General features: G+C 39.5%; 1 protein-coding gene across 3 annotated transcripts; it reads left to right on the top strand.

Annotated features, from left to right (window-relative positions):
- Positions 1-18997: 18997 nt before the first annotated feature.
- On the top strand, positions 18998-38306 carry TIAL1 (TIA1 cytotoxic granule associated RNA binding protein like 1). 3 transcript variants are annotated; one of them, XM_069461078.1, is made up of 12 exons: positions 18998-19454; positions 25604-25700; positions 31149-31298; positions 31534-31588; positions 31745-31832; positions 33781-33856; positions 35105-35213; positions 35550-35645; positions 35760-35844; positions 36077-36200; positions 36538-36677; positions 37509-38306. In XM_069461078.1, the coding sequence occupies exons 1-12, from the start codon at positions 19423-19425 to the stop codon at positions 37633-37635; spliced, it is 1179 nt and encodes a 392-aa protein (XP_069317179.1). In that variant the 5' UTR covers positions 18998-19422; the 3' UTR covers positions 37636-38306. The 3 variants fall into 3 exon arrangements, with proteins under 3 accessions (XP_069317179.1, XP_069317181.1, XP_069317180.1); XM_069461080.1 differs by having other exon boundaries at positions 25604-25714; positions 31208-31298; XM_069461079.1 differs by having other exon boundaries at positions 18999-19454; positions 31200-31298.
- Positions 38307-56513: the final 18207 nt, after the last annotated feature.

The raw sequence follows: 56513 nt of genomic DNA, 5'->3' as shown, positions 1-56513 counted from the left end.
GAAACACCAGGGACAGCAGGATTACTAATCATGCTGTCTGCTGATGTAAACTCTATTTAGGTACAATAATGTTTTTAAATAACCTCAAATACAATTAGCACCCTGAGGATGGGCTAGTTGAATGACTACAGAAATATCATTCAGATAGTTCATTAACTAATTACAGAGCGCTGCAAACAGAGCCTACTGCAAGGCAGGGGGCGTGGGGCTGATTCACAGGGCTGAACCAGGGGCCAGAAGGATGCCCCTCCTGCACCAGCATCACAAGGTGGCACTCTTGACTGGCAAAGAGAGACTCTTCCCTTCTTGCCATCTCCCTAGCACCCATGGGAAAGTGGTGTGGGAGGCTCAGAATTGAATGCCAGGGACACATGGCTTCCAAAAGCCCCACTCCTCTCTCTCTCACTGCTCACTGTACTCACAGCCGACGACAGACTCTCAGAGAGCTCCAACAGGACAGGCAGGTGTCTGGTCACTCACTGAGTTCATGAATCTGTTGTCTTTGCTGTCTTGAGGTGTTGAGCACTGCATGGAAGCGATGTTTAGGGACAAAAGGGCTCCCTGCCCTGCTGCCTAGGGAGCACCTGCTGGAGGAGCTCGAGTCCTTACTACATAGGACAGGAGGGGCCACCCTGACAACTGGTCTGGGTGCGTCGCCAACATACGGGGGGTTTTAAAAAATATTTAGGGTTGTAAAAGTGGGCCAGGCATGATGGCTCATGCCTATAATCCCAGCACTTTGGGAGGCCAAGGCGGGAAGATTGCTTGAGCCCAAGGGTTCAAGTTATAGTGAGCCATGATCTCATCACTGTGCTCTAGCCTGGGCGACAGAGAGAGAGCTTGTCTCAAAAAAAAAAAAAAAAAAAAAAAAAGTTTGTGAAAGTGTTTACAAAGCATGCAGGAGTCCTGTTGCTTTGGACAAGTCACTCTGTGAATCTTGGTTTCTTCAATTGTAAATGGGGTTAGTAGTAGCACTGTCTTCCTCAAAGAGTTACTGGAGCCAATGACATAAGGAATGTAAAGTTTTTAGCATAATGCTTGGCAAGAAGCCAGGGCTCAGCAAATTTGCAGGCTATTCTTCTTCTCATCATTTGGCTTCATGCATGCCCTCACAAAAGGCCTTCTGAGGAGAACAGATTCAGACATCTACTTCTCCCCAGCACGCACGTCTGTCAGCATGCAGGCCCTGTGGTCATTTGGCCAGCCTTGCGATAGTGCTAAAGACTGACTACTCAGAGTTTTTCTTCTGGCCTTTCAAAATCAGTGACAGTAGCACACTATGTCCTGCCTGGCAAAGGTCCCCCAACAGCCCCAGGTTAGAATTGGTAGACCCAGTCTGGCTCGGTGGCTCACACCTATAATCCCAATGACTTGGGAGGCTGAGCGGGGAGGATCACCAGAGGCCAGGAGTTCAAGACCAGCCTGGTTAACATAGTGAGACCCCATCTCTACAAAAAAATAAGAAAAAATTAGCATGCCACAGTGGTGCACACCTCAGGAGGCTGAGGCAGGAGGATTGCTTGAACTCAGGATTTCGAGGCTGCAGTGAGCTATGATTGTGCCACTGCATCCAACCTGGGTGACAGAGCAAAACCTATCTCTAAAGAAAAAGAAAAAGAAAAAAAAGAATTAGCAGACACCTCCCCCCAACTTGTTTTGGGGGAAAAAAAAAAAGCATTCTTTAAGGGAAATATAACTGAGCCTAGCTAGATGTACTACCCTATTTTTCTAATTTCCTCCAAAGTGCGTGCCAGACATTTCTGGGCCAAAGACAGGATTAACATTTCTCAGTCTAGTAAACATACCCATCTGGATTCGGCACAGGGAGCATCAGCTACAACCGTTTCCTGTAATCAGCTTGAATGATCCAGGCTGCAAGCTTGGAAATTAAATTCTAGAAGTGTTTTTTCCATCCTGGAAGCTGTTTCAATTACAGCTTCTTTCAGATGAACTTCAGATAAATGGCAAACCTACAAGCCCTGGCACTGATGTCATGAGTCTGTATGATGGGAGACTGGCCCCGACACAGGACGAGGCCACCTGGAGGCTGAGAGCCTGCAGCATGACAAACACCTGGTGAGACTCAGAACCACAGGGGAGCCTAACGTGGCCCCCACCCTTAAAGACTTATGGTCGAATGGGGGAGATGCATTACCAGGTGAGTTCCATGTAATAGTCCAGGATGGTGCTAACCCCAGTGCTGTGAAAGCCTTAGCTCAGCTTGGGGGTTGAGGAAGTGACCCCCTGAGCCGAATCTCCATGATTAAGTAACAGCTGTGTGAAGATAGGTAGGAAGGGTATTTCAAGCAGGGAAGAGAGAAAGTAAAGCCCCAAAGGTATAAAACAGGGTGTGTGTGTGTACACTTGCACACGTATGCAAACACACATGCTATCCCAGCCAGCCCGCTAGTCAAGTGCAAAGAAGGGAGTGCCAGGAAGACTAGCCAGGTAGACCTTTGCCCTTCACTTTCATTTTTCGCATCAGAAAGTCCTTTAAAAACTGCCCCAGGATCTTGTGTTCAAAACACCAGATTTCTAGGGCATAAGATTCAGAGCCCAGTGAGCCCTCCCAAGATTTGCAGAGGCCAGGCCTTTGCATTTCCAAGCTCCATCTTTAGATTGCAATGCGGCCTCAGTAATAGAATTTGGGTCCAGTAAGGGGGTGGGGCAGAACAGCCAGTCCACAGAGACTGAGAAAACAGAGCCCAGGGGGAAACTTTGGGACACAGCAGTCAATCCTGGAAGGTCTCGAGTCTCAGGGTGGTTTCAGAGGTCATTAGGGAGGTGGCAATGGGTGATCTGACGGCAGATGCTACCTTGCTGAATGCTCCCCCAGTGTGGGAATGAGAAGAGAGGCTCTTTTGGTTCATGAAGCAGGAGCCTGTACTTGTTCATTTCTTATGTGCTCCACGATGTGGGTGAAGGATGCTTAACAAGGGAGGGCTCAACATGTGCAACCTGCAACCTCTGGCCACCATCCGCTCACCGGCAGTGGCCCCAGCATGGGAATTAGTAGAGAGCCAGGCAGACCTGAGGTCAAGTAAGTCCTGACCTTGCAGTTGTCTGTGGGACTTACATCACTTAGTTTCACAAAGTGCCAAATTCTTTGCTGTTAAAACGGGGACAATCAAGCTTAAGGGTTGTTATCGGTATCAAATAAATGTTCGTGTGAGGTCTGGCATCAAATAACGGGTTTTATCCAGGTGCTATTGGATAAAAGGTTGCAGCTAGAGGCTAATCTTGAATTTTTCAGGCTACATGGGTTGCAGTGCTGCCCTTCAGTTTGGAGGCTTCCCTTAATGTCATCATGGTGGGCAGCGGGGTCAGCCTGCCCACAATCATGCCCTTAGGAAAACCAGAGTTAGCTGTTCCTGAGGCCTCTGACCAGCCTTTCCCGCTTCCTGCTGCTGCAGAGCTCTGCCTGTGGGTCTGGAGGATTCCTGACCTCCTTCTCCGCAAGGCTGTGGGAGAAAGCGCCCTGGCTAGCAGTGACGCCCCTGGGTTTGCATTCACTGCCATAACAGAAGTTGGCCCTGAACATTCTCATTACCCCTCTTGGTTTCAAAATCCCAGAAGAGGGAAAGATTTGTAAATATTTAAGAGTTTGTTCTTTATGACAGAGGTAATGCAGATTCAAGGTTTAAGAAAAACCCCACTCCAAATGGTATAGGACACTGAAGTTGAGTTATTTTGCTTCCCCTGGCCTCAGTTTCCTTGTCTGTAAATGAGAGAGAATATCTTCTTTGGGTTCCTGTGGAGATTAAATGGAGGGATAGGAAAAGCGCTTGGTGCAATGCTTGGCGGAGAACAAGCACCTGATATATGTTAGCAATTATCATTATGGCCATTGTACCTCCAGAGATGACTTAGAGTCTCTTTCTAGAAATATGCTGTGCTTATGAGAAAATACATTTACACATACATGCACACAGAGACACGTTACACTTAATGCTCTTCAACTTGCTGTTTTTACTTAACAATAATTTTGAGAATGTTTCCATATTAATGCATGTGGATTCCCCACTTTCTTTTTAAATGGCTGGGCAGGATTTTGTTGAATGCATGCACCATAGTTTATATGACCTAAAGGGAACATTTAAAATATATAATTATGGCTGGATGCAGTGGCTCACGCCTGTAATCCCAGTACTCTGGGAGGCTGAGGCAGAAGGATCACTTGGGGCCAGGAGTTCAAAACCAGCCTGGGCAACATAGTGTAGTGAGACCCCCTCCCATCTCTATGAAAATAAGTAAATAAAATTTTAAAATTTTTTAAATGAAAAATAAACAAAAATAAAATAGTGACATATTTGTTCAGTGGTTTTATATTTGAAAGTGCATGTAAACAACCATTTGAAGAACTTAAACACATTTTCAAAATTTACAAATTTGGTAAACTTGACCCACATTACGTACAGCCAGTGCTGCTGAGAGACAAACTGGAACCTCAGACCGAGAGCACTATGGACCACAATGGACATGCCTCATGGGGCAGGTTAAAAGCAGTGTACGTTACTATACTTATTCCAGATTAATCTGGAACAGAATGGAACATTAAAGGAGATGTAATAGTTGTTTGTTCAAGCTCTTAACTACAATATAAAAGGACCAGTGGTTTTACTATTATATTTTCCATTTGGCTTCCCAGTACCTCGAATTAAATCAGTGTCCTGCTGTTCAGAGATATTTTGAAATGTGCCAACTCTTAATTGAAGTGGAAGTGCCTGAAACCAGAGTTAATACCAGGAGCAACAGGGAGTCGAATTTATGGAGGTAAACTGTTGCTAGCTCTGCGGTTCGACTCCTTTTGGCTCTTGGGGCCAATTGAAATTTCCACAGTAGACTGGATGTTGGGAGCTGAGCTGGAGTGGGTCAGAGGTGCAGCTCTGGTGATTCTGCAGAGTGTTTGGTTCCCTTGGAACACAAGAAATGAGTTGTGCTACAGGGTGCAGGGGCGTAGGTCGGATAGCCCCTGGCTTGCCTTCCACCAGTAACTACGAAGCCTACTGACTGCACCAGACACTGTGCTGGGAGCTAGAGACACAGTGGCCAATGGGATAAGTTGTCTATGGGTGCCTGCCCTGGTGGACCTTAGATTCTAGCTGGGGACACTGACACAAACAAGCAAGCAAACAAAAACAAATAGAACTTGTGTTTAGTACCACAAAGGAAATAGAGTGATACCTAGAGAGTAACTAGGAAAATCTACTTTCCATAGGAGACTAGGGAGGGGACCCATGAGCTGCAATTTAGTGGATAAGGAGGGCCCAGCTCTGGGAAAATGAAGGCAAAAGGGAGAACAAGAGCAAAGGCCCTGGGCTGGGAAAGAGCGTGGTATATTTGATGAACTAAGAAAAGCCCAGGAGGCTGGGCCACAGTGAGGAAGAGGAGAAGAAACTAAGCCAAGAGTAGCTATACGTTGCAGGGCTGTCTAGACCACAGCAAGGAGTTTGGATTTCATTTTAAACACTATGAGAGGCCACAGGAGATTTTAAGCTGACAGTGGCATAGTCTGATTCCTATCTTTTCAAAAAGAGCACATGGCTGCTGTGTGGAGGATGCACTGAAAGGGTGGAGACCAGCGGAGAAGGAGGCTGCAGTTTCCCCCGTGAACAGTGGCGCTGGTGGAGGCAGTAGCTACAGCAGCAGACACTCAGCGTAGTTCTCAACCCCCTCGAGCAGGTCAGAGCGCAGACGTTCTCCAGGGATTCCCGGCTGACTCGCTCACCGGTTACCTACTGGACACTTGCTCAGCACGGAGGCAAACGCCTGGTGCGGGAGGGGTTGTGGGACACACTAAGACAGACGCCTGACTCACTGGGGAGACCAAACGCCTCCACATGACAAATTAAATGGTAAGATGCCAGGTCTCAGGCGTTGGTGACCACAGGCACTAGAGCCAGAGGAAGCAGGTGAAGTGAGAAAATAAGCTTTTTGATTGACTTATGGTTAATAACTGGGAATAAAAGGATATTACATCAAATCAAATATTAGGGAAGTGGAAGGGTGGGTGAACAAAGAGGTTACTAGAAAATTTTGTAACCACAATAGTAATAATTGCTTTAGGCAAGATACCAAATAGATACCAAAACCATTAACGCAATAACGTGGGAAAAACGATATTTGCATGCACTCAAATGTTTACCTCACAGGTTACTTACTAATAACAAAGGGTAAAAGTTATCTTTCCAAAGGAGAAATCTGGTGGGCATCATTTCAACTGAGTGATCAAACTTAACATCACCAACAATGGGACAATCCAACATCACGGAGCTTCTAATGTGATGAACTGAGGACACGAGGTCACCTGGACAGTATTCCTACCAAAAATATTTACCCTGAATCTAATTATGCGGAAACAAGACAAATCCAAATTGAGAGTCTGAACTTTTAATAAGTGCCCATGTAATTAAAGGATAAATACAATGCAAATTTGTGTTTTAAAGAATAGGAGCACGAAGTCAGCTTAGTTACGTTACCGCTGGAGGGGAGACGATGAGAGGAGCATTAGATAGATGGGTATTGGGTGTGGGTGATGCATTCATTCTTAGGTGGTGTGGTGGGTTCCTACGAGTTTATTTTACTCTTGACAACATCAGATGTTATATATATGTTTTTAGTATGAGTTACGGATTACATCATGCTTTTGTTTTTGTTTCTTTTTACATCATGTTTTTAAAAGACATTTTGGCTAAGGGAATCAGAAATGCCCAAATTTGGCCGGGCACGGTGGCTTACATCTCTAATCCTAGCACTTTGGGAGGCTGAGGCAGGAAGATTGCTTGAGATCAGGAATTTGAGACCAGCCTGAATAACATAGCAAGACCCCATCTCTACAAAAAAATTGAAAAAATAGCCAGGGTTGCATTCCTGTAGTCTCAGGTACTTGAGAGGCTGAGGCAGGAGGATCCCTTGAGCCCAGGAGTTTGAGGTTGCAGTGAGCTATTATGACACCACTTCACTCTAGACTGGGCAACAGAGCAAGACCCTGTCTCAAAACAAAACAAAACAAAAGCAACAAAAAAAAAAAAAAAGAAAGAAAGAAATGCTCAATTTCTACCTTTGGCCTATCACTTCTACCTAGAACTATTTCTAATGCAGAGGCATGTACAGAGGGGTAATGGCAGGTAAATGGAGTTCTTGACCATTCCCTCCAAATCCCAGTGCAGAGAGAATGGATAAACTGGGCTGGACCTATGGGTGCCCTTTGTATCAAGTGGATTGGACCATAAAGCCTGTGTACAGGTTCCAAGGTCTAGTGTTTACTTCCCCAATGCTCAGACTTGAGTTTCAGGTTTTGTTGCTGTGCTATGGGAGGAAAAGTCAGTTTCACACAGACCCATCACCATCAGGGAGAATGAACCCAAAGAGCGAGAGCAAGAGAGCCCCTAGAGCCCAGTGCAGAGCTGGCGCAGGTCTCAGGAGAGAGGGGCAAGAGGAGGAAAGTCAGGGGGGCTCAGCATCGTCCAGGGAGAGAGCAGGCTGTCCGACCCCCTACTCCTAGCAGGTGGTGGGGATCAGGAAAGAGCCACATCCTTATCAAAGGTTCCTTATACTCAGTAACTCTGTCCACTGGCAAATGTAGCTCACCCCAGAGACGCTCCTCTTTCACCTTGGGGCAAAATCAGGAGGGGGGAGGAGGACAGGAAGAGACCCTGAATTCCTTTGGGAGGACAGGCTGCTCCAAACAAGGCAGCTCCAGTTTCATATTTTAAAAATTAAATTAACACAGTTCCTGGGGCTTAGTAGGTGTTGCTTCCCTTGCCCTCCCCTCCCCTCAGGGCCACCATCCCCCAGGATGCAGTGTTTCCCAGACCTCTTGGTCATCACGGCAGACGGGGGTGGTGGTGCCCTGATTCCGGTAGTCAGCCCGCTGGCGGCGGCTCCTTAGGGACGGAGCTCCCTCTGCTGGCCCACGAGCTAGAGCCTCCAGGACGCTGAGCAACTTCAAATTCTTGTCGTCATAACAATCTACAACAACCTGTTTACCACCTAGGACAATTGCCAGTTGCTGTAGATGGACAGCGCTGATATGGAGTGTGGCGAGGGCTGTCAAACTCCTGACCTCCGGGCATACTTGTTAGTCTCTGAGCCCCAGTTATCTCATCTTTAAAGTGGATACAATAATGCTGTATATCAGTCAGGGTCCAGTGAGAAAAACAGAAATTACAGGACAGATGCTCCTCCACTTATCATGGGGCTACCTTCCAATAAACCCATCGTAAAATGAAAATATCCTCAGTCGAAATTTTCAGCTGGGTTTATCTGGACCGTAACCCTGTCCTAAATCAAGGAGCACACTGAATGCTATCATTTTTGCACCACTATAAAGTTGAAAAATCTTAAACGGGGGGACCACGTGTAGTTGATGTAATGGAGAGAATGTGGGGGAAATCGTTAAGCACGTGTTGGAGGACTGAAGGGACTGCACAGGTGTTTGGAGGTTGCAGACAGTAACTGCAGGAACCTGAAGGGTCGGGAGTACAGAGTTTGTATCATCTGCACAGAGTACAAAGGAAGGCATGAGGTCCTGGGAACAACCTTCTCCTGCCCCAAAGAAGATAATAGTGATCACCAACCGGCAGGAAGGAAAGTGTCAGAGGGACTTACCTAGATCGGAGATGCTGGGCCTGCAATGGGGGTCCCACACTCTGCCCCCCTCAAGGAGTCCTGACGGCATGCGCGAACTGCTGTGGGGGTACCAGGGAAAGAAGGACCCACACCTCTGTCTCAGAGCCAGGAGGAGCCTCATCTGTGTCCAGCAGGACACAGGCAGCACACCCGAACTGGGGAATTGAAAACAATTTAATCACCAAAGTGTGGGCATGATTGAATAACAGCAACGTGGAAGGGCTGGCACGGTACTCTGGGACTAGTGATAGCTGGAAGCTATTAACTACCACTCTTAGGGCTGACTGAGCCTAACTCTGTTAGGCTGATGGATAATAGGACCTGCTGAGCTGTATGGCGAGGGCTGCCTGCCAGAGGTGGTGACTTGGGTGCACAGCCAGCCCACTGTGGCCTCCCCGAAGGCAGGAAGCTGGGGCATTTATTGTCTGTCTTCTCTCTTTTTCCTCCTTCCTGCCAGGACTAGGGTTGATTACATGGAAAATACTTACACTAAAAACTTATTGTGGTTTTTCTGAAATTCAAATTTAGCGGGGAATCCTGTATTCTACCTGGCAAGCCTAGCTGGTCCTCCCCATTGGCTGAGCCCAGACAAAAGCCAAAGCGTAAGAGAACTTACTGATGCAGCCACATAAGTCACATTGAGTTATCCTATAGGCAATAGGGATAATCAAAGATTTTCAGGAAAGGGATTAATAAAATAGATACTTTATTTAATATGCATAGCAACATTATTCATAATAGCACAAAACTGGAAACAGCCCAAATATAGGTTAATAGAAGAATAAATAAGTTATATTGTTTATGTGATGGAATATTATACAGCAATGAAAATCAACTACAGCCATATGCAACAATGTGGATTTTTTGTTTTTAATTAATTAGTCTCAGTTTATTGGGGTCTTCTTTGGTATAAATTTCTTAAATGACAATAAAATCTAAAAATCAAATAATATTTAATTTATTTAAGGTATATATCTTAATTAGAATTTGATAGATACATAACTTTAAGATAATTACTATATCATGGAATTATTTTCAATCTCTGTGTGTAGTTAATGTATTTATGTAGGCAGCTGTATTCTTGACTTTTGTGTTTCTTTTCAAATAATCAAGAAAAATAATCTTTACATGACTGCCTCATTTTGTTTTCCTATTCATTTTTTAGTATATTTTTATGAAGGTATAATACACATATGGTCATGTAACTACCACAAAATCTAACTACAAAACAGTTCCATCATAACCCTAAATTTCCTTAGACCCCTTTGTGGTTACCTCCTCCCCCAGCCCTCAGTCCCTGGAAACCACTGATCTGTTTTCTATCCCTACCATTTTTCCTGCTTCAGAATTTCACATGAATGAAATCCTACAGTATGTAGCCCTTTGAGTCTTGCCTCTTTCACTTAGCATAGTGCATTTATTGTTGCATGCATCAATATTTCATTCCTTTTCGTTGCTAAGTATTATTGCATTGTATGGATGACATCCCATGGTTTGTTTGCCCATTCAGAGGTTTAAGGGCATTTGGAATACGTATCAGTCAGGATTCTCTAGAGGCTCTATCTATCTATCTAGACTGAATGAATGAGTGAATTTATTTTAAGGAATTGGCTCCTGTGTTTGTGGCAGCTGGTTAGGTCGAAAACCTGTGGAGCTGCGGGGAAGCCCAGCAAGCTGGTGACTCAGGGAGCATTTCTACATTTCAGTTTTGAGGCAGAATTCCTTCTTCTCTGTGAAACCTGAGTTTTCATCCTTAATACCTGTGACTGATTGGATGAAGCCCACCCTTATCATCAAGGATAATGCCCTTTACTTAAAGTCAACTCATTGTAAGTGTCAGTCACATCTAAAAATACTTTCACAGCAACATCCAGACACTAGTTTGACCAAACAACTGGGTACTGCAGCCTAGCCAAATTGTGGCCTAAAATTAACCAGCACAGGATATTTCCAGTTTTGGGTGAATATGAATACAGCTGCTATAAACATTCCTGTACAGGTTTTCATTTCACTTGGGTAAATAACTTGGAGTAGAATTGCTGGGTCATATAGTAAGTGTATGCTTAATTTTGTAAGGAACTGCCAAACTTCTCCAAAGTGGTTGTGCCACTGATGTGTTTCTATCAGTAAGATATGAGAATTGCAGTTGCTCCCATCTTCACCATCACTTGGTATTGTCAGATTTTTTTTTTTTTTCTTTTTTTGTCTGGGTAGTGGCTCATGCCTGTAATCCTAGCATAGCACTCTGGGAGGCTGAGGCAGAGGACCCCTTGAGCTCAAGAGTTCGAGACCAGCCTGAGCAAGAGTGAGACCATCCGTACTAAAAATAGAAAAATTAGCCAGGAGAGCATTGTTTTCCTTAGATTTTTTTTTCTCAATTTTAGCCAAGGTAATAGTATGAGAGAGTAATAAAAGCAAGACTATGTATAGCATTATACACTTTTTTCTAGTTATAAAAATAAAAACTAAATATACATATATACATTAAAATTCTATTGTTTACAAAACAAAAAGAAAAAAGGAAAAAATAAAATAGATAAAATTTTATTTTAAAAGATAAAGGAATCGTAAACTGAGAATTGAGAATAGGGCTTATGTCTATTGATGAGGAGAAGGTAGAGGAATGAGAAATAAAAGAAACCTATAAGTATATATAAATAATTATTAATGTACTAGTTTCTGGGTTAGGTGGTAAGATCATGGTTGTTCATTGTTTCATTAAAACTTGAATGAAATAAAAGGGCCAAACATGGACCAATCATGACAGTATACTGCAAACCAAATATTATGATAAATCCAATTTTGTGCACTTGAAGTCCAATTTAAAAAAAAAAAAGAAAAAAAGAAATATTAGTGGCAATATGGACACTACAGTGGAATGGGGAGAGAATAATTACAGGAAGGAAAGGCATTCGAATAATCAATGAAAATTATGGAGCAAAGTGGTAGAAGTAAAGGTGGAGAAAGGACAGATTTACGTGATAAGTGAAGGTGGAAGTGGGCAGAACTTTGATGAAATGCAGAGAGAAGGGCGCCAGTGGAGATGGCTGATGCTCCTAGCTTGTAAGAACCTCTCATTCATCAGGACAGGGCACACCTGGGTGGAATACTGAGGGGCTGAGGAGCCAAGGGGACTATTCAAAATCCAAATGGAGAGCTCAGGCAATGGAGACAGACTAGGGAATAATTTGTGCACAGTAATGACATCCATTCCTCGCCCTGTGCCAGACCCTGGACCAAGCATATCATGGCATTGAATTTTCACGACAATCCTGCTGTGTTGTTGTAGGATATATGTGACAGAAGAGAAAACTGAGGCACTGAAGAAATGCCATGCAGTTTCAGGGCCCAGGTGAGATCAGAAACTGATAGGTTTGTAATGGTGCCAATTGGCAAGGTTATCCCATTTTCCTCTTGCAGTCCCTGATAGCCAGTGCAAAGAAATGGGGGGAAAAAAATCTAAGGTTAGGATTTGCGGTAAAGGATAAGGGGTGGGAAATTAAGGCAGCCAGTGAGAGCTTAACTGACCACTGTGTTAGGGTCCTGGCCTGACAGACAGAGATCAGGGAGGAGCTGAAAGTCTATAGGAAAAAGATGATTAAAACCTTCCAAGGATTTCGCAGATTCCCAGTCCTCAACTATCGTGGCCAACAGATTTGAGGGCTTTACTTGTCATGTAGATCAGAAACTTGTGATTTTTTTTTTTTCTTGTTTCGAGATGGAGTTCATGAGGACTCCACTCATGACCCAATCACCTCCCAAAGGCTCCACCATCTAATACTATCACCGTGATGATTAGGTGTCAACATAAGAATTTTGGGAAGACACATTCAGACCATAGCAACAGGTGTACAAATATCTCATTGCAACCCTGCTTTCAATTCTTTTGGGTATATATCTAGAAGTGGAATTGCTGGATCATATGGTAATTACATTTTTAACTTTTTGAGGAACTGTCATACTCTTTCCCACAGCAGCTGCACCATTTCACATTCCCACCATCAGTGCACAAGGGGTCTCATTTCCCCACATCCTCACCAACACTTGTTATTTTCTGCTTTTTGGATTGTAGCCATCCCGATGGGTGTGATGCTCTTTCCTTTTGGTTGTTCCTTATCAATCTTTTTCAGGTAGTTCCTTTTCCTCTGACTACTTACATGTTGGTGTTCCCTAAGGTTCTCAGTCCTCTTCTCTTTTATGCCCACCCCAGGAGAAACTTTCTCTAATACTGAGACTTAACTACACCTAGAGTTTTATTACTGCCAAGGCCTGTCTGGGCCTCTATGTGAGCTCCACACTTCTATATCCATTTATACATTGGGCAGCTTTAAATACATACCCCATCAGCCAGTAGCAAACCAAACCAACTTTCCCTACACTCTGGTCTTTCTCTCATATTCCCTGAGTCACGGAAAGGTCTCATGATCTGGGTAGCCAGCCAAACCATTAACATAGGAGGTCTCTTACTTTCCCTTTCTCCCATCCTTCAGCCCTGTCATCTTGTATCCATAACCTTCTGTCTCTTCTCGTTGCTGCTGCCTAAATCCACTCAATATATACCTCCTTCTCTCTTGCCTAGACTATTGAAATTACGTACCAGTAGCTCTCTCAGCCTGAAAGCTTTGATCCCTATAATGCTCCATACTACTGCTCGAGTTATCCCATTACTACACAGATGTGGTGTTACTCCTCTGCTTGAAACCTCTGACTATGTATGGAAGAGTAAGGGACTAAGAACAGCCAGCACACTCCTAAAGAAGAGCAGGAGGAGGACTTGTTACAAAGATACGGTTTGATACTGGTACAGGCACAAACAAGTTGGCCAATGGAGTAGAATAGAGAGCCCAGAAACAAACCTGCACAAACTGCGATACGTGACTCTGGTGGCCATAAAGCTGTGCTGCTCAGAACCTGACGCAAGGAGTGTAGTTAGCGGACAGCCTCTGCGTGCTGCCTCTTCATACCCGCGGCAGCATTCATGCAGAAACCATGCCAGATCAATCGGGAAGGGGCAGGTGTTCAATAAATAGAGTTAGAAAATAAAGGTTATCCATATGAAAAAATACAAAATTGGATCCCTACCCATACAATTTAACTCCAGATAGATTCATGGCTCAAGCATCAAAAGCAAAGTTTTAAGTCTTAATAGTTATGATGGGGATCTTCTAGAGTTTATAATTTAAACCTTGAGGTAGAGAAATATTTCTTAAAGACACACACACACATATACATCAATAAATCTGGCCATTTTAAAATTAAGAACTTTTGTTAATCACCTCCCCCCCTCAAAAAAAGAAACAGACAAGTCACAAACTAGGAGAAGAAATTTGCATTGTACATAACCAACAAAGGATTAGCTTCAAGAATTCCTACAAACTGGCCAGGCTTGGTGGCTCATGCCTGTAATCCTAGCACTCTGGGAGGCTGGGGTAGAAGGATGATCACTTGAGCTCAGGAGCTCAAGACCAGCCTGAGGAAGAGTGAGACCCTGTCTCTACTAAAAATAGAAAGAAAATTAGCTGGACAACTAAAAAATATATGGAAAAAATTAGCCAGGCATGGTGGTGCATGCCTGTAGTCCTAGCTCCTCGGCAGGCTGAGGCAGAAGGATTGCTTGAGCTCAGGAGGTTGCTGTGAGCTAGGCTGACACCATGGCACTCTAGGCCGGGCAACAGAGTGAGACTCTGTCTCAAAAAATAAAAAATAAAATAAATAAAAATAAAAATAGAAAAATTAGCTGGGCATTGTGGCGTGCACCTGTAGTCCCAGCTACTCAGGAGGCTGAAGCAGAAGGATTGCTTGAGGCTAGGAGTTTGAGGTTGCTGTGAGCTAGGCTGATGCCACGGCACTCTACTCAGGGCAACAGAGTGAGACTGTGTCTCAAAAAAAAAACCAAATTACTACAAATCAACATGAAAAGCACATATAACCTAATAGAAAAATAGGGAAAAGATATCAACAGGCATGTTTCAGAAGAGGAAACACATATGGATACAAAAATATGAAGAGAGGTTCAACTTCATTGATTAGATAAATGCAAATTAAGACCACATTGAGCTAACACTTTGATAAAAATGTAAAAAGCCTGACAAAACCAAGCGTTAAAGAGAACGTGGATCCACTTATAGAACTTCCTAAACAATGCCGCTGAGAGTACAAATCCATTTATCCACTTTGGGGAAAATAGTTTGATGTTACCCACTAAAATTGAATATTCAAATATCTTGTGAGCTGACAATTTCACCTTTAGGTATAGACCCAAATACATCAAAGAAAAGCTCTTGCACATCTATAACTGAAGACAAGTATGAAAATGTTCATAGCAGCATTATTCACAATAGTAAAAACCTGGAAGCAACCCAAATGTCCATCAACGAGAAATCAGGCAAAGTGTGGTATATTCACACTGAAATATCACATAATAGTAAAAATGAATGAATTATATACATAAAATATAGTTGAATCTTATTCATGTTTCATGAGAAAAAAGTCTCAAAAGATTACAAAGGCATAATTTGTCTTTGTAATAAACTCTATATTTTAGAGTAGTTTTAGGGTTACAGAACAGTTGTGCAGAAGGTAGACTTCCTGTGTACACACTCCTCCACTGCAAACATTGTTTCCCCTATTATTACCATTTTACTTTAGTGTAGTACATTTGTTGCAATTTGAATCAATATCGATACATCATTATTAACAATTTACACTAAGATGCACTCTATGTTGCACAGTTCTATGGGTTTTGACAAATGCATAATGTCATGTACCCATCATTACAGTATCATACAGAATAGTTTCACTGCCCTAAAAACTCCCTGTGCTCCCCCTATTCATCCCTCCTCCTCCCCTGGAATGCCTGGCACCACTGATCTTTTTATTGTCCATAGTTTTGCCTTTTCCAGAATGTTATATGGTTCGAATAGCAGAGTAGGTAGCCTTTTCAGACCAGCTTCTTTCACTTAGTAATAGCCCCTTTTTTCTTTTTTTTTCCTTTTTTGAGACAGAGTCTCACTCTGTTGCCTGGGCTCAAGTGCTGTGGCATCAGCCTACCTCACAGCAACCTCAAACTCCTGGGCTCAAGCAATCCTTCTGCCTCAGCCTCCTGAGTAGCTGCGACTACAGGCATACATCACCACACCTGGCTAATTTTTTTTCTATATATTTTTAGTTGTCTGGCTAATTTCTTTCTATTTTTAGTAGAGACAGGGGTCTCTCTCTTGCTCAGGCTGGCCTTGAACTCCTGATCTCAAACGATCCTCCCGCCTCGGCCTCCCAGAGTGTTAGGATTACAGGCGTGAGCCACTGAACCTGGCTAGTAATAGGCTTTTGAGATTATTCCATGTCTTATTGTGGCTTGATAGCTCATTTCTTTTTATCCATTGTATGGATGTACCACTTTGTAGTACAGTTTATCCATTCACTTAATCAAGGATATCTTGGTTGCTTGATCTGAATCAATTGCTCCTTGAATTTGGGGCAATTATGAATAAAACTGCTGTAAACATTTGTGTGTAGGTTTTTATGTAAACATAGGTTTTTCAACTCATTCGGCTAAATACCTAGGAGTTATGTCTAGCTTTGTAAGAAACTGCCAAACTGTCTTCCAGAGTGGCTGTACCATTTTGCACTCCCACCAGCAATGAATGAGAGTTCCTGTTGCTTTACATCCTCATCAGCATATGGTGTTGCCAGTATTCTGGATTTCAGCCATTCTAATAGGTGTGTAGTGGGCATATTCTTTTTATTAAGTTACAAAATTCAAATGTACATGTGTATACTGCACACACTGTTTAAGGCTATATATATGTGGAATAAAACTTTGTAAAAGAAAAGTAAGAAATAGCGAAGACAGGATTCAAGATGATGGTTACCCCAGATGAGAGGAGGCAGGAAGATGAGTTAATGTGTATAGGGGGCATACCATATTTGAAAACTGCTGTCATTATAATGTTTTTAGGGTGGTGGGTTTATAGCTATTATTACAATATTAAAAGTAACTAAATTAATAAAGGTGGGTGAGGTAAACTGGACAATGACCCACTAAAGACGTCTATGTCCTAATCCTCAGAACTTGTGAATATTATGTTATGGTAAAGGAACTTTACAGACGTGATTAAGTTAAGCATTTTGAGGCCTGGTGTGGTGGCTCACGTGACAAGGCAGGAGGATCACTCGAGCTCAGGAGTTCGACACCAGCCTGAGCAAGAGCGAGACCCCATCTCCACTAAACACAGAAAAATTATCTGGGTGTCGTGGTGTGCCCCATAGTCTCAGCTACTTGGGAGGCTGAGGTAGGAGGATCACTTGAGCTCAGCAGTTTGAGGTTGCAGTGAGCTACGATGATGCCACTGTTCTCTACCAAGGGCAACAGCATAAGACTTTGTCTCAAAAAAAAAAAAAAAAAAAAATGGTAAGATCATAAATCCATGTTGTTTTAAGCCTCTAAGTTTGCAGTAATTTGTTACAGCCACAACAGTAAACTAATACAGTGGTCCAGGTACAGCTCAATGAATTGGATTATGATTAAGTCCAGTGGTACATCTAGGTCCAATTAAAAAAAAAACAGGTAAAACTTCATTGAATGGTTCCTCACTATCTAGAAGATAAAGCCGAAACCCTTCAGAATGATACAGACCTTTGACAACATAGTTTTACAAGCCCCAGGCTCACCTGTCTAGCTTTAGCTCTCAAGATGCCTATTCCATGCTGTCCCCTAGATGCATCCCCTTCTCCCCATACCTTTTAGCCATGGCTCCTGTCTTCTGAACCCTTTTACTGTTCCCACTGACTCTTATGGGGCTCAACTCCTTGCCATAGTCTCCATGGTCTTCCAGGTTGAAATCTCCTCCCCGACAAATTGACATAAACCTCCTGGTGCATGGTTGACTGGGCCTACAAAATTGGATTCAGTAGTACCTGCTGCATAGCCACTTGCAGGGTAGGTCCCTAGCACGTTTGCAGAACCACCTCATAAGGCATTGTTAACTGGGGCTGTTAAGCTCTGGCAATAGGCTGGAAGATCTTTCTTCCCCACCACCCTTCACCAAGCTACAAGAGCAGGTATGAATTCAATAATGTTCTCCTCAAGGTGCTTCGCGGGGGGGGGGGGGGGGGGGGCCGCGGGGAAGCACACCAGGAACTCTTTGGTGGGGGCAGTTTAACACATTCTGCAGGGCTGCAGAGCTAGTTTGGCTTTCCACATCTTCATGCAAAACTGCAGTCCCCCTCCACATGATTGATGTAAGTGCAAACTTAAATCTGTGCACGTTTCTGCCCAACGATTTTTTTTTTAACTCTAAGAATTAAATAAGGGGGCAAGGGTAGGAGGGGAAGTCTTTTTTTTTTTTTTTTTTTCTGGAAACAGGTCTTGCTGTGTCCCCCAGGCTGGAGTGCAGTGTCATCATAGCTGACAGTAACCTCAAACTCCTGGGCTCAAGTGATCCTCCCACTCCAGCCTCCGGAGTAGCTGGGACTACAGGCCCGCGCCACCACGCCCTGCTAATTAAAATATATTTGTTTTGTAAAGACGAGTCTGGCTATGTTGCTCAGGCTGGTCTCTAACTCCTGGGCTTCAGCGATCCTCCCAAAGTGCTGGGATTACAGGCGTGAACCACCGCGCCCAGCCTGCAAGTCACTTAAATGGAGGACTGGTCTTTTTATCCCTTTATCCGATGAGATAATGGACAGGGAAACCTCTGAAACTTGTAAAGCAATTCACAAGCAGGGTAGCTATGCTAGGAATACCTATTTGCGGGGGGAAAGCGCCCAAAAGATACAGCCGGCCCTTGGCCCGAGGTCCGTCCCAGCCCCTCTGGGTCCCCACCGGGCCAGCCTCTCTTCCGCCCGTAGCGCGAGGCGGCGGTTGATGACCGCGGGCCGGCCGTTCGGGTTAACAGAGAAGAACCAGAAAGGCCTACTCGCTCGGACACCACGCGGAGGCCGAACACTGCCAGAGCCGCAGTTGAAGAAACCGCTCTTCGGCTGGACGGAGGCGGAGCAGAAGCTCAGGCTGAGCCAACAGAAGAGCCTTAAAAATGCCTGGAGCAGCCCTACGACAGCCCCCCAGCCCGAGGCACTCTGGGACTTGTAGTTTACTTCCCCACGGCGCCTTCCTCACTTCGTCTCCCCACCTTTCAACGTCGCCTTTATTCTTCCCTTCCCTCCCACACGCCGACTTTCCGGTCGCCGCACGTCTTCCCGTACGCCTACACTACCCAGAAGTCTCTTCTTCGCGTCCCAGCGCGGGCGGGCGCCGGCCGTCTACTTTGGACTACAGTTCCCAGAAGTCCTCTGGAGAAGTGCTTCCCCGTCTCACTTCCAGGACCACAATTCCCAGAGACTTAGGCTTCCCGGCGTTTCTCATTTTACCCGAACTCTTCTGGAGCTGGCTGGGCTTCGGCCGGCTACCAGGCCCACGGCGACGACGTGGCCCGTCGTGACCAGGCACAGGGTTTCCTCACCGGCCCGTTTTTGTCTCCCCTCAGTTATCCCCCTCGCAGGCCGTCGCGGCCGGCCTGAGCGGTGACCTGGCGGGCCGCGCCTGCGCTCTGCCCCGTTTCCTGCCTGGCTGGTGGCGGCGGCCATTTTGTTCATCCTCCTCCTCCTCCTGCTCCTCCTGGTTGGAGCGCAGTGTCCGGAGCGGGCTGGGGGGAGAGAGCCCGAGAGCAGGGTTCGGTACCTTTTCCTCTGTCCCCAGCCGGTGCCCAGAGCCCCCCTCCCCTTCCTCCCCGCCCCCTCCCCTCCCCAGCCCTGCCCTCCCTCTTGTCCCGGGATCGCTCCGTCGCACCCACCATGATGGAAGACGACGGGCAGCCCCGGACTCTGTGAGTACCCGAGACTGGGGGTGCCAAGCGCCGAGAGGCCCGGGCACCGTGGGACGCTAAGGGAGGGAGCAGGAGAGAGTGGGCCAAACCCGGGACTCTCGGCGGCTCCCTGGCCAGGGTGGCGTGGACGCTAAGTGCATTCCTCATCTGTCCCCTTTTCCTTGGGAAGGAAGCCCTCCCTTCCTCCAAACAGTCACTTCCTGGGGTCTGGGGCTTGTCTCGACCTTTTTCTCTCTAGCCTTTCTTTGCACACCTTTCCTAGGCCGGGTTTCTGCACGGCTGAGGCTGTCAGGCCCAGAAGAGCTCCTGCTCCCCCTTTGCTTTGAGGGGGGGCGGCCCTGGGCTGGGCCCGGAGCTGCTGGTCCCTAAGGGGGCTGGGCCTGGTGGGGGTGGGACTGGGGGTGGGACTGCGGCTGCATCCCCTGCGGGCCCGAGGAATTAGCACTCACACCCCTCCACGTCCACAGCTCGGGTTGCTCCCAACTCTTCGCCCAAGCTAAGCTCTCCAAAGAAGCCAGGCACTTTTCCACCACTCTTCCACCACCCCTTTTCTCTTTCTGCCCCACGTGCCCCCGCCCACGCTGTCAGGAAAACCCGCCTAGCGCCCGCTACTTTTAAAGTGCAAAAGAGATGCCTCTTGCCGCCTGAGCATCTTTCCCTTCTTGGATAACGAAGTTTACTTTGAGCGCTCCCTACACTAAACTGACAACCAGTTGTTAAACTCCTTTTGCTCTCTTGGTGTTGCCTCTTCCTAATCTGTTTGTGCGTCGAAACCTTCAGAGTTGGCTGAAATGATGTCTTCATCTGCTATTCGATGTGTGTCTTTTGGGCGCTTTTTCTCCTGTGTTACTGTTGCTTTTTACCTGAAGCCCAATCTAATGAATGAATTTCATCTTCCAACCACTTAATTCGAGTTTCCATCCTTTCCCAATGAAGAGTGATGACTCAGCATTTGCGTTCCTTTCCGGATAGTGTGGCACACCTTTCTTTCTCTTGCATTTTTTTTTTTTTTTTTTTGAAGTCTGAGTAATTTCTAATTAAATGTTTAAATTGGGCACCTTCAGTTTTCCCAGCCTCTCGAGGCTCAGCACTCCTACCTTAAGCACGAGGAGTCAGATCGTTGCTTTGTTTCTCTTGCCTCTACTGGTATTGATATGATCATAGTTCACTTGGCTCTGCTATCTGATGGGGAAATTACTTTTTGGGGGAATAAAGGAAGGTGGATGGGCACTCAGGCCATAACTCCTACCAAAGACAGTATGCTCAGTAAAGAAGATAGATGTTCAGTATTAATACACATTTTTTGTAGCCTTGAACTCTTTTTATTCCCATTTCTCTAATGTTCTCACTAAAGTATTTGCTATCCTGTTTTGAGAATTTAAGGCCACCTTAAGCACATCAAATGCTTCAATGAAAAGCCTGCTTAATAGAGCTTTTATATTTATGTTTTATGTTGTCTTCCATTTCTGCCTTCTCTTCCAAGAAAGGAGAGAATTGGGACACACTTGAAATTTGTCCTTAAACATCTGTTGAAGCCAAGGCTTCGTGTTTAGTTAGCAATGTGTACTTTGATGGAAGCATCTGGGAAAGCCAGATTCAATGCCTAGCTAGCATGTATTTAACAAAGATTAAAGTTACATTGTATCTAAAAATCTGAAATGTCATCATTGCATCATAATAGCTACTGAATAATTGATAAATTCTCATGGCACATGTCTCATTAACTGTATCTATCTGTTCTTTATAAAGAGGACTTTCTGGTCTTGTCATGCTAAGTAATATGCTTTTCCAATATCTTTTATCTATCTTTGCATCTGCCTTGTCTTCATCTCTATCAGATCTTCTCCAGTAGACTAATAAGCTAACTTCTTTGTTACTCATTCCCCACCTCTGTCTTCTCCAATCTCCTGTTCTTTTCTTTGAAACACTTGTTTTCTATGTTTACAGTTGTCTAAAAATGTGACAGGTAAACGAGTGAGTAAATAAACATCTTAAGTTCTGTTGTTTCTGTATGTCAGTACATGTTTACTATTGTCTTCCTTTTTCCTTCTCCCACTCTTCTCCATGGGAAGGGTTTTCTTAAGACAAGGACTGCTACATCTTCCTAGGTCTTACCCCTGCAGCACTTAGTTCACTGCCTGGAACATAAGAGGTACTCAAATATTTTTACAATGATTATACTTCTTTTGTTAAATTAATATTAAGACCTTTTTTAAAAATCCTGATTGAATTATGATTATAGGCAGACATTACTGTCAAACATGTTGCAGTCTGTTGATTTTTATATATTTTTTTAAACCTTCAAATGACAAATCTTGAGATAAGAGCAAATGTTTCACAATTGGGATTTTTATCATAGAGTTTAATAAAAAATAATGCATAGTAGTTTTTTTAAGTGTACCTTTTATATATTTCTCCCCAAAGGGTTCTTTTAGTTACAAGTAACATGACGAAAACTTTGAACGCGATTTTAGAGGTTGATACCTAGTACGGTTTTGTTTTGTTTGTTTGTTTATGGAGATCCTATATATTGCATTGTGATCTATGGATTAGGTTTTCAAGTGGCCAGTATGTTTTAAAAGAATGTACTCTTAACAAAGCTTATCTTAAATTGTTTCCTTAAAATGCCTGTGTGTTACTAGTGAGGTTTTTTTCCTGCAGACACACACAAGCTAAGACATATGGTTCTATCTTCAGAAAACAATATGGTGTTTATAGCCTAGGTAGGTCTTTAAATATTCATTACCTACAGTATTACTAATTTATTTGATGGTATTTAAAGTGGTATAGAATTGCTTTGATGTTGAGCCTAAATTTTTATTTGTTGTATAGCTGCTTTAAAGATCTGTTTTCTGATGTTCTTCATTCTCATTTGACATTTATTTTGGGGTATTATGTATTGGGTAATTTGTGATCTAAAAAAACAAACAAGATTATGCTGTGTAATACTGGTGTTGGAACTGGACTGCCTGACACCTGCCTTGTGGGACACACGCTTCAGGCTTGTGTTGTGTATAGCTTTGTAGTGCAGTGATTTGATCCATGGTATATCTGAATCTACAATACAACATTAGTTATAACAGTGTTCTTTAGCTACATGCTGGGTAAAAAAACAAAAGAAAGAAAAAATTGTAGTGTTTTATTGTAGTTTATTTTATTTTCTTCATCTATCTAGAACAAAACCAGTAGGAATTGGGATAATACCATGTTACGCAATGCCTTCCTTTAAGGCTATTCTTTCTTCCTGACAGTCAGAAGGAGGAAATAAACCAATGATATAGAGTATAAGCTGAACATCTAGCAAAGCAGGAAAAAATACCATAAAATCTCTTAAAATTGACTAGCTATACCATGGATTTGGCTATATTGTGGCTATAATCAAGCCCCTCATTTGACTTAATCATATTTTCTGTTTCTTAAAGTGTATGTGTGTGTGAGAGAGAGAGAGAGAGAGACTATCTCCTATATATTAATATATAGTTGGTCAACTCAGTTGTATCTCCTGTACCTTTTTTCCTCCACCCTGCCTGTTTCCTAAAATGAAGTACTGTACTGACAATCGAACAATTAATTAGAGGTCTATTGAAGCATATTGTTGCAAAATCTCCTCTTGTATAGGAACTTGTCAAAAACAAAAGCAAAAATGTTACTTTTATGGAAATTTAGCCATAGTATTTTGTGTAACAGAGTTGGTAATTTCAGCCTTGTTAGGGCTACTCTTTTCAGAGCGAAAGCATATTCAGTTTTGAAAAAGCATCACTAGTTTTCTGAAAGACATGTTCTTAACTTAAAATTCTGCCCAGTTGGACATAGGAAGTAGTTTGGCAATGTGAACTTTTGCCTCCTGTGAAACTGCTACGTTTCTAGTTTCAAATTGGATTTTAACCCTGATGTTAGGGATAAAGGTGTCATTTTCAGTTTTTAATGCATCAATTCCTACAGTTCCTGTTCTTAGAAGACAAAATAAACTCTAAGGTATGCCTTTTCTTTTTTTATTTTTTCCTTGACTTAAAAATCGTTTTGGAATTTCGTAAGTGTTCTCTCTCTGAATTGACTTCTCAGTCTAAGAATTCCAGTCATTTGTCTTTTTTTCTGTTTTTTTTGGTATATGTCCTTTAGGTAGAAATTATATATTTAAAAACTTGGAACTTCAGAGTAGGTTGACTACTTCATAACCAGAGCAGAGAGTTAAGTGTAGAAACTATAACTTGGGGAAAAAAATCAAAGGTATTTCATTATACGAGATGATCTTCTTACTAGGCCCGGCAATGACCTTTGTCTTAAATATTTTTGTTAGTATTTATTTTGGGACAGATTATTTTATGATAATGTAAAGGTACTTAAATACTATAGTACAGTATTTTAAAAGCTATAGAAATGTGTCTCTATTATGTATTGTGATACATGAAGGCACATGTAAATGCATGAGTTATAGAACTGAGAGTAAAGGAAAAGCAATCTGAAATTTGGATGTTAGAAATGAGCTAACTGGTCTTTTAGGCGAGATGATCATAATGTGTAGATGACCAAGATTACTTGTCCATTTTTCTTATAAATAGGTCTGCCTTGTATAAAAAGAAATTATTCCATAGATAACAGGTTCACAAACCCCTATGAGTTAAGAAGGGACTAACGTCTATGGTTAGCTCATGATACCATAACCTTTCACTACTGCTAGAAAAAGTGTGTCATTGCACTGGCCTACTGACAGGTCAGTTCTTTAATTATGAGGAAAAGATGGCATCGTGGCTGGCGAGAATTCTACCACTGAACCACCAGTGCTGCCGGCCTAGTGGATTTAAACTAGTTTGTCCCTTCTTTATGCTTATATTTAAGTAATGTTGGGGATTTGTTTCAATTTTAGAGTGTGTACACTAAGATTCTTAGTACTCATTGAAATGAAATTCTTAACTGGAAAATTGCTACTCATTCTTAATTGGATCTTTTTGTTTTTTTACTTAATCTTGGCTTTCTCAAGCAGTTGTTTCCTTTCAGAGTGTTCCATCTTAAAGCAGTTACATATTTAAAATGGCAACCATGTTGCAAGGCTTATTTTGGTCTTAGTACTCAGTTTCCAGATGTTACATATTATAGTTAGAAAAATAAAACTTACATCTTTTACTTTCCAGAAGAAACTATGTTAACTTTTACAAATATTGTTTGGTTTATGAGGTTGTTCGTAACAGATGCAAATTTGAGGAATTATACTCTGAGTACCAGAAAGACTTAAAATTTGACAATTTATTGATATAAATTAAGATAAGTTCGTAACATAGGACATAAACCAAGGTGGTCATCTCTAGGTAGTGAAGTAGTGTTTTTTCTTTTCTCTTCTTTTTTTAACTTAACTGTATTTAAAATCTTCACATACATTCAGTTTGTAATTAAAGAAAAAACCTAAATCTTTAAATATCCATAGTCGAAAGTATATCTGGATTTGTATTAATTTTTCTCCAGATTTCTAAAGATATCTTTGCATTTACTTTGTTAAATATATAAAGATGTATTTTGTTGATTCTCATACATTTTTAAACTAGGGAATTTTATTTTACTCTGCTCTCCTAAAACAAAACAATGAAGACATCATTGCTAACAATCTTACTTAGCCAAAAACAAAACAACATAAACCCACCACCTTCTGTGTGTTTTGCTGTAACTTTAATTCTGTTCTTTGTTCATGTAATTGCTTTGGTTGGGAGTCTTAAGATAAACTCACTTTATGTCTAATACCCTATTATGATCAGGTGTTTTAATGAATCAGTATTTGTGTGTGTGTGTGTGTGTATGTGTATGTTATAAATTATTTAGAATTAGAAAATATAGTTACTGAGACTGGTTTAAATTTTTAACAGTTACAATAAGATGAGAAAATATCTAGGGTACAGAATAATATACTATTGGGGTATCCAAGGTCACATTGATTTGTTCTTTATAATGTCTTTTGAAGTGGTATTTCAGTGGCCTAAGAACAATCGTTGCTTTCCTGATTGAGTTAATCTTATTTTCATAGGATCAGGCTTAATTGGAAAAATTTTATTGAAGACAGGAAGTTAAAATGAAATAAAAGGTGATGAATTAAATGATAATGCATTAGAGCTAGAGCTGAAGGAAAATTGTTGATAATGTGGTTTTTTTTTCTTCTTGTACAGATACGTAGGTAACCTCTCCAGAGATGTGACAGAAGTCCTTATACTTCAGTTATTCAGTCAGATTGGACCCTGTAAAAGCTGTAAAATGATAACAGAGGTAAGATCTTCCCAGTTACATGTGCTGTCAGTTAGCATGATGTTTAACATTTCAAGATACATGGGTAGATTTGCAGCATTTTAAAAATTCATTTTAAACCTCAAGTTATTCTGGTGGAGAGATTTGTGTTTGTTGTGTTGACTTATTAGTTTGATTTGGCTGACAAACTAGGCTTAGAATGGAGTTTTATTTGAGAGGGCAAAGTTTCTGTTAATCTCAAATGGTCATTCTTCATAATATAATTATCTTCATAATATAATTATCTTCACGTGATTCTGCTTTTTAAAAAGTTGCTAGAGCTTATTTTAGAGTGGTGAAAAACTTGATTATATTTCATACAATTCCAATAAGAATGTTAACAATTTAGAGAGTGCACATTTAAAGTTTAGGAATTGGTGTATGAAAAAGAACATTAGGTTATTGTTGTCATAATGCAGCAGCATGCATCTTGTGTGTCTATAGTAAATACTAAGGACTGAGCAACTTCAGGTAGATGGGCATTTAAATTGTTGGAGTAAGAATTTTGTTGTCTTCTTTTCAAAGAAAACTTACTTTTTATACTTTTCCTGGGTAAGACTCTGTATGTAGCATTGCCCAATGACTCATATTTTGGTGGATCTTTTCTTCCCTGTCTTTTTGTTTATTTATTCATCAACATTTTTTTATACTATTTACCATGTACCAGATAACTACGGTAAGTGCTAGTGATATAGTGGTGAATAAGATAGTTGTTAGCCCCATAGAATTTTACAGTCTGGTGGAGAGACAAAGAAGTTAACAGGCATTTAGAATATAGGATAGTAAATGCTATGAAAGCAGATAGCCTAAAGTGCTGTAGGAGCACATATGTATCCAGTGCGTCTTAGGTCAGGGGAGGCAGCTCGGAGGAGTCAGTGCCTAGACTAAAACCTAAAAGGATAGTAATAGAAAGTGACTAGAAAGAAATTTGGGAAAGAAGACATTCCCTATGGAAGAACATTGATCCAGGCTGGTAGAGCAGAAGTGCTTGTGAGAGAAAGAGGGAAAATAGAAGCTGTAGCATGGATGGAGTTTAAAATGAGGTGAGTCATAAGAGATGACAGGAGCTGAGGCAGGACTGTTTGAAAAGGGCTAGAAGCTATGCTAAGGAGTTTGTTTTATCCTGAGGTAGGAATTGTTAAAAACCTGGCCTTTTGATCATCTCTCCTAAGTAATGACAATCATCATTCTGTTTGGTATATCATATTTTTCCTTCTTTCCTTCCTGTCTTTGATTATTCATTCGTTCTTTCATTAATGAAAAAGTTCCTTTGCCCTAGGCACTGTTCAGGTACTGGGAATATAATGAATGGAGAGCCAGACAAATGTGGTCCCCAAGCAAACAGGGATAAGAGTCATGAAGAGGATAAAACAGAGTTCTGTGATAACTGGAGGGTTGGTGCTATATAGACTAGGTGGTGAGGGAACGTGTCATCTCTTTGAGCTGAGACAGGAATAATAAGATGGTACCATTTATGTTAAGAGCTAGAGGCAGAGGAAACATCAAGTGCAAAGGCCTTGAGTTGGTAATGAACTTGTTGTGTTTGTGGAACCAAAGACCAGGATGGCTGGAGCCTGCTGAGTGATGAAGGAGAGTGGTGAGAAATGAGTCTAACCACTTATGAGTTGGCAGGATTCAGAGTCACACAGGGCAGTGTGGGCCATAACAAAGTTTAGGTTTTATACTCTGGTTGTAGTGGCAGACCAGTGGAGGAACTTAAGCAGGGGCCTGAGGGGCCTTTGCATTTTTAAGATTACTGCTTTGTAGATAGTGTTGTGTGGAGAATGGATTGTAGGGAGCAAGAAATGGAAAGAGAGAAACCAGCTGGGTTTATTTCACTAGGTAAGAAATGATGGGGGCTTTTTCTTTAGAGTAGTAGCTGAAGAAGTAGAGGTAGATAGATTTGGGATTATATTTTGGAGATAGAATTGATAGGACTGGATTGTCAGTGGGACATAAGGAAAAGGAAGAAATAGGAAATCCCCTAAGTGTCTTGTTAATGCAATTGTGTGGGTGGTGATGCCATTTACTAAAATAGGGTAACAGGGAGGCACAAGATGGGTGGGGTAGTGGTAGGAACCAGGAGTCCTGTTTTGGCAATGTTAAATTTAAGATACGCATTAGACATCTAAATGGACATTATGGCTGGGTGTGGTGGCTCACGCCTGTAATCCTAGCACCCTGGGAGGCCGAGGCGGGTGGATCGTTTGAGCTCAAGAGTTCGAGACCAGCCTGAGCAAGAGCGAGACCCCATCTCTACTAAAAAAAATAGAAAGAAATTAGCTGGACAACTTAAAATATATATAAAAAATTAGCCAGGTGTGGTGGCGCATGCCTGTAGTTCCAGCTACTTGGGAGGCTGAGGCAGGAGGATCACCTGAGCCCAGGAGTTTGAGGTTGCTGTGAGCTAGGCTGACGCCATGGCACTCTAGCCCTGGCAACAGAGTGAGACTCTGTCTCAAATAAATAAATAAATGGACGTTATATGTAGGCATTTGGATAAACTAGTTTGTAACTCTGGAGAGACCAGTGCTGAAGCTTGCATAGTGTTTGAAGCCATGGAACTGGATGAGGTCTGCTAGACAGAGTGATGGGAGAAGAGTGGAGGGACTGAGGCTGAGCCCTGGAGCAACTTAACATTTAGAGTTAGATCTGGAGTTTGCATCGAGAAGGAAAGATCCTTCAGTGAGGAAACAGGAAAACCAAGAAAGTGTAGTAGTATCAAAAGAAGAGAATGTTTAAAGGAGGAGGGTAGTGGTCAACTGGTTTGAATTCTGCTTGTAAGTCAAGGACAGAAAAGGGATCACAGAGGTGGCAGAGGTCATTGGTGAGCTTGACATGAAGTTTCAGTGACATGGTTGGCTTAGAAGCCAACAGGAGTGGGTTTAAGAGAGAATGGGATGTGAAAAAGTGGAAAGAGTCACTAGAAAGTTTTTGAGAAACATTTGTCAAAGATTTATTTTTAACAGTATTTTTTAAAAACCTATGTGTGTATACAGTCATTTGAGGGGTAGAGGTACTTGAAATGAATTTTCAAAACTCATCCATATTCTGTAAGTCCTAAATTTGAACTTATAAAATCTCATATTTCTCCATCTTGACATTTATGTCACCCAACAAAAATTGGTGACGACACTAAGGTAATGACATAATTGATTTTTAAAGTGTCATTTGGTGGTGGTATAAATAGGTCTCCAAAGGCATGAATGCTAGTACGGAATATCTAGCATCTAGGCATTTATTTTTGTTTCAAAAATTTCATTTCAGTATATGAAAAATCCTTTTTCCCCCTGATTTTTTTAGTTTAGATGTTTATAATAGATTCTAGCTTTTGTTATATAATAAATGTATAATATTGATTCTGAGGCAGACTTTAAAAATACTTTAATACTTCTGACAGTAGGGGTGTGACTTAAACGTCAGTGGTCTTAAATTAGAGGAAATGTAGTATGATGTGAATATATAAATACATGTGATGTGGATATTTATATATATGCACACACAAACACATGTGCATGCATTTGTACATACATTGAATGGAATCTGGCCTACTATTAAATTTGAAATCAGTATGCCTGAGTAGACTAGTTTCCTAAAGCATGTATGATTATCTTAGATCTACCATTAGACCCCGCTATGTTTTGCTATAATTATCAATGTTTCCCTTAGAAGGCAAAAGGGGTAGGAGTAAATGGGGAAATTGACTAGCACAATTTTAGCTTCTTACTTACTTTTAAGTCCTTTCTTCAGTGAATGTTTCTGGTAAATGTTAACTCTTTCACAGGAGGAATTTAAGTGGTATATTTTTATTTGGAATCTTTCCCCTCATTTCCTTTTCCTACCTCTTAAGAATAGCATTTCATGGCTATAGCAATAGGATTTTGTATGCGAGCCCATAGTTTTCTTGTCAGTATTAATGATCCCATTTTTTTCCCTCGAGGAAATGCCTTCTGATTGCTTCGCCAGTATTGTTTAGACATCTTATTTTGGACTTTTCTTCTGAAACTTTCCTGGAACGAAAAACAGTGGTTGTTGAAAAGATCTTTGTTCTATCTGGTATTTTTATCCCTTGGAAGTCTGACTAGAATTCCACATTTTAAATATTATTCTTATAGGGAATTTTACATTGAACAGTGACGAGTGTTTCTAACCTTACATAAAAAATTTGTTTGTACAGTTGTGCAGCTATTCAGTATAGGTTATAATTTTATGAAAATTCATTTCCTGTTTGGATGTTAGGTGAGAATGTTGCTAGAGCTTAGGTAGCACTACCTTCTTTTACCATCTTTATAATTATGTTTTTGCCAACTACTATCTAGCATAGTGTTGTAAAGTATATTTAATAAAAATTTTTTATATTGGGTTTTATGATGTAAAATTGTAGCTTTGTCCTGGAATATTTTATTCAAACCCATTTTCAGAAATTCTTTTCTTGAAAGTAGTGTATTTCTCTGGTCTTTGAAAGACCAAATTCAAAGTATATAGAATCTTTAATACATTATACTATTTTGGAAGATAAGGAATTCATTTCAGTAGCTGGTTATAAATCTTAAACTTTCCTGTTTTTATCTTATTCTTTTCTTATCCAGAAAAGATATGTAATCCAGTCTTTGTAGCAGTACAAAAATACCATCATTTGTAGTAGTAATTCTAGTTTTGATTCAGAGTAAAGTTTATAAAGTTCGTTCATTTCTGCATTTTTAAAAGTTGGTTTATTCTGTATTTCTGTATCCTGGGATACAGTTTATAATTATAATACATAGGTAGAATTTATTGTTTTCAAAATAATGTTGGAAGAGGAGCAGTGATGAGGAGTGGTCCTCATCAAATCTGAGTTTAAGGTTTTGTTTGGTCTAATACAAGCTTCTATTTTTTATTTAACATACTTCACCAGAATTCTGTGTTTTCATTTCTTTTTTTCTTTCTTTCTTTCTTTTTTCCCCCCCAGAGACAGGGTCTGGCTCTGTCACCCAGGCTGGAATGCAGTGGCACAATCATAGCTCACTGCAACCTCGAACTCCTGGGCTCAAGCTATCCTCTTGCCTCACCTTCTGAGTAGCTGGGACTACAGGCATGCGCCACCACGCCCAGCTAATTTTTTTCATTTTTTAAAATACAGACGGGGTCTCACTATGTTGCTCAGGCTGATCTTGAACTCCTGGCCTCCGGCAATCCTCCCACCTCAGCCTCCCAAAGTGCCAGGATTACAGGTGTGAGCCACCGTGTCTGGCTATGGTTTCATTTTATACTGGCAATCATGATTCTATACTGCTTTTATATTTCTGATTGAGTACAACAGAATTCTGAGGTGCAAAGTCAGGTTTAACTTTAAATCTTATTTTTAAAGTGTTAGGCTTTCATAAACTTATGCAATCTCACCTTGTACGTTCCTAGCTATCAGTAATGTTTTTTCCTGGATTTTCTTCTCAGCAACCCGATAGCAGAAGGGTCAACTCTTCTGTTGGATTTTCTGTTTTGCAGCATACAAGCAATGACCCATATTGCTTTGTGGAATTTTATGAACACAGAGATGCAGCTGCTGCATTAGCTGCTATGAATGGGAGAAAAATTTTGGGAAAGGTAAGCTAATAGAATGATGGTACCTTATAGGTATTCATATTTGCATGTTAAATTAGTTTGTGTTCTTTCTTGGCAAGTTTTTAAACAGATATTCAGCTGCTGAGTGATGGTTTTACTTTATTCAGCCTAATGCTTTTTCAAAAATAATCCTGCTTTATAAATGATTTTATAAGTGGTAAGTGTTATAACTCGTGACATGCCTAATAATTTTATTAAATATAATCTTTATTTTTAGGAGGTCAAAGTAAACTGGGCAACAACACCAAGTAGCCAGAAAAAAGATACTTCCAGTAAGTACTCCTGCTGCATTTTACTGTGGAAGAGTTCTGAAATTATCCTGGCAGCATCACCAGCTTAAATAGGGTTTTTTCCTCCTTTTGTGTTGCCTAAAAAAGGTTTAGTAGCTGACGACCTAAGTATTTGATTACCAAATGCTTTGATTTCAGATCACTTCCATGTGTTTGTTGGGGATTTGAGTCCAGAAATTACAACAGAAGATATCAAATCAGCATTTGCCCCCTTTGGTAAAATATCGTAAGTATCATAATCAGTACTACACTTAATAGTGATAGGCAAAATTGTTATATGATTAACCTGTAATGAATTAAGATTTTCTTTCCCTAGTTAATGTGATTCTTTTCGGTTTTTGTTCTTTTTTTTTTTTTTTTTTAATTTGTTTTCTTTTTTGAGTAGTAGATGTTGTTGAAAATGTTAATGTCATTTCAATGTTTTGGGGTCTTGTTTTCATCTAATCCTGTGTATAATATGTTAAAAAAGATTTTAAGTGATTGTGTTTGTTATCTTTGAAGCAGATGTTTGAATGGTAAAACTTATAAAGTACAGCTTTTTGTCAAATGTTTTCAAAATTTGGTGGTTAAGGATAATGGGTTAATCAAAAGTAAATGTATTTATACTGTTTATTAAAAGTAAATGTGATTTATACTGAGAAATTTGTGAATGTGGAAAAGTAGGTAAATCCTTGGATATATTGTGATTAAATTGGAAATGTTCATGTTTTATTGTGACAAATGTGTTTTGATATTTTAGCTGTAAGTGAAAAGTAGTACTATTACTGTATTAAAATGTTTCAATGTCTGAGTCATAAATGTGGAATTAATCAGTAGGTTTTTTTTAATAGTGATATTTGATTCTGCTAGTTAAGGGGCAAATGTGGTTTGATTTTTAACAAAACTTAATGCCCAGATTTTATTGTTGCTAACTTAATCAAACATATTGGATCTGAATATGTATATATATACTGAAAGTGTTTACAAATTTTATAAGATGCTTATCACAATTTATCTTTATGATTAAAATCAGTTTATTTTGTGTATTTCCTGTAGATTTAAATTAAACATTTTAGTACTACTTTACAGGAGTATGTTTCAACTAAGAACAACAATTTTTTTCTCTATACAATTTGTTGTTCTATAGATTTAATTTATTTGAAAGATTTAATTCTTAATTTTCTGTTTTAATATTTGCTTTGCTTTTTAATCTAAAAATGGTAAGTAGTGCTATTTTAAAAATCAGTATTATAAATGATACAGGTTACTGTTTTCAATCTTTATTTATACCTGAGACCTGCAGTTTTTCTAAAGTCCAAGTCACAATTAAAAGTAATAGCATTCTGGTTATTTTGCAGAATTGCTCATAAGAATGGACAGGATCTTGAAGGCTAACTGCAAGGAACTGTGCACACTGGAACTCAGTTGTAGATTTTTTTTCTCATTTCTATTTATTCTTATTATACATTATTTATATATACATATTTTAGTATTTACATTTTAACATTCTATATTCAGTGGAGTTCTATATTTCCAATCATTTTAACTTACTCACTAAAATTTCTGTGTAAATTTGTTGTTTTCGTACTGGTGTGCTTAGCATTGTTGTTAGTTTTTTATTCTCCTTTCTTAAATTTCTGAAAATGTCAATTTTTCAAAATTTACAGCTGCCCAAACTCCAAAATGATGGTAGAGAATTGACCAAGAAAAATAAAGAAATCTGTTAACAGGCCATGTATGCCTTTTTAATTCCTATTTTTTCCTCTTTTTCAATTTTTTAATATTTCATATATTTTGTATCACTAGGCAGAAGACATTTAACTATTTAGAGATTGCATGGTAAAGTAGTTAGCATTGTTACAGTAATTTATAGAATCAGTAAACCTTAGGGGACACTAGCAAATAGAATATTAGAAAAGGAAACTATTGTTCCTATTAATCTTCAAATTTGAGCATTTAATTTAGAAAGCACAGGCTATTTGATTAGGTTGCATGTTTATTACATGTTTTTGTCCTACTGCTTTTTTCTAACAGGTAAAGAAGCATTAGGGAGAGTTCAGGAATGGCTGTAGTTAATTAGGGCTAACTGGAATTTTATTTTAAAAATGCTCACAATACAGTGTGTGTGGTTCCTTTTAGTTTTTATTTTGAGGGTGACTCTTACTTCCCTCATTTAGCTGTGCTTCTTTTCACAGGGATGCTCGGGTAGTTAAAGACATGGCAACTGGAAAATCCAAAGGCTATGGTTTTGTATCTTTTTATAACAAACTGGTACGTTCTTCCAACTCAATTTAAATTTTTTAATACTAAATTTAATCATTAGTTAATATACTGAATCTGAAACTTGAATGTGCTTGGATGGTAACTACAAACACAACTTTTATGTAATTTTGTGTATGTTTTAATAATAGGGTATAATTCATTCTTCTTTCATAAACTTAGAAATAAATAGCTGGGAAAAAGATAGGATGATTATATGGAAGATTATTAAAATTGTATTTGTGCATTGGTGTAGGTAAGATATATTGGAAGCAAAGCCCAACTCTAGGACAAATGAACTAATCTGAGAATTTGGAGGGTGGTAGGTACATTATGTTCAGTTTTATTAATAACCATAAAAATCTCATTTTTAACTCTTCTTTTAAATTATTATTTATACTTTTATAGCTGGGATGTTAATGACTATAGCAAGTTATATAAATGAAAATTTAAGCAATTCATCTTGATTTTTGCATGTATTCTTTAAGAGGTACCAAAATATCTAAGCATTTGCATTAACTGTAATGTTAAATAGTAAAGTGGGCTTTGATTTTTACAATAGTTTCAACAACTTAAAATTGCCTGCATTTTATTGAAGTGGTAAAATAAAGGGCCAGAATTGTAGTGTCTTTGCTTAGATTAATTGCAAATTCACATTGGTTTGGATACTCTAAACTCATTTTTTATCAACAGTCATTTTATAGCATTCTAAATGATAATTCAGAAAAATTTTCTGTCCCAAAAGGAGTTTTAAATCTTTTGTCATAGTCATAATTCGTTACTGATAAGAATGTAGATTTGGGGGAGTAGGCAGTTTCGACCATAATATTAAAGTTTTTATATATTCTTCAGCAAAAGTTACAAATCAACCACAAAATTAAGATATTTGAAAATGACTTTGTGTTGTGTGAGTTCTGTTTTTCTTTTTCAAACGTGTATGTTTGAGAAACTAAAAAAATTTTTTTGGATAATCAGTAGGATTGTGACTTTTCCTTACATATTTGAATTATGATAATTTCCCTTGACTTGAACTTAAATGTTGGCATTTTGAAATCTATAAATAAGAACAGTTTTTATGAGTCACTCAATTTCAAATTATTTTCTAGTTGGTAATAGTTCGGTGTTGTTTAGGATGTTTAGTGAATTCATCTACTGATGAGATTTGTTGGATCCAGCAGTGCCAGCATTTCATTTCATCTTGCCAGATCTTTCATTCCACTGTTTTCTTTGTGATTGTTCTTTCTCTTTTTTTTTCCATAGGATGCAGAAAATGCAATTGTACATATGGGAGGTCAGTGGTTGGGTGGTCGTCAAATCAGAACTAATTGGGCCACACGTAAACCACCTGCACCTAAAAGTACACAAGAAAGTAAGATTTGTCTGCTGTATATGTTAAAAGTGTGAATTCTTCACAAAATTATGTACTAGTATAGTCTTAATTTCTCAATATTTAAATTAGTATTGCAAGACTCATTTTATTTTGTATTTCATTATGTGAAAATAATTGGGCTGTGGTGTAAGTATATTTGGAGCTATGAACCACTTGATTTTATAAATCAAATCTATTTCATATCATAGCATCAAGAAAAAAATTATATTTTCTCCTCCCATTTAGGCATATCTTAATAGTACTTAGTGATTAATAAAAGATAATTTTATGATAACCGTGTAACAGTCAACATTTTTGTTTTCTTTCTGCATACAGATAACACTAAGCAGTTGAGATTTGAAGACGTAGTAAACCAGTCAAGTCCAAAAAATTGTACTGTGTACTGTGGAGGAATTGCTTCTGGGTTAACAGGTACTGTGTTTGGTTTTCTAATTGCCTTCTCTGTGGCACTTCATCACTATCTAGTATGAATTTTATGATATACACCAGTCTTAAGTAATTTATTTGCATGTTTTTGTTTTTTAGATCAGCTTATGAGACAGACATTCTCACCATTTGGACAAATTATGGAAATAAGAGTATTTCCAGAAAAGGGCTATTCATTTGTCAGGTAATATCCTACTTGTAATATCATTATTAGTCTTACATTTGATTCATTTCTTATTTGATCCCCAAGGTATCTGAGTTTGTTATTTTGGTACTTTGTAATATAGAATTTTATGTACATAATATACTTCGGGAAAAATACCAACTTACAGGTGTAAACTAATGAGTTTCTGTATTATTTACTATGTTAAGTTCTTAAAAAATAAAAGACAAACCTTATGATTTTTTTCTCTTAGATTCTCAACCCATGAAAGTGCGGCCCATGCCATTGTTTCGGTGAATGGTACTACGATTGAAGGACATGTGGTTAAATGCTATTGGGGTAAAGAATCTCCTGATATGACTAAAAACTTCCAACAGGTAATTGGATTTTTCACAGCACTTTTTAAGGTTCCATCTTACAAATCTACATAAAAGCTTTGGAAACTCTGTAAAATAAACAATAAAATAAAACATAGCTACTTTCAGTTGATTGTATTAATGCTGTTTCAAAATTGATTATTTTGCGGTATTAACTGAATCTTAATACTTTCTTTTCACAGGTGTCACCACCCCAATAAACTTAGACAATGATAAATAACAGAGTCCTATTCACATAAGGGTGCTTACTTAGTTTTTCTCTTCCTTGTCTCCCACTCTTTCTTCAAATACGGTGTTTCTTACTTGTTCCCTAAAATGATAATTTGCTTTTTCCTAGGTCGACTATAGTCAGTGGGGCCAGTGGAGCCAAGTGTATGGAAACCCACAACAGTATGGACAGTATATGGCAAATGGGTGGCAAGTACCGCCTTATGGAGTATATGGGCAACCATGGAATCAACAAGGATTTGGAGTAGAGTAAGTTGTTTGGGTTTTTTCAGTATAGAAGCAGATACGGTTCTGACTAAAGAAATAAAAGTGTATTTTCCTAGGGAAGATTTATTTAAATTATACACATTGACTTATTTGGCATTTTAAGCATTGTAGAAATAATCTAATGAAATGTGATTTATGATGCTAAAAAATTACTTCTCATTACCTAAGTGAAAAGGGAGGTTGGGGTAATGTATGGTGCCTCCTACTATCCCTACAAGCAGTTGGTAGAATTATATTTCCAATGCATTTTTTTTTTTTTTTTTTGCATGTAAATGATCTTTGTCTAGATTTGTTCAGAAATTTGCTGATTCTATGCCTGTTTGGCATGTGTGAGAAATGTCATAGATTTGTGTGATACAAAATAACTTGCTTCTCCCCACCCACTTTGTTGTTAGAGTGGGTTAGTCCCTTGTAATTTTTTGCCCTAGGCCAACTCAGACCTTTATTTTCACTGCTTTCTTCTTTTGAGACTCTTTCCAATACGATCTTGTGTTTTTAAAATTTCTTATAAGTTGATAGACTATGTGTACAATATATGATGGGTAGATGATACATTGAGGCATTTATCATTGTTTTAAAAATCAGTTTTCATACTCTTCAGAGATGTAACTGTGCTAAGTTTTTAACAGAAATTTGAGACCAATAATGGGGTATGTATTCTATACTTGTATCATTTATTTGATCTATTTGTTGTAGGTTTGTTTATTTCTAGTTGTCTATTCTGTGGTTAGGCTTTGCTTAATTTTTGGATAACTGTGTAGATGATATTTTTTTTTCTTGTGTTTGCTGAAGATTTTTTTTTTTCCTTCCAAGTCAATCACCTTCTGCTGCTTGGATGGGTGGATTTGGTGCTCAGCCTCCCCAAGGACAAGCTCCTCCCCCTGTAATACCTCCTCCTAACCAAGCTGGATATGGTATGGCAAGTTACCAAACACAGTGAGCTGGGACTCTAAAAAAAAAATTGTAATTCATGATAGGCTTCAATTTCCTGTGACACTCTGAAGACATGAAAGTAGACGTCGGAAAATGAAAATATTTATTTTAAAAATTGAAATGTTTGGAACCTTTAGCACAGCTTTGCTTTGGTGAAGAACACATGTCTTCTAGTTCTGCCTTTTTAAGTTTTTGTTCATGATGGATATGAACATGATTTTTCTTTGTGTACAAAAACTAAAATAAAGTCAATAAAGACAATTCTGACTACAAATTTTGATATAATAGGAGAAATGGGTAATACATTTTGATTCTTATAGATCCTATTCCATTTTTATCTTGCTGTTCAGTATTTTAACTCACTGTGTTTTTAAAAGAGCAAAAAAGGGAGGATCGTGAAAAACTGGGAATCACATATAAGTTCATCCTGAATCCTGATACTCCCCTCCCCTACCCTGAGGTGGACCACATTTGAAGTCAGCAGAAAAGAGTGTGATATTCAGAAGAAATGCATGATTTTGGAGTCGCTTTGGAGGAAATACTTACTTTATGCCTAAAGAAACTGAAACCAGACTGAAATTTTGCACCCTAAATAAGGATCAGCATTGTCTGAGTTACTTGAGCCAATGTTGGTGGTCCACGTTAAGACATATTTTTAAAACTTCCAAAAGTGTTGATTATTAAAATTGTAGTATATTACATTTCATTGGGGGGAGAAATTCCAAGTATGGTGTTTGTATTAAAGTCAGACAGACATACTTGTGCTTTTACATGAAGTTTAAATGATATACATTGTAAATATTGAATAACTACAGTGTTTAAAAAGCATGCTTCAACATAGAAGTAGCAGCAATGTAATTATTTGAAGTAACACTTAATACACTTCACTGCATTGAATGCAGTGGGTTGTTCAGAATGTTGAAGACTGACATTTCCAAGGTTGGCTACTATGTAAAATTAAAATTACACAAATTATGCAGAAAAAGCCTTAATTTTAATTTCATACAAATCTTTGATGCATTAGTACGTTCTAAAATGTCATTGGAAATTAGGGGTTTTGTTTTTAGTTTTGGGGGTTTTTTGCTTTACATTACTTGGTATGTAAATACCTTGATTAAAACCTTGTAAACCAATTTCAAGGTTACTATTAATATAAGTTGTATAGTACAAGTGTTTTTTAAAAATCTTGGGGTGTTTATAAAAATTAGATATATTTTGCCCAAGAATTTTTTTAACAAGATTGCTAAAACATCTTATTTAGACAGTTCAGTGTACCAATTTATAATTGGATATTCCATTTAAATAGTACACAGAGTTGTGACTTTTATTTTTAATTAATTTTTTTCTTTGTGGGTAGTGTGCATGGGATGACAAGCATGAATAGAGGCTTAAGTTGTATGTGTGCAGTTTGTAAATGAATCAGTTGGAAAGATGCAGAAGATTGAGGTTTGCTTTTGAAGCATTTTTCAGGCTATGTGGATAAAATCTTTCTCAGATTTCTATCAAACAGGAATGTGAAATAGATAAAATCCTGTGTATTTGAATTGTGAGAGCTAGGGGGTGCAAATGTTTTGACAACGTATTCAAAATATTGTTAGCCTGAGCACCAAAATGAGAAAATAGCCTTTCACAGTTAAGTAATAAGATGTAACTGGCACCCACAAATTACTATTTTTTAAACCTTTGAAGTCTTAAAATTAGCTTTAAAATAATGATGGTTTTATAAATTGCTGACCACAATAATTTTGGTATTACTTTTCTTCTTTCTCCACTTGGAAATATAGCCAAATGTATTCTTCGTAAAAATTCACAGGGTCTGAAGTTCTTCATCTTTGGGCCAAATTTTTTATGAGACCTTAGTTTTAACCATAAGAGTCATCTATTACACTCTTCTATTATAAAATATACCCTTATTTCTTTTCATAGTATCTTTGGGAATATATTTTATAGAGAGAACACTCAACCAATTATATATTAATTATGCCCCCAAGTTAAAAATTTCATGAATATATGTGAAACTTGAACAACTAAAGACTTTTTTTTTAAATTGATAAAAGCTTATTAAATTCTCTGTTTGCCTTTTTTTGGTCTGCCAGTAAATTAAGTAGCTTGCTGAGATAACTAGCAGCTAAATATAGCTGTAGTGTTTCCTGGTTGTGTATTCTATGATTTAACAAAATTACCCAGACTAGTTATATTGCTGTAGTAAACATGCAACTGAAGTGTCCTTCATCTTAATCTGAAAGAGAACAAGATTTCATTATGAGTTCAGTTAACGGAAGTTATTTCATATTAAATGGTTTTTAAAATATAAAGCTACTTATCCAAATACACCATTTAAAAAATATGTCAAACTACCAGACAATTTTATAATAAAAATGAAGTGAGTGCTCTCTTGATCCAATTTAAGCCTAAGAATCGTTCTCCCTTTTCCCTTCCATGTTCATTAAAAACAGCAGCAGAGATTCTTTGGCACACAAAGAAATGTTTCCTATTTCATCATTATTTTGAGATTTATTTTGGTGATGTGTTTCTGACTGCCATCTTCTTTGCTCTAATATTAATCTCTCTACTAGCATTTCCCCCTCATGCCATTCCCACTTGATTTTTATGTCTGCCGGCAGTGATAGGCTAAAATGACTGGCCAACTTAAGCCAAAGCTGTAAACCACAGTTGAAGTAAGTCTTTCAATAAAGACTAGACTATATTATAAGTTGCTTTTTCTTATTGTCGTTTATTGCATAATTATTCCTTCCAGGCTGCCATGAAATAAGCAATTTAGTTTTCTTTTATCAGTAAGGTATATGGAGTATGTATATATTCAGGACTTATTTCTATGTTCTATGTAAGTGTTAAAAGTCCATTAGCTTTGTTGAATTATAATTTTTTTTTCTTTTAAAAATTCTAGTAGATTTAGGGGGTACAAGTTGAGTTCTGTTACCTGTATATATTGTATAGTGGTGAAGTCTGGGCTTTTAATGTACTCATCACCCAAATAGTGTACATTGTACCCCATAGGTAATTTTTCCTCCCTTACCCCCTGCTTTGTTGAATTAAAATTTAATCTCTGGGACGGCGCGGTGGCTCACGCCTGTAATCCTAACACTCTGGCCGAGGCAGGAGGATCGCTCAAGGTCAGGAGTTCGAGACCAGCCTGAGCAAGAGCAAGCCCCCCGTCTCTACTAAAAATAGAAAGAAATGATCTTGACAGCTAAAAATAGATAGAAAAAATTAGCTGGGCATGGTGGCACATGCCTGTAGTCCCAGCTACTTGGGAGGCTGAGGCAGAAGGATTGCTTGAGCCCAGGAGTTTGAGGTTGCTGTGAGCTAGGCTGACACCACTGCACTCTAGCCCGGGCAACAGAGCGAGACTCTGTCTCAAAAAAAAAAAAAATTAATCTCTGGATATGGAGAAGTAGAAATTTGTATTCTAAAAATATGCTTTATTGTAAAGATTAATATCGTAAAATCTTGTTAATTTGAAGTACTCAAATATGGAAACTATTATGTCTAGGTTGATCTTTGGTAGTATCTGTAAAGATTATGCTTGAGAAACATGGAAAAAGAGTAGAGAAAGAACTTAATAAAATGTCTGGACACTTTTCTAATAGGTATGCCCAAATTAAATTTTCCCTATTACTTAAAAGTCAGTATTTGGGCTTCTTAATACATTATAAACATTGACTGCATTTTTAGTATGCAATGGAAAGATGCAAAAACTTTCTTTTAGACTTTTACTATTAATACTTTTATAAGCCTTCACTCTTATGTGATCTAAATGAGGGAGGTTTTGCTTAAATGTGTATTCTGCTGTTTAGTAGTAGTAAAGTATCCTAATGATTATGATCAAATAGGTTACTGTGAATTAGATTGCCATCTATTCTGTTTTTAAAACAAGGAAATTATGTGACTAATTATGACTAAAATTGTGTTGTTCCAAATTGCAGTAAGTATGGTGTTTAAATGCTATATTAATATGAAAACTGGGCTCCCATTTTCTGCTTAAATTGACCTTATTTTGAAAGATAGTGCAGATAAGCTATAATTCATAAGGTACTTTGTGCAAATATCTCTTTTTAGGGGCAAGAATGACATTTGGTTTTAGAATTGCCTAAATGTGAAAGAAGTTCAATTTATATCTAGGAAATAGGGTTGGAGGGAACTGTATTTGTTATTTTTACCTTAAGGGGAAAAAGGTCCTAATAGCAATTGATCCTTTTATACAATTAGGCTTTTGTTTGGGGAGAGAGATTAATCTACATAACTTTTATGATGGTTTCTAAACAAAAATATCAATTAGGCTAACAGTTGACAAAGAAGTGTATCCAATAAATGATTTCCTTAGTGTTTTAACTTAGTTCCAACTCATATCCTAAATTTTAACTTTTCCAGTTTGTTGCACTTTTAAAAATTCACTATTGTTTCTCTGAGATGTTCCTCTGGGAAAGTGATCCACATCTAATGTCTTGAAGTTGGCTATGAAAGTTTGCAAACATGAATAAAACGAAGTGCTTTTGGATAGCTGTTAGAGGACAGCCAGGGCGACTGTATGCTGAAAAGTAATCTCAGAATTGAGCTGTCCAGGTGTTGATTTTGCAACTGGGCTTAGCTTGCCTGTGGACCTCCTTTGACTATCCTTCCGTCATTCTTATGAACTGACAAGAGTTTTGCAAAAAGCCTGTTATTATGTGGTCCTGTGGAATTGTGGCATTTTTAAGGTAAAACAGATTTTACTATATACAGCCAATAGATACCATAACTTGCCCAACTGTGATTTCTTTTTTTTTTTTTTTTTTTCCCTTCTCCTTGTTCCTCTGTCTTTCTTCTTTAGGTTTGAGTATAGGAATGAAGAGAAGTCCAAAACCATCTGGACAAAATGGGCATGAAATATGTAGCCATATGCAACTGTGCATGTTCTGAGAATTGATACTGTATAAACTTCAGGTTTTCACATTCAGTTTATTTTAATGGTTAAGAGTTGTGAATTGAGTTGTTCCATATGTGGTTTATATGATGCCTTTTGCTCACAAAAATAAAGCTAATGCATAAGTCTTAGCTAAGAAAAAAATATCCAGACTACCCATTTAATCTTAGTTTGCTTCCTTTTGAAAAGACTGAACTTGAAAAACATTTCTACCTAATTTTCTTTGGCTAGATTATATTTTTAGCATATGGCACAGCTCACGTCTTGTTTAATGAGGATTCGGATTGGAACAGGAGTGGTGACCCGGGTAATGAAGGAGGGGAAAGCCCTGATTCAGGAGCACATTGACGTGAGACTAGAGTCTGACCACTAGGCAGCCCTGGGCAGGTGCAGTGAGCCAAGCATGTATAATCGTGTTGCGCGTTGATATATAATATCTTACTGGTTTAAGACTATGCTCATTTTATCAAGAAGACTAGGAAGCTTATCAGGTTATTGAAAATAAAATATTACCAACATCTTTGGTGTTAGATGGCCCTGATAGTTTCTTTTCAGTTTCCTTTAGAGTATGTTTTTATTTACTAATGTGGGTTCTACATGTGCAATAGAATGTTAGGCAAATGCTACCTTTTAAAAATACCTTTTAAATCTACGTTTAATTAATTATACCCAAGGGTATATTTTATTTTTAAACATGGATAACTTCATCCCCTGATTGCTTCATTATTTTTATATCTTTGGTATATGTCAGTTTTAGAATGAAAGCTGTCTAGGGGCAGGGACTTTTTGTTAACTACACTAATTCTGGGACCTATAACCCTAGAATTATAGGCATGTGGTAGCTGTTGGCATGTGATAGATGTTTGGTAAAAGTCGAATGCATGAATGTGATTGAGGAAGTGAAAGTAAACATGTATTTTAGCTCCCTCTTAAAACCAGAACACCACCTGGCATTCTGCTTGCATAGAACTTGATCAATTAGGTTCTTGTTAAAATGCAGGTGTGGGGGCTCCATGGTTGTGAGTGATGGTAGTCTGAAATAAAATTAATTGGCTGGATTCCTTTTTTCTTCTTCCCTGCTTTGACTTAGGAGAAGGAAACTTCACTGGCCATGGGTCACACATTTTCCACAGAAACTAGTTCTTCATTTTCATTTTCGCTGACTAAATTGTAGAGATTATTGTAATATAAATAGTTACATTAATTCTTTAAAAACATTGATCCGACACATCTAGCCCCAAAATTCCTCAGTGACTTCCCATTGCCCCAGCATAAAATCCCAAATCCATGACAGGGCTGTACAAGCTTGCTCAGCCGGGTGCCTACGAACCCGCACCCCTACCCAACTGCCCTTTCTCCCCCATCTCCTCTGTGAACAAGCTCCCGTCGGTTCCATCCGTTCACTGAGCTTTCCCAGCTCAGGGCCCCTGCGTATGCTCTCAGCCTAGAGAAAAGCTCTCCCACCATCTACCTAGCTACTCTCATCAGCTTGTCATTTTTTTTTTTTTTTTCCAAAAAGTCTTCCCTGACTCTGCCCATCTCCTCATCTAAATTAAGAATCCCTCAGTTACACTTTTCAGTATCTCTTCATGTTTTTCTTTATGGCCCTTGAAATGGTAGCTCTACGTGTTTGTGTGATTATATGCTTAATGACATTCTACCAGACTATAAACTCCACAGGGCTTTAGGGATTTTGTTATTTATGTCTGATGGCCTAGTCCTTGTGCCTACATATTAGATGCCTAATGAAGTTGTAAAGTGAATAAATGAGTATACATGAGATAAATTTGCAAACACATAGAGATAAGTAGCAAAAAATAAAAAATAAAGTATGCCTGGGGCCGGAATGGAAATAGATACACTGTGTTCAAAATTGGATGAGCAGTCTGGTCACATCTGTTATGGTAGATGCATTGGTGTAGAAAGCAGTATTGGGTCACTGTTTTCCAAGGCACAGTTGCTGCATCTTCCATGTTGTGGCTTGGATATCTCCCTACGTCAAGCGGGCCATTGAGAGTGTCTCCTGGCAGCCTAGGGTAGCTACTGCTGGTGGTGGGAGCCACTGAATTCTCAGCTGTTTTGGGGAACAGGCAAGTTGGCTTCCTCTAAGGAGCTTCTATTGGGGCTCCTGAAGGAGCTTGTGGTGGAGGTTAGGAAGGAAATCTCCAAGAGGAAAGCCAATCTGGGTGCAAATGCTTTCCTTCTCCCCCGTCATGCCTGTCTCCCTCTACTTCTCTACTAGTGCAAAGTCGTTTACTCAGATTGCTACCATGTTTATTGCCAAATGGGCAGGCCCCGACTCATCTGCTCCCTGATGGACTTTTCATTAGGAATATTCTAGGTTGGGTTATTTATTAGTGACTAGAATAAGGACAGAGTGTTTAAAAGAGAGAATAAGTAGAATTTTGAGAGTCCAGCATCACCTTCTGCTGGGACCCAAAGATCCAGGAGGAGCTTAGAGCTATGACTAGACTGCCAATGGACCCAGCGCAAAAGGTTAACCCAAACTGGACCCCTGAGTCTTCTCAGATGCCCACTGAAGAAAATTCCCGGCTGGGCACAGTGGCCCACGCCTGTAATCCTAGCACTCTGGGAGGGTGAGGCGGGATGATCACTTGAGCCCAGGAATTTGAAGTTGCAGTGAGCTACAACGACGATGCACTCTACCCAGGGTGACAGGAGTGAGACTCTGTCTCAAAAAAAAAAAAAAGAAAGAAAAAAAAAAAAAGTTTCCAGGAAGATTCAGCAATCTCTCATCTCATCTGCTCAGAAATGTTAATAAAGATCCTTAGAAACTTCACTCTCAACGCTGGTACCATATTCTCTTCCCCTCTACCAGAACGTTGAGCTCAACAGCAGGACAGAAAAGACCTTTACAGGAGATCAGAGAGGGCTTTGCCCTACAGCGGGAAAGGAGTAAGGACCTTGATTGTTACCCGTGCGGGAAGAAAGGATGGCAAAACTGAGATGCCACTAACTCAACAAGTTTTCTCGATTGAAAGAGAACTAACAGACCCTGGGCTTAAAGGCGTTCGGAATGAATCAAGAAATGAGCCATTCAAATATGGCTGCAGTTGCTGCCTTTATCATAGACAGGATCCTTCTGACAGTGCTAGAATGGGGAATACTATGACACAGCCAATTTAGCCATAAGCTTCAGTCTTGCTTGTACTGTTCTTTCTTGCCAGTAATTTTATGCAGCTAGTTGAGAAAGGTACTTTACACTAGGATAGCTTGTATACTAATAATTTTGATAACCTATGATGAGTTCTGTGATGTCTTTCTCTTCTTGCATCTCTTCCTACCTTGATACCAGTAATTTATAAGGAATCTTTGTCGTTTTAATGTATTTGAGTGACTTCGGTATACCTTATTTCTACTTTTTAGTTTGACCTAAAAAAGGTACCAATAGGTCTCAAGTATTCCTGCGTGTTTTAGAAGCCTCACGTCTGTGGGCTGATGAAACCTAGCATCAAGAATTTCAAGCAAAGTAACTTGTGGGGAAGGAATGTAAGAAAACACTGGGTAGTTTGACTAGAGCATAATTAGGGCAGATAATTAGATTTTCTGGTCTTCAAAAATTTGAATTAGAATAAAAGGAAATTTTGATGTGTTGTTTCAATTTGCAGTAGCAGATGTGTATATAGAAAAACTTATTAAAATGGATGTATTTGAGTACCTTTTTAAAAAGAATAAGTAGAAGTCTAAACTTAATAAAAAGATCTTGAAGTTAAGAAATTTTAACTTCTAGGAAAAGTGATCTTTTCAACTATATACATTTTTAAATATTTGAAAATTTTAGATAATTTTCTCCAATTTTTTTAAATTTTTAATAACTTTAAACTGAAAATTTACTGCGACTATAAAAAGCATTTTAACAGAAATTAACAAGCACTGACAAGAGTATGGAAATATTGGAACCCTTGTGCACTGTTGGTGGAATGTAAACTGGTGCGACTCCTGTGGGAAACAATATGGAGATTTCTCAAAAAATTAAAAATAAAACTACCATATCATCCAGCAACCCCACTTCTGGGTATATGTCCAAAAGAATGGAAAGCAAGTTCTTGCAGAGATATTTGCACATCAGTTTATAGCAACACTATTCATAATGGCCAAGAGGCAGAAGCAACCCAAATGTCCGACAGACAAATGTATAAACAAAAGGTGGTATATACATACAATGGAGTATTATTCAGCCTTAAAAAGGAATGAAATTCTGATACATGCTACAATATGGCTGAACTTTAAGGACATTATTTATCCTAAAAGAAATAAGCCAGTCACAAAAAAACAAACACTATGATTCTACTTAAATATAACTTATAAAGTAGTCAAATTCATAGAAACCAAAAGTAGAGTGGTGGTTGTCAGGGGCCGAAGGCAGGGGGAAAGGGGAGTTGTTTGATGGGTAGAGAGTTTCAGATTTGTAAGATAAATTTCTGGAGATCTGTTTCACAACAATGTGAATATATTTAACACTACTGAGCTGTATGCTTTAAAAAGTGGTTAAGATATTAAATTTTATGTTGTGTGTGTGGGTTTTTTTTTTTTTTTTTACCACAGTGAAGAAAAATACATAATTTTTAAGTTTTACAGACCACATTTAAAAAGTTCTAAACAGAACCATTACTCCTCGGGCCTCGATACCATTCTCCTTTCAGATATGTCACTGCCTTCCAAATTCTCATTTGCTCTCTGGCAGAATTAGAGTCTCCATGTAAATTTACTCAGCTTTCTTTTTGTTAGGTGACTGTTCTTGAATACTTTTCCTTTTGAGAAACAATACTCTTCCACATCTTTGTCTTATCAAGTGGTCATTCCGTAAAACAGAACTTAGTTATTTAAGACCATAGGTGAGTTAAGTTCTCAGCTAGTCATCGGCTTGTTGGTGGATTTCCTCTTGACTCAAATTGCTTTCAGGTGATTTTAATCTGGCATTTTTTTTTTTTTTTCTTTTCAGCTAAGGGCATAAAAATATTAGACATGAGGAAATAAAATGGGTCAGCAACCTCAACAATACTATTAAGTTCTAAATACCTGCAAAGTGTAGCAGATACCAATCTTTGTTCCTCAACTGCCACATCCCCATTTAGCCTATAAAGTCAAGAATGGTGTGTGAACATTTGGAGAATTTACTGCTGTTTGTGTTAAGGGTGAAAAAACTTTCCGGTGACCCTGACTAAAAAAGGTTGAGGGTAGTGGTGGCTGAAAATGGCTGGAAAGGTTGTTTGAGTTTGTATTAATAAATAGTGCCTGGCAACAAATTTTACCTGTATCTATAAATCCGTGCAAAATGTGGACTGGATCCAAAATGGCACTCTATGTCTTATTATGTTAATGTGTGGGACTTAACTGTCACTAAGAAAGCATTCTGCTAATTATGACTGAAGTATGTGTATTGATAGAGATCGTCTAATGATCCTGATAACCAGAAATTTGTGGTATTTGACTCCTCTTAGGGATAATTTCTTTACGGAAAGGTCTTTGGGCTTAAAACTTTGCATCTGACAATTGCCAGATCTCTATGTGGGGATTAATGCGAGTCTTGAGAGATGTAAGCTGTGTAGACTGTCTCTAAAATGTGCTCATCTAGCTGCTGTGCCAGCAACCTCACTGCTTTTCAGCTTGCTTACAGACTCATTTAAATGTGTGTACGTGCACATGTATGTGTGCACATATACATATGTGTGCATATACACACATTTTTTTCCACTCTTAAATATCTTCAAAATCTGAATTTTGGCTTTATTATTTCAGCTTTTTTTTTCTTTAGGGTGCAAAATTCTCTGAGTCAGTAATAATAAGAACACATATCATGTTCCTTTAACACCTGATAAAAACATCAAGCTTGTGAGCCAAAGTACATTTGCTGAGAACTTAAGCAACATATATCTAGGAATTCGTGATTCCAGAAAGTTTCCAGCTGGCTAAAATGTAAGCAAGAACAACATGATATCTAGTCTCTGCATTTTTGTCCGGTGATTTTCTCATGTTTACTACCTTTTTGGACATATTTTCTATAACAACATGTGAAACAGTTGTACAATAGTCTGTAGCTAAAATTTGATCAAAAGGTATTTGGAAATTATAAATGAGAACATTTTGATAAGTGATCTATGTTTGGAATATTACTTTCTAGTTCTCAGTTGGGTTTATGATTTTAAAAAGCTTTTAAAGAGTTTGAGATTAGTTTATAAGCACAGATCAATAACCAGAAGACTTAATAAAAATCATCAAACACTTTCATATTTTTCAATATCAAAGAAATGTAAATGAATAGGTTTAGGATAAAAATGGATTTTTTAATGTTTTCTTAAAAATTGAATTCTGCCTTGTGGGGCTTATTATTTCACAACATGCCCATTGTTTTTTTTTTTTTTTTTTTTTGAGACAGAGTCTCACTCTGTTGCCCAGGCTAGAGTGAGTGCCGTGGCGTCAGCCTAGCTCACAGCAACCTCAAACTCCTGAGCTCAAGCGATCCTCCTGTCTCAGCCTCCCGAGTAGCTGGGACTACAGGCATGCGCCACCATGCCCGGCTAATTTTTTCTATATATATATTTTAGCTGTCCATATAATTTCTTTCTATTTTTAGTAGAGGTGGGGGTCTCGCTCTTGCTCAGGCTGGTCTCGAACTCCTGAGCTCAAATGATCCGCCCACCTCGGCCTCCCAGAGTGCTAGGATTACAGGCGTGAGCCACCGCGCCTGGCCCTATTGTTTTTATTAGGTAGGAACATTTCTGGGGATATTCTATGATGGCCATAAACTTTACTAATGTAACTTACTGCTTTTATAAAGTGAGCCTATTTTAATCATGCCAAAATGATTAAATGGGAAATGCGTGTTTTTCTGAAAAAGTAGTCATCTGTAAACCTCTTCCCAAATGCTGATTCTTTTGAAGTCATTTTGAGCACAGTTTATAAGGCACACCAGTAAATTGGCCCCACCGTATTATAGCCCTGTCTCCTACCTCCCCCTCCCCACACTCCTAGCATTTCAAAACCGTTATCACCCACCTCATTCTGCCGATTTTCATCAAACAGCTTTTGGAAATTTCCAAAAACCATGTAGGTCCACAAAAGATTGTTGTAGAAATACCCAAGGGAATGCAAGTGACATTCCAAAGAAGTTTGTGAGAAGTCCTGAGCAGTGGTGGGTGCCCAGTTGACTCGGTGGAGTGTGAGTGATCACATGGAATGGGGCAACACTTTTTGGGAGGTGTGTTGCAATATGACTATTTAACCACCCCCCAGAACAGTGTTAGTTAACATGTTATACTCACAACTTATATGTGTATGTGTGCAAGTGTGCATATACAAATGAACCTTTTTTTTCTTTTTTGCTTTTCAGAGGACATTTTCATATCTAGATTTGAAGGAAGAACTGAATTAAGATTCTCTGAAATTCCAAACTTTTTTCCTTTAACATTTAAAAATAGCACAAGGGAACAATTTACAAAGGAGACACCTGAAACAGTGTTTTTTTAAAAAATCATTTTTTCACAGGGATGGGGGCAGTTGTGTAGAGTTGCGTAAAGAGTTGGCACCAGGAGCCGAGAGACCTGAATTCTAACCCTGCTTTCCTACTTTTGCTGATGGTATTGAGCAGTTCTCTTAACCTGAGACTCAGTTTCTATATCCATAAATTCCTACATCACAAAGTTTAGTGAAGATCAAAAAAAGTGTGAATTGTGCTTTTCAATCCGTGAAGAACCATAAGTTTACTTGCAGTTGGTCTTCCACCTGCCATTAGATGCAGTCTAAGACCCCTCCAAGGGGTTGTTTGATAACAGTGTTTAAAATATTAATAGTACTTGGAACAATGCCAAGCATGTAGTAAGTACTCTGTGAAATTTAGCTCTCACTATTATTGGTGATATCACCAAGTTTCCCCTCTTTTGTTACGGGCTAGAATTTTTAAAATTTTTTATTTATTAAAATAATATATTAGGTTATTAAGTATGAAATGTCTGACTTCCTTAAGTACTAAGATTGACAGTTGATCTCTCTGACATTTCACTTTGACACTTCTGTTTTATTTTTATTGTGAAGGTATTATTACGTCCTCAGCTTGCAAATGCACGTTTTAGCTTGTGATTATCTTTCAAATTTTTTTCAAAGCAATTTTTGTGAAACCATGGATAAGTAAAAAATTCATGTTACTTTTGAATATGAGTTCCATTGTGATACCAATGCAGTGCAGACAGCTAGAAATATCAATGAAGTGTTTGGGAAGGATGTGGCTAATGAATGCACAGTACACTGATAGTTTGAGAAGTTCTGTTCTGGTGATTTTCATCTTGAAAATGAGCCACATGGGTGACCTGAGACCAAGGTAGATAATGATGAGCTGAAAGCTGTAGTGGAAGCAAATCCACCTCAACTTACACATGAATTAGCAGCAAGGTTTTACATTACTATTACAACAGTATTGGATCATTTGAAACAAATTGGCAAGGTAAAGAAGCTGGATAGATGGGTACTGCAAGAATTAAGTGAGCGTCAGAAGATAAATTGTCTCAAAACTTGCCTTTCTTTGCTGTCACAACATAAAGGCGAACCGTTTCTACACTGTATTGTTATGTGTGATGTAAAGTGGATTCTTTTTGATAATCGCAAGCATTTGGCACAATCGTTGCGTAAAGATGAAGTGCTGAAACACAGTCCAAAACTGAATATTCATCAAAAAAAGCTAATGGTGTCTGTTTGATGGTCCAGCACTGGTATTATCCACTACAGCTTGATGAAACCTGGTCAATCGATTACAGCAGATGTCTACTACAACCAGTCAGACGAAATGATGAGGATGATTAAGCAGCCGAGATTGGTCAATAGACAGGCCAATCCTCTTGCAAGACAATGCTCGACCACACGTGGCACAAACAATGCTGCTCAAACTACAGCAGCTGGACTTGGAAACTCACTGTCATCCATCGCATTCACCAGACCTTGCACCAACTGACTACCACTTCTTCCCACTTCTTCCAGGGTTTGGGCCACTTCTTGCAAGGAAAAATATTCACTTCTCAACAAGCTGTGGAAAACGGCTTTCATGATTTCATCTCCACTTGCTCTCCAGGCTTCTTTGCTGCTGGCATAAACAAGCTACCGTTAAGATGGCAAAACTGTGTTGATAGTTTAGGCACATACCTTGATTAATTGTACTGGTTCTTTGAGATATAATAAACTACACTTTTGATTCAAAATTGGACATTTCATATTTAATGACCTAGTAAATGCAGGCTGGGCACAGTGACTCAAGCCTGTAATCCTAGCCCTTTGGGAGGCTGAGAGGGGATGGTGGCTTGAAGCCAGGAGCTGGAGACCAGCCTGGGCAACATAGGGAATTGCTGAGTTATCTGGTAATTCCATGTTTAACTTTGAGAAGCTGCTCAACTGTTTTCCAAAGGAGCTGCACCATTTGACATTCTCAACACATATGTAATTTTACAAACAGGGTCATTGAGGTATAATTATATACAATGAAATGTACATATATTAAAGTATACACTTTACATTTTGACATTATACTCCTACGAAACCATCAATACAATCAAGATAATATAGCTATCACCTCAAAACGTTCCTCATGCCCCTTTGAAATCCATCCTTCCCCTCACTTCCCCAACCCTGTTCCCTATTATCTCCAAGCAGTCACTGATCTGTCTCTGTCACTACGGTTGAGTTTGCATTTTCTAGAATTTTACATAAATGAAATCATATAGTATGTATTCCTTTTTGTCTGCCTTTTTGCACTGGGACTAATTACTTGAGATTCATCTATATTACTGAATGTATCAATAATTCATTCTTTTTTGTTAATAAGTAGTATTCCATTGTATGTTTATACCATGATTTGTTTATTCATTCAGCTGTTGATGGACACTGGGTTGTGTCCAGTTTAGGGCTATTACAAATAAAGCTACTATGAACATTCATGTACTAGTCTTTGTATGGACGTATGCTTTCATTTTTCTTTAGTAAATACCTAGGAGTGGAATGTTTTGATTATATGATAGGTGTATGTTTAACTTTTTAAGAAACTTCCAAACCACTTTCCAAAAGTGGTTGAACCATTTAATATCTCTACCAGCAGTGTGTTTTTTGTGGTTTTTTGGAAATTGTCTTTATTTTTTGAAATTTCATGCTGGTATACTTTGTTGTAGGTCTGATATTGTGCCCACTTTATAGGCTCTTTCAATTTAATTTGGAGTTGAATTTTCTTCATTTTTCTTCTTCTTCTGTTTTTTTTTTGTTTTTGTTTTTGTTTTTTTTTTTTTTTGAGACAGAGTCTTGCTCTTGTGCCCTGGCTAGAGTGCCGTGGCGTCATCATAGCTCACTGCAACCTCAGACTCCTGGCCTTAAGTGATCCTCCTGCTTTGGCTTCTCAAGGTGCTAGGATTACAGGTGTGAGCCACGGCAGACGAGGTCTCCCTATGTTACATGGCTATTCGCAGGCCTGATCATAGCGCACTACACCCCCAAACCCCTGGGCTCAAGTGATCCTCCCACCTCAGCCTCCTCCTGGGAGTAGCTGGGACTACAGGCCTGTGCCACCTCACTGGGCTAAGTCTGGGAAATTTTCTTGAGTTATATCTTTAATTTCTCCTCCAACATTTTCTCTTTCATGTCTTCCTGGAGCTCCTATTACTTGGATTGATTCTCCAGTCCTTCTCTCCTATTGTACATTTCTTCATCTGTTCTAATTTTTAGGTGATTTCTTTTACTTTAGCTTCAAATCCCTTTATTGAAATGTTTTATTTCCACTTTATTTTTATATTCCATTCTTTCTTCTTTTGTGGGTGAAATAGCTTTTCTCTCTCTCCCTCTCTAAGATAATTACAATGTTTAAAAAGATTTATTTCTATTCCCTCTCTTGTCTTTCCCCTGGATTCCTGTTTTCTGTTCTCTCTCTCTCTCTCTCTATCTCCTGTTAGAGGCATTCCTTAAACACCTGTGATCCTTGCATGGCTCTCATATTTGAAAGGGAGGTGTCAAAAGCTCTTTGGGAGCTCTGTGCACGTGAAAGAGGCTTGTGGACTCTGTGTTTCTCTGTGATTGGGCAATGCTAACTTTTTAAATATCCATTGTATTTCTGTTTTGTTTATTTTTTGGAGGGAGATATGAAATTTGTGTAGTTCACCTGGCTGCGGGGGAGGGGGCCTGGGAAGAGAAGGGGCCTCACAATTCTGTGTGCAGACCTTGAGCTAACTCTCTGTTGGAAGCCCAGAGCGCATCAGCCAGTGGTCCCTAAGTCCAGAGCCTCTGTATTGCCCAAGATAACTTCTGCTGCCTGGGCTGGGGGTGGGGACGTGAAACCTCCTTGTACAGACTTTTATCCAATCCCCCTTTTCAGCCCTTGTCTGCCCTGTATTCTTCGGCCTGTGCCTTTCTGTCGGTCGGTCAGGAGGTCTGAGCTCTGAGCTCTGCAGGGTGAACTGGCTTGTTCTCACTGGCACCCTCTGCCTGCGTGTAGGTTGCAGCTCCTTCCTCTTGTTAAATCAGCTTCTGCTTCTCCAAGTCCTTTCAGATGGCTTCGCATCTCTCTTCCATTTTGCCTCCTTTTTCATACACCTTGTCCAGGTGGGTTTATGCCTTCTTTTTAATGCATTTTCTGTCATCTTTGTGGAATTTTGGGAGAGAAGAAATAAACACTTCTTCTCTTGATTCATCAAGGCATTTCTGTTGAGTGTTTCCTCTGTAACAGACACTCTTATAGGTGCTGTGAACAAAACAGTGGAAAATCCCTGCCTCCGTGGAGCCCACATCCAAGGCAGGACGTAATGCAGGGGTGCAGGGGCTGCAGGGAGAGGCAGACAGTGGGCCTCTGAAGGAACCATGGTCTGTTAGGAGGGGACGTGGCTATGGAGAAGCGTGGCAGGGATGGAGAAAAAAGAGGCATGGAGGTGCAGGCAGAGGGGCTGCGGTTTCACACAGGATGGCTGGGGGGCCTCACTGCGAAGGTGACACTGGATGAAGACCTGAAGAAACTGGGGGAACATGCCGTGCAAGGACCTGGGAGGAGTGTTCCGGACAGAAGAAACGTGCACAGGTCATGGGGTGGGATGAGGAGGAGGCCACGTGGCAGGAGCAGATGAGGGAGCGGGGGAGGCCAGGAGAGGAGGTTTGGGGAACAGAGGCCTGAGCAGGCTGGAACTTGCAGGTCTCTGTGTGGTTGTGGCTTCCTCTCTGGGCGGCATGGGGAGCCACTGCAGCGTGTGCGGCGGAGGGTTGACGCAGTGAAATGGTTGCTGGGTTTAGAATAGACGAGGGCAAGTTGGGCAGGGAGGCTCCTGCAGCAATCCAGGCGGGAGGGTGAGTGCAGTGGAGGGGAGATGTCGAGGTGTGTGGGATTCTGTCTGCATTTCGAAGGACCGCTTGATGGCCTAGATGTGAGGTGTGAGAAATGACACCAAGATAACTGAGCCACTGGAAGGGTGGACTTGCTTTTAATTGAGATGGAGCAGGTGTGGGCAGGAAGAGTTCTGTTTGGGACATGTTCCATCTTAGATGTTCTACTAGGTATCCAGCAGCAGGTGCCAAGCAGGCAGGTCCGGGCTGAAGACATAAATGTGGGAGTCCTGAGGTATAAAAAGGGTATTTGCTATGGACTTTGGGTGATAATGATGTGTCAGTGTAGGTTCATCGATTGTCACAAACATACCCCTTGGTGTGGGAGGTCCGTGATGGGAGGGAGGGGCACATGGGAACTCTCTGCACTTCCTGCTCAATTTTACTGTGAACCTAAAATTGCTCTACAAAATAAAATCTATTGTTTTAAAAATGATGCGTAAAGCCATGAAATTTGATGAGACGGTCGAGGGAGCAAATGTGTAAGAAAAGAGAAGCGCTCCCAAGACAAAGCCTGTGGTGCACCACCATTAAGAGGAAGGGGGCCAGGCGCAGTGGTTCACATCTGTGATCCTAGCATTTTGGGAGGCCAAGGTGGGAGGATCCCTTCAGGCCAGGAGTCCGAGACCAGCCTGGGCAACACAGCAAGACCCCGTCTCTACAAAAAATGTAAAATAAAAAAAGCTAGCTGGGCGTGGCTTTTTTTATTTGTGCACTTGTAGTCCCAGATACTAGGGAGGCTGAGACAGGAGGATCGCTTGAGCCCAGGAGTTGGAGGTTGCAGTGAGCTATGATGATGCCACGGCACTCTAGCCTGGGTGATGGAGCGAGACCCTGTGACAAATAAATAGATAAATAAATAAAGGAAGGGGCAGTGGGGGTGGGAACAGCAGATGTGGCAGAAGGAAAACTAGGAGGATATGGTAATTCAGAAGCCAAGGGAAGAACGTGGTTCAAGAGGGAGGGAGCCAGCCACAGAGTCCAATGCTGAGGATGGGTGAGGTAGACGGGGGCTGAGGACTGACCGTTAGGTTTCCCCAGGCAGCAGGAATGGGTGACCCTGACAAGAGAAGTTTCGTGGGGTTAGAGGTCAGACCAGGGAGGGTTTAGGAGAGCAGGGGGAACGGAATTGGAGACAGTGAGTACAGCCAACTCGTGAGGCACTCTGCTGAAAAGTGCTGTAGTGAAATGGGGCAATGGAGGAGTTTCGTTTTGTTTTTAAATTTATTTTTATGATTTATTTCATTTAAAAATATTTAATTGACAAAAGTTGTATATATTCAAGGTGTACAAAATAATTTGATATATGTATACATTGTGTCGTGATTATCACAATCACATTAACTAACAAGCAAGCACCTGCGTCACCACCCAGGCTGTGTATGAGATCCCCGGAACGTGTTCATCTTATAACTGGAAGTTTGTACGTTTTGATCAATATCTCCCCATTTCCCCCACCCCCTATCCTCTGGAAACCACTGTTCTGCTTTCTGTTTCTATGAATCTGACCATTTTAGATACCTGATGTAAGTAGAATCAGGCAGTATTTATATCTCTGTGTCTGGTTTATGTCGCTTAGCAGAATGTCCGCCAGGTTCATACATGTCACA

The sequence above is a fragment of the Eulemur rufifrons genome, chromosome 28 (genome assembly GCF_041146395.1).
Source record: "Eulemur rufifrons isolate Redbay chromosome 28, OSU_ERuf_1, whole genome shotgun sequence".
Lineage (NCBI taxonomy): Eukaryota > Metazoa > Chordata > Mammalia > Primates > Lemuridae > Eulemur > Eulemur rufifrons.
Note: the sequence above shows the minus strand (reverse complement) of the source record. Positions and strands in the feature narration are given on the sequence as shown.

Bases quoted from the DNA above. Each gene is read 5' to 3' on its own strand.
- TIAL1 (XM_069461078.1), top strand. From the start codon at position 19,423: ATGATGGAAGACGACGGGCAGCCCCGGACTCT. The intron at 31,589-31,744 runs GTAAGTACTCCT...CTTTGATTTCAG, and splicing joins CCAGAAAAAAGATACTTCCA to ATCACTTCCATGTGTTTGTT. The intron at 33,857-35,104 runs GTACGTTCTTCC...TTTTTTCCATAG, and splicing joins TATCTTTTTATAACAAACTG to GATGCAGAAAATGCAATTGT.